This window comes from Vigna umbellata, chromosome 11, assembly GCF_029865625.1.
Source record: "Vigna umbellata cultivar VRB3 chromosome 11, Vumbellata_1.0, whole genome shotgun sequence".
Taxonomy (NCBI): domain Eukaryota; kingdom Viridiplantae; phylum Streptophyta; class Magnoliopsida; order Fabales; family Fabaceae; genus Vigna; species Vigna umbellata.
In genome coordinates, this window is record NC_142175.1 from 30,841,308 (window position 1) to 30,913,028 (window position 71,721).

Consider the following 71,721-nt stretch of genomic DNA (forward strand, 5'->3'; position numbering starts at 1 on the left):
GATCAGAGAGTGTCTAGACGATCAGAGAGTGCCTAGACGATAACGGCGTTAAGGTTTACAATTCTAGCTGATCAATTTTTGTCATAGAACAAGTAAGTTTTTACTCCTTTTTACCTGTGAGTTTTGATTCATGATCATGCAAAGAAATTGTTTTATATGTATCAATTGGTCTTCTTCCTTTGTTCTTGGTTGATCTAAAGTTTTAAGGACTTTGTCTGTTTCTAATTCGGTGTTTCGTAGGTTCGTTTAGAGTTCCTTGCGTTTCAAGCAATCGGTGGAACGTTCCTTGGGTTGAGTAGCTGTCTTGTGAGGTAAGGGAAGCTAGAATTCTTGCTTTAGTTTGTGTTTATATTATAAATTTGGTATCTCTATGAATTTTAGATGAATTTTGAGAAATTTGTATGATTGTGTGTATATTATGTATGTTTAATTAATGATTTTGATAGTATGATTTTCAGTATAATTTGAATTGTGTGATTGTGATGTGTGATATTGTCATGATTGAGTGTGATGAAGTTGTTTGGTGGTTGAAATACTGAATTCAAGTGTTTTGGGTGAATGGTCGTCATATTCTTGAGTTTTAAGACTACAAGGGGAGGTTTTGATGGATGAGTTGGAGAAAGATAGGTTGAGGTGAGAAAGTAATTGTCTAGGAGATGTCATGAGGTGATTTGAGATTTGTTAGATTTGTTTTGTGAGTGAAATATGATATGTAGCAAAGAGTTGGTTCATAGTTGAAGTTTTGAAGCATTTTTAGTGTAAAAATGGGGTTTTAAGTAGTGAAATATTGATGAAAAGTGTGTGAATTGTTTTGAAGGGTTAGGAGTGTGTTATTAGACCAATTAGGACTTGTCTAAAGGTTTATATCATAAAAATTTGTCATGAAAGAGATAATTGGTTCACAGGTTAAGTTTCTTGTTCATTTTGGAGGTTTAGGTGTTGGAAATTGAAAGTAGGATGATTAGAAGGAAACTAAGGTGTTAAAGGGTGTTACAGGCGTAATTAGATTTGGTTATGTAGTTGGTAAACTAATATAGGGATTAGAAAGTGTTGTTTTGAGTTTAGGTACTTTTGGAGCTGTCAAATGGACTTAAAGCATCTAATATAAGGATTAGAAAGTGTTGTTTTGAGTTTAGATTTTGTTTTAATTCTAAATATGTTTTTGCATAAATTCTAGTGTGTAAGGAATTCATTTGATCATTAGAACAAGTCTCAAGTGCATCAAAGTCCATGAAAACAGTGAGTTGTCAACTGATATGGTGTTGAGGGGTAGTTTTCTAGTGCTAAGCGCCACCATTCCTAATATATGAGAATAAAAATGACGAGAATATTATCATGAGTAGTTTGTGAATGAATTGGATGGTTGATGGACGTAATTCCATGATCCTTACGGAGGGGTTAGATGGTGGTGCCTTGTATTATTGTTGTATGAATATATGAAGTTAATTCAGGGTTTATCCTAACGCTCTCAATAACCTTAATCTCAAGTAGAGATGGATTGTTATGTGGTGGAGAGTAGTAGGAGGTCATAGTCTATGGTCGTCAGTCAAGGAGATAAGTGTTGACGGACTAACCTTGTTGATGGCATAGGTTGGTGTTTGTATTTGCTTTTGAATAGGTATTGTTGGAGGCCACCATAAATGTATGAACCACCGTTGTTCGATATTCATACTATATCTGGATGAGTCAATTCTATTGATAGTTAAATGTGTATTATGTTTGTGATTCCTTGTATTGAAATTGAATTTCAGGATTGATTTAATAATTGTTTTAGGATGTTAGTAATGACTTATGAACTCTATATAAAACATTCATGGAAACGAAAGGTTGGTAATGACACTTACAAAAGAACTTTAAAAATCTTATTATCTTTATCAATTCTTTAACTTTAGTATATGAGAAAAACATTGTTTTTGTATATAACATCTAGAAAATAATATTTATTATCATGTATTCGTCTTAACTCTCTTCCAATGAACAAAATTAATAATCAACTTTTGTTTATTAAAGTGTCTTAGCAAAAAGAATGTGATTGAATTCTATAAATATTGTTGCTTAATTAAAATTAGACGTGTCCAAATAATATTTTGTAATTCTGATCAAAATAATTATGTCCAAAGAATATCTATCTTAAACAAAAGTGAGTAAACAATACATTATATGTTTAGTTATAAACCGTTCATCAAAATTAGTGTTTAATAAAAAATAATTAGATTCAAATAATATTTATTTTATATTTTGTATAAATTAGTTAGTGCCAAAACTTTGATGTCAAATAAATCAATATTAATAAATAAATAAATAAATGACATATCATTATATAATTTATCTACCAATATAAATAACAATTATTTCTTTATATTTTCACTTAAGTTAGATCATATAAAAGTATATTAGTTTAAAAACTTATAATGATTTTCTATTATTATAAATATCAAATTGAAATAGTATTTTTATATATGATATTTTTGTAATAGGTAAAAGTTGAAATACTCCTGAAAAGTACAAAATTAAATTTAATAAATATCAATTGGTAATGAAAGTAAAATATTTGAAAAGTTAAAAAAAACAATTAAAAAAATTTCTATCCATTCCAAAATTAAGTAAAAGAATAGGTATAGTTATAATAGTAGATAAATACATTTTTCTTTTTCTAGCACATCTTTCGTTTTTATTTCATTTCCTTTTTATTTCTCATCTCATCCAATCTTTCAACTGATTACAAAATAAATTATCATCCTCTCATACTCCAAATTATCATAATTTATAAATGAGTGTAAACTTCACCTTACAAGCCGGTTTTGTGGGGTTGAATTAAACTTAAAGTCTACTTCTAACATGGTATCAGAATTATAGTTAGAGTATATCTTAACAATATTTGTTGTTTACTGAGTATATTGTTTCATCTAATTCTATGGGTGTAAATATCACCTACAAACCAATTTTATGAATTAAATTAGATTTAAAATTCACTTCTAACCTAACATTTTATTTTTTAGAGATTTCAAATATCTTAAATAGTATCTCAAACGGAGAAAATAAATAAATTTATAGTAAAATATACTAAAATTAATATATGCATTCATGTATAAAAGGATAAAAGTAACAAAAATATAATAAAAGAATCAATTTTAACTAAAAAATTGATGGTTGAAATCATGAAACTTATTGAACTATAAATTCTTTTCCTTTCTTGATGGTCATTGATACAGACTTTTTTTTTTGCAATTATTACATACCTGCTTCAAAGGCTTGCATGTTCAATAAGAATTTATGCATGTGGGTGGATTAATTGAATTATCACACTGGATTTTAAAAATATATTTGATTTTGGGTGAAACAAATAACTCTCATGTTTCAGACACATCTCATTGTGAAATCTGGAAATCGCACCTTAGAAGATAAGGTCAAACAATGGAAGATAATTTTTCTTTCCTCAAATGGCGGTTAGATACAACGTCATCTCAAAGGATATGCTAAAACTTTTTCTTTTGTTTTTCTTTTTAAATTGAAAAAATGCATTATTGACATAACATTGACCTACATTATACTAAATTATGGTGATATTGTCATCTCTATAATTGTGAAAAATATGTGAATAAATGCAACTAATGTAATTGTGATGTGCAATTATTAAGTGATTATTAAAATTTTGATGTTTCCATTTCAACTTTCCTCGTAAAAGGCAACTTGTAACATTCTAACAAAATACAAGCATGTCTTGTCATAGTTTTTGTTTTATTTTTAATTTTACACTTAAATAAACATTTTTAAATTAAAAAATTACTTTACTAATTTTATTTTTAAATGGTCGGTTAATTTGATATCTTTTAACCTAATATTTTCTAAACTAAAACAAATAAATAAAATACCATAATAAAATAGTAAAAACGGTTTTATTTATTTTTATAATGATAATTTTAATATATTTTATTACCATAACAAAATAATGAAGATACTTGCACAGTGTATAATAATATCTATACCTATAAATAATTTCTTAATCTTTCATTGAAGATATAAGGAAACAGTAACATCACATACAATACTAGAAATCAAAACTAGTGTTCATATAGAAATATAAATATGTCTAAATTAGAAAAATATAACATATCCATATAGAAATTAAAATTAAAATTCATTATTTTATATCACTAAAAACATAATTATGTATAAAATATATATTTTGGAGCTGGATTACAAGAATCTAAAACACGCTTTACCAAGTAAGTGGGAAACATTATACACATTACATATTCAGTAACATTTGGAAGATAGTACTAGGAGAATCTGATGTAGAATTGTTGGGAAGATGCAAAGTTTGTGATTGAAAGACGAGGTGGGTGAAGGAAAGAACAGGAAGAGACAGGAGGAAGAAGTTAATTACAGAGATAATGATGAGGGAAGAGAGGTTATGGTAAGGGGAAAAAATGATGGAAGTAAGGATGAAATGCAGAGCATGGGTGGTGTAGTCTGATATGATTCCAGTCAAAGGGAAGAGGCTCCTATCTCAGGTGATATTTTGAAGGCTGCAGGAAGTCAGGGAGGAAACAGCCCAGAAATCACAAAAATGAAAAGAGGAGGACTGAAAGGAAAGGTAATTGAGGAAATTTTTGGGTTAATGAATGAAAGGGTCAGTTAGGTGTGTGAAAATAAAGGAGGAGGGAGCATGTGTTTTGGGGCAGAGCAACAGAGTGTGAACAGTTTTAACCTCAGAGTGCACTTTCCTGACACCTCCTACCTGCCAACGCGCTAGGCAGAGAGAGAAAGACAAGTGCTTTCAATTGCAAGCAAACAACCCGGAACCTCCTTCTACCCGATAGTTTTTTACTTCCACCATCACTCTACTCTACTTCAAAAGGTTAATGCATTTTCAATCATGTTTTTGAATTATTGGTTGGGGTTTTAGAAAGTAATGATCTTTATAATTAAGATGAAGTTTGGTGAAGTGGGATTGTGGAAATGATTAAGGAGGAAAGATGGGAGAGGTTATTGGGAAGAGGGTAGGCAATTGAGAGGTAAAGGAGGGGAAATTGAGTGTAATGTAACCGAAAATGGAGAGATGAAAGTGAGATGGTTGGGTTTGGAGGTGGGAGAAAATGTGAAAAAAAAGGAGAAAGCATCAATCCGTGGCCAAAAAAAGGAGGATTCAACTCTAGCCTTGGCCTCCAAATCTATCAATGAGATAATGCCACGCATGGTGAAGCCAAAAAAGATTAGAAATGACACGTACGAGACTTTCTCTTATTTAAAAAGTTACCATCCCTCGGATTGCAAAACAAAAGAGATTTATATAGGCACAGCCACTATTGCTCGGCAGCTTACACTTCACATAATCGGATGGATGACACTGTTTTCCATGAGTGATGTGGAGACAGCAAAAGCAAAGGTGCATGGACTAACATGCATTTCAATTTAATTTTTCTTCTTTCCTTTGTACATTTGTTTATGGATTTCTGTAAAGATGTCAGAGACAAAGGCAGCTGCAGAGAAAAAAACAGAAGCAACAGAGGTGCAGTCATTATAAGAGCAGACTCACTCACTCACCCATCCAGCACATTAGAGAAATAGAGAGGAGGTGGCAGAAAGCCAGAAAGCCAGAAAGCCAGAAGCATCATCAGACTATCACACCCATTAGTATTATCCATGCACAGGAGAAGAATCTGCTACCCCTCCCAACACAAAAATTACTATCACCCCACCTAAACAAAATTAATCTCTCTTTACTTCATTCTTTTAAATCCTATATCTTCTTCCTCTTCTTCACTTCACCACTATTCACACACACACTCTTCCTTCTTTCTGTCAAACAATGATGAGTGCAACTGCAACTGCCAGAAATAGGTCTCCTTTCACACCATCTCAGTGGCAAGAGCTTGAGCAACAAGCTCTTGTTTTCAAATACATGGTCACAGGAACACCTATTCCACCAGATCTCATCTACTCGATTAAAAGAAGTCTTGACTCTTCAATTTCTTCCAGACTCTTTCCACATCATCCAAGTAAGTCTTTTGCAGGTCTGCTAACGATTTAAGTCCATGGATAACTTTTTTTTTTTAAAAGGAAAATTACACTGGTGGCTATTATTATATGTCTACTTTTTTTATGGGACAAATAAAATTTAGAGCCTGGTTTGTTGTCATAACTCTGGCTGCAGTTGGGTGGGGATGTTTTGAAATGGGATTTGGCAGAAAAGTAGACCCAGAGCCAGGAAGGTGCAGAAGAACAGATGGCAAGAAATGGAGATGCTCAAAGGAGGCATATCCAGACTCAAAGTACTGTGAAAGACACATGCACAGAGGCAGAAACCGTTCAAGAAAGCCTGTGGAAGTTTCTTCAGCAACAAGCACCGCCACTAACACCTCTCAAACAATCCCATCTTATACCAGAAACCTTTCCTTGGCAAACCCCACCATAACTTCACCCTCTTTCCCTTTCTCTCCTTTGCCCTCTTCTATGCCCTGTGACTCCCAACCCTTTTCCCAATCCTACCAAAACCCTTCTCTCAATCCCTTTTTCTATGCCCAATCAACCTCCTCCAGACCCCCAGATTCTGATTTTTCACCTCAAGATGCCACTACCCACCAGCTATTCATGGACTCTGCTTCTTATTCTCATGATGAGAAGGATTACAGGTAAGTTTTTCAAAAAATACTACTTGGTCCTTTTATTATGTTATTTTGGTTTTCAAATGAATATGGTGATTGATTCATGTATGGCATAAGATTTATTGTTTTTGTGAATTATTAAAGATGTAATCTTCCTGTTGATTCCTGCAAGCAGGCATGTTCATGGAATAAGGGAAGATGTGGATGAAAGAGCTTTCTTCCCGGAAGCTTCAGGATCAGCGAGGAACTATTCTGACTCGTATCAGCCGCTATCAATGAGCACCTACAAGTCCTATTCAAACTCCAGCTTTCAGAACATCAATGATGGCACCAACCAAAGACAGCAAGAGCAACAACACTGCTTTGTTTTGGGGACTGACTTCAAATCAACGAGGCCAAGCAAAGAGAAAGAAGCTGAGACAACGAGCCAGAGACCCCTTCACCGTTTCTTTGGGGAGTGGCCACCAAAGAACACAGATTCCTGGCTAGATCTTGCTTCCAACTCCAGAATCCCAACCGGTAACAATGATCATGCTGCTTCCCTACTTTCATTATCATATCCTTTTTAATATTCCACTTCATGCTTACCTATAAAATTATTTGTACTTATGTAGTCTCCTTTATCCTTGGCAGATGAATGATGTTTTTTCTTTTGTTATTATGAGCTGGTGGATACGGCCAAGAGAGAGAGAGAGACTCGTTGATAAAGATCAGTTTTTTTGTGGCTGGGGTGATTTTCTTTTACAAAAGGTGTGATGTTATTGTGTTAAGTGGGGGACCACATTAGGATTTGTGTCTTTGCTTTGCTAGATATTTATATATGCTTCTTTCTTCCTCTTGAAGAAAAGTTAAAAAAAAAAAAAAAAAACATGTCTCAGATTTGCACACTATGTTGTTTGACTGGAAAGCATATTAAGTTGCTCTGCAGTCTGCTTTATAATGGGTGGTAGCAAGGACAATTCAAATAAGCTCTGATGTTTGTGTTTCTTCTGAACCTTGTTATGTGCATGGACCCAGTAGTAGGGATCATGTGCAATGAATATTTGCATACATTACCACCACTATTAGGATTATTAGGGAGGACACTTTCCAACAACAACAACAACCAAATTCTCTCACTCATCTAATGAACTTGCAGATTCATATCAGGCTTTCAAGCTTTTCTTCATTGCTTCCATTTAATATTAGATTTTTTCTTCTTCTTTGTTTTCTTGCCCTGAACCATAAACGTGGGCAACTGCTAAACCTTAATCTAACCTTCTAACCTCAATCATTATCCAAGTTAAATGGTCTTACACGACAATGTAGGGAGTAACAATAAAGTGTTTGCAATGGCAATGTTGGAGTTGTTCAAAGCTGTTTTAAGAAGGAAAAGTAAGTCACAGGAAAACTACAAAAGAGTACTATGTGCCAATTGTACTGCATATTATTCCCTTCCCACAGGGGTATTTACTTATTTGCAAATTACAGTTCTCTCCTGCCCCAACTTTATATCATTTGGGATATATTCCAAGTGAAATGATTTTGTCAAAATGGTAAATTCCACTACCATCTCAGAAATTGGGTTGGTCGTCTGATTTTTTAGGTGAATCAATAATTGAAAGGCACTGAGACTTCAAACCTAAAATCAACTTATCCAATCCAATGTCTTCCAAACTATAAATGCTTAATTTCTTTTCAATTTATATATACTACGTTTTGGTTTTTCATTTGAAGTTGAATTACACGTTAAAAAATAATTTTACATTAGAAAGATCATTTTAAAATTTGAAGATCATTTTACTATATATGATCACGAAAAATAAATTAATTGCTTTCTGTGGGTATGGTTCCTTTGTATATCTTGATTTGTCCACAAAGATACCACGTAAACACACACATTAACATTGGAATGCATGGCTGAAACAATCTCAAATATTATATGCAACACGATATGACTGTAAGCATGTAATAAAAATCCTAAGTATGTTTACTGTTACTTATCTTGTGGAGAAGAGAAAAAGAAAGATGGCCCAAGATACCCATCATGCATGCAACTTTCTAAGCTATCAACATCAGATGATTGTGAAGTTTTGGAGTGAATATAGTATTAATGAAATAGATTATGGGAGCTGAAAATTATAGTTTAATGAAGAAGAAAAAGAGAGGGTGATTTGAAGGAAAAGAGAAAATGTTGTAGCGAAGTTGCATAAAGAGAAAAGATGGAAAGAGAAGCACGGGTGGAATTGAGAGAGCAAAATGATGATTGTGTGGCATGTTATGTTGGTGGTAAAGTTGCATAAAGAGAATTCTAATGTGTGTGTGTCTTTTATTTTTAGAGCATCAAGAGCAACTAGTGCTTTTCAAACGTGAATTCTCAAATCAATCACTTTCATCACCTCTTGGAAGTTCAACCAAACAACAGATTCCCTTCTTTTTCTTTATTTTCATTTATTGGAAACATCTTATTCAAAAAATACATTAGTCACAATGAAAATAACTTAGTTTTTAACTTCCAAATTGATGTGGAGAAATCCATTTCATTAAAAATTAAAAAGAAAATATCTATCATCTTCTTTAATGTAAAAAAAAACATAAAGTGATGTTAAAAACATTTCTTTTCACAGTAGTATCTGTGTATGGATAACTAATTTAACTAATTTTTGTGACAATTTCTCTTCCTTGAATCCTATTTTTCTATTCGTGGATTTAAAATTTTATTTGGAGTGTCAACATCGTTATATCAAATCAATACATGTTAATTAAAAATGCTGTTATAAGTGAGTTAGCAAAAAATGTTTTCATTAATGCAATATTTTTCTTTTACAATTTGATATTTGTGTCGAATATTGATTAGAATTAAAGTGATTTTCGTAACTTTGATACTATATAATTTTTAAAATATAAGACAAATGTGAGCTGTTTTCTTTTTGTTCCTCAGGTTTTTGAAGTCCTCCGAAATTGGACTGTAATTGCAGCTGAATTGGGCCACATCATGATAATAAAATCTGTAGTTGTTAGCTTCTTGCTGTCACTTGGGCATAATTCCAGTAGAATACTTTATAGTCCAAGTAGGTTTAATTATCAACAAATTATATAATTAGAAAGGAAATTTAAAATGTCATAAACGTTGTTGTGAATATAATAGGAAATGAAAACATTGAAAAAAAATTTCTGAGAAAATTTTTCATAAGAGAAAAAATGAAATTAAGTTTTTTGTTAGTTAAAATTAATTAATGTACAAACTAATTTTCATAAATGTTTTTTTCTTCTTATTTTTAATTTTAGTGAAGTGTTTATAGATAAATTCAAAATGTTTAAAGAAAAATGATAGCAGAACATTATTACAATGAAACATAGTGCTACAATTTCCGTATGTTTGATTACACATTTCAATGTATATAAGACTGCAATAAAAGATGAACCAAAGTTACTACCATTAACTTCTGCATTTTGGAATGATTTTGAGCTAAATTCTAAGTGAAATGCAAACATAAGCTTTATCATTGTGCAATGAGTATCTCTGACCTGCAGAAATAATGAGGCAATCAATGTTTTAGAAGATCTATAAATTATTTATTCGAGTCAAACTATATTAATGGATCATTAATTGAATGAAAACATTCTAAGCAATTTGAGAAAATGTTTTAGAAGAGTGATAAATTGTTTATTGGAGTCAAGATACTACATTGATGGATCAATAATTGTATGAAGAACTATTCAAGTAGTAATTTGAAGCAATGCTTTAGAAGGGTGATAAATTATTTATTCAAGTGAAGTTACTAAATTTAACGCTCATTAATAGAATAAAAACTTAGCAGTTAAAAAGGGTAAACTGATGTCAACAACATAATCTAGAAAAGGTTGCAACTTTTCCTAATTCTGTACATGAATTTATACCAGAAACAATAGTGCCAAGTTGAACAAGGAATGAAATGAATGATATATAAGCATTTTCAACTTCTTTTCATGTATATAAGCATTTTCTACTTCATTAAAAAGCTACCATTGATTGTTGATCTAGTCGACACAAGATAACATCCGCAAGATAACTTTTAGCTTGGGAAGAAGTCTATTTCATCCTTTTCTCTCTTTTAAGTGTTTTTAGAAACTTCTTCACAAGCTAAAACTAACTAATACATAAGTTAAGAATCTAATTTTGGATTAGCTAATACGAGATAACTTATTCAAATTAACTTATCCGTGAACAAATTTTAACTTAAAGCTGAAATTTATTTATTTTTTCTTTCATATTTTCTCCTTTTAAAAATGCTTCTGAAAAAGTTTATCAAACAGACTTCATATTTGAATTGGAAGAATAATAGGATATGAACAATCTACCTATTGGCAAAGGATATTACCATGTATGAGAGCTCTCCCACGAAGTAAATCCAGCGAGACAAATCTCATACTTGCTGAAAATTTCAGATCCTCTTAGTGTTGTGTTGATGGGATGTGACTTGAATATTCTGCTTTAGAGAGACTGTGTACACCCATATCAATCATCAGTACAATCAATAATTCTACAATAAAAGTTTATTAAGATCGTTCTTCACAAAATTGAACAAATCCAAGGGGTGAACCGCAGTTTGCAAGTTTATTGAGGATGAACACTTGTGACAACACATGAACAAAAAATACTCAGGCAGTTTTAATGTGCCATCTTCAGCAATCAACAATCGACTATGTCTCACGGTTTAACAATATGCAGAATGTTGCTATTATAGACGCTTCATTGCAAGTAAATTTATGTATGCAAGTTAGTCATATACATTTTGAAAGCTTCTATATCTACCATGTTTCCCTTAATGAGGTTGATTTATTAAGACCTGTAAGTGTAATGGAGAAGAATCGTATAAACATAATACTGTCAGCTGCTTTCAAGAACATACAAGATGTAGTAAATGATAGCATGCATTAAAATCACCCATTACCTGCTCTATATAAAATTCTTCGAAACAGGAACCTCCAAACCTTTTCCTACTAACTATAGTAGGGAGTAAAACAATGTCACAAAGTTCTATCAAAAAATGTCGACAGACAAACTACCGGAGATGTTATAAATGATTAACTTGCAAACTTATGCTTGTTATGTGGCATCTAATTGCAACATACCATATCATGTCTAGCAGAGGTTATCTCTAGTTAAACAGCATTATGTACATTGTCTAGACAGGTTATCCCTACAAAGGGCATCCTCCAAAGGCACAATTATAAAATCATATAGTGAACAATCTCGAGACATATAATACTACATTGAGAGATTTCAACCAAATTAAGGTTCAATTGATAACCTGCTTGAAAGTACTGTTAAAAGTAAGAAATCAAGTTTGGAACGTATAAGCTACAACTGTAACTTCTTTAAATCACATTCAAGATGTCAAACCCAAAAACATGATACAAAGTCTACTTTAAAGCCAGTGAGCAGTTAATTTTACTTTAGATGGCAAAGCAGAACGTCATTTCTATCAAGAAAAAGAAGAAAAAGGGTGCTCGTTTAAGGGTGTGCCAAACACTAGGAGAAATATTCTATATTTCCATTTGAAGTTGGAACATAGTTACAAATCACAACAGTTTTAATATAATATAGTACTAGAGAAACTCTAGACACAAGGACAATAGAATACAACAACATCGAACAATCAGACACTGAGTGGAGGAGAAAAAACAAAGAATATAAGATTGTCATTGTTAATTCTTTAAAGATTCCTAGCATCATTGTACACTGAACATGTTAGAAAAAAAGATCAAATTAGAAGAAAAAAATTTAAAAAAGGTACATGAGGGCTACTTTTTCTTTCCATTATAAGCCAATGTAATGGAACTAAGGGAAAAAGAGGCAACACAGCATGAAACGTGAACTAGCAGTACCAATATACACAGTAACGCCAAGGGCCGAAATGATGGCATCAATTGCACACAATTCATGTTCCAATAATTTCTAAAATCATTGGTGTCTTTACGTGCTTGCCTTTTCATGTTCCTTCCATCAGATTCTGTAAAATCCAAACAATATTCCCCTTCTCCCAACCATTACGCTTTCAACAAAGAATTTCAATCCATTAAATTTATAAATTAAAATGAATTGATAAGAATCTATTTCAAGAACAATTCTCGTATCTGTCCTCATCGCTATTCAAAAGTTGTCTTCTCTTTACTACTAAGTACCCAACCATGCCAACTTGCATGGTTGCCGCAATGCCAGCAAACAAAAGTCCAACCTTTTTCCCCGCATTCATCTTCGGTGGCGGTGGCGGTGCGTGCACATGGTGGTGGTGGTGGTGGCCCAGGTGACGTTGCGGCTGTGGCGCACCCATCTCGTTAGAAAGGGGAGGCATTGATCCTGGCGGTGGAGCAACTAAACGTGTCCCAGGAAGTGATGAAGGAGGCGGAGGAGACGGTGGTGGAGGTGGTGGAGGGGGCGGGGGCGGGGGCGGGGGCGGGGGTGGAGGGCTGGACACAATAAAAGCCGGTGATCCTGATTCGGCATCACTCCTCCCATTTTGTCCCTGGGATTGTGCAGTAAACACATAAAAGCTAATGGAAATGCCAATAATCAAGAATCCAAAGCGCGAAAACGTTGAATCCATGGGTTTTGAAGAACCGATACGAATCTTCGATTAAGGCTTCAAGTTTTCGGGGGGATTGCTCGCATCTACCCCCTTTTGCGTCGGGGGTATCCGATAAAATCAAAGGATTCCTTTGAATCTATAACTTCCAATCGAATTGGCTCCGGCGAAAAATCCTCGCTTTCTTGTTCTTCGTCCGGAACATGAACGTACCTCCAAATTGGCGCCCTTTAGGGTTTTTGCGATTCAGGACCCGCAAATTAAAAGAGTAAAAATGTGCGACGGTTCCAAGCAATTGAAACAAAAGGGTGGATGAATCTGAAGAGAGTATTGGAATTAGACCCAGAGAAAGAGGTGGATCAAATTCCTGTCGGTCTCTCTCCCCACACCTTCTCAGAAATGGGGGAGGAACGAATCCAGTTGAGAAGAGAGAGAGAGAGAGAGAAAGACAGAAGAGAGAGACAGAGAGAGGGAGAGAGAATACGCGGGGTTCAACGGTTGGCCTAATTTAAGCGAGCAATGAGGTTGTAACATGAAATCTTTCTACCTGTCATGACTCACGAAGACAGAGGAAGTTAGAGAGAGATTGCGACATGACGTGTCATAAATGGTGGGGCCCTATATAGTAAGGTATTGTTTAATTATGTAGGACCCTTTTGGTATAACAGCCATGAATGGGTCTGATGTGGAGGGCCTCCTCCTCTTATCCTATGCTTCCCTACATTATATCATATCCTTCATATATCCATATTTTATCCCTACTTCTCTTAATAGATAAAAAAAATATGTATATATAAAAATTGAAATTTGTCTTGAGTAAATAAAATGAATAATGTGCTAATTGGGAAATTAATTGTACCAATACCAGTAGGAGAAAAAAAATTCTCATAAAACCTGAAAAAAGTTTAGATCCATTTTGTGCCCTAAAACTGAGATTGGCTTCATTATTAAAGAGTCCTTTTTTATTCCTATCCCACCTTATTAAACTTTTAGTATTTTGTTGTGTTTGGTAAAGAATGTTTGGTGTGTAGTACTGTATTAATATTTGTCAATTGGAATTACAAAAGTAAGGGTGCAATTTGCAAATCTAAAAGAAATGAAAAAGTTGAAATTTTTCTTATTTATTTTCTTATTGTTGATTTATTTTCTCGTTGATTCAATGCTTGATACTATTTTTTTTCTTTTATCTACCATCACTCTTTATATTTTCTCTCTCTAAATCTTGATAATTTTTTTATAAAAGAAGTCTTTTATAGTTTTCTTACGAAATTTGTTTTCTATGAATATATATGAATAAAGAATAAAAAATTCCTTATTCTATGAATGTGCAAAAGTTGAAACTTGTGCTTATAATAGAGGATACATATTGTTCATTTATAAGCATAAGTTTAGTGAAAACTAGACGAGTAATCATGTGTGAAAGTATATGTACATTTACAATTTCAAACTTTCAAATAATGAAACTTCCGCGTAAAAGCATCACTACATATATTTCAATAATTATTGGTTCTCAGTTACAATGGTTGGATTTGATAAAAAGTAGTGGGGTAAATGGAACCTACCGAATAATGTATGTGGTGCAACTGATGTTATTTGTTATGTTGGTAGGTTTAGGCAGAGTAACTGCCAACTGTTTCTAGTTTTTTTGACAGGTTCATGTCTAAAAATTACACATTTGTTGAAGATTCACCAAAGAAGGGAATATGAATAAACAAGATTAAAACAAACTAAACCGTATGTGATGCTAGACAAAGATTTTAACTGCAAATTCTAATGGATATATGTTTTAGTTGCAAATTATTTTATTATTGTAATCTATGACAGTGTATTTAGTCATAATTTAGACAGTTAACTATAAATTGAATAATCAAACTATCGACTGTGAACCGTGATTTTTTAATAAAGAATTAAATTGTTCATGAAATGTATGATTGAGTGATCAATTGTCAATTTGGAAAAACAAATCAACAAGTTCAGTCGACCACCAAAGAGATCAATCGACCATATATCAATCTAAATGGTCAATTACTAGTTTGGAATAGCAAACCAGTAAGCTCAACCAACCACCAAATAGACCAACCGGCTATACATCAACCTGAATGGTTAACCCACGAAAAGCAAACCAACAAGTCTGGCCGAGCATCTAATAGATCGTCCGATCATGCACTGGTCTAGACGGTCAACTACCAGCATAGAGAGCAAACCAACAAGCCCGACTGAAGGCATACCCCTTGCCATGACCTAGCACATTCATGAAGTGTTGGAGGCATCTATGGAAGATGGACCTAGACTCTTTCTCTTGGGCTATCTTAAGTCATCATGAAGATTTATAAGAGTAAGAATAATTTTGGGCCTTGTATTTTGGGCCAAGTAGTCTAGATTTTATTTGGGCTTTGTATATTGGGCCAAGTAGTCTAGATTTTATTTGGACTTTGTATTATGGACCTAGTAGTGTAGGATTTCAATTGGGCCTTGTATTTTAGGCCAAGTAGAATAGGATTTTGACCAAACAAGTTAACAAAGGGCCAAGGCCCAAAGTTGACTATGCTTGGATGTCCAAAATGTGTGTGTTGACCAAGGGGTCAACATTTTGGCTAAGCTTGGAGGACAAGGGAGCAATATTTCGTCCTAGAGATGTAGAGGCTTCCCATTGGAGATTTTTCCTCCTAGTTAGTGGTCATATGTCACTCTAGGAATGGAGAATTTTTCCATAGGTAGTGGCCACATGTCACTCTCTCATTTGAGAATATTTTTTTCCACTTGTCTCTCTCTTATTGGAGAGGATTTCTCCTTCCTCTCCAAGCCAACCAAGGTGGCTCTTTTAGGTTAAAGTTTCAGCCCATTTTTGAGACACCTTAGCCTATAAATATAGGTGCTCTCCATTATGTAATCACCTTGGAAAATATAGTAAAGTTATGCTGTCATTTTGTGCAGACAACCTCTTCTAAGGTCACCCTAGGTTAGAGTAACCCAAGTGGCCTCCTCTAGCCACCTTCCTCCAAGAGTTGGCCCAACCTCTCTTAGAGAACCCTAAACACTTCATCCTTCACCATTCAACACATCAAAACCGTGAGCCTTTTATCTTCATCCACCACCATTCCGCAAACTATTATCAAAACTGTGAGCATCTTGGGTACATGGCTTGGTTGCTTCTAGATTTGGCTTGTCCTAGTTAGAGCATTGCCATCACTAACTGACCACCAAACAGACAAGTCAATCATGCACCAACTCAAATAGTCAAGTTTCAACCTAAAGAATATGTCACTAGCTCGAATGATCACCAAACAAACCGTTTAGCCTTCAATTAGATTCATAAGAAGATTCATAAGAATTAACAGTACCAGAATAGATTAAACTTAAAACTAATTAACTTAATATTAAAGTATAATTACTCACAATTTGGTCGTAATTACATCAAAATTAATTAAAAAATTATTACAAAATTTATAGTAAAAAAGTATTAATTATTATTTATCAGAGATTAAATTGACTTTAATATTGTAGTACCTATCAACTCATTTTAAAAGACACTTCACTAAACAAAAATTAAACCTCAAACAACATAACAAACAACCTTGACTCATATATGAAACAATTCTAAATTATGATTTTCGCCATACTTTATTCTACATATGTTATAAAAGTAAAGTATATAACTTATTATATTCAAGTAGTGGTTGAATGGTATTTATGTTAAAAGATAAATACTTTATAATACTTTAATCTAAAAAAATAAGCTTTTGTTAAATATCATACAACTTGTGCTAATCGTACAAAAAGATAGATCATGCCAAGACTTTTATAACATATATCCGACCCACCCATACTAACAAACTGAACCTCTTGTGAGAATAGAAAATTCTCAAAGCCACGTGTGAAAATAGAAAATCATTAATATACCACTTATGCTAGTGTTTCTTTTTTACCAAAATACTCTTATTGAAAAATGTTCCTTTCATATAAAAACATTTTTCTTACTTAAGCTTAATCTATAATAGGAACAAGTTCGATATGATTTCTTGTTAAATAACGAAAATGGAAACAAGTTTATGTTTAAATTTTATTAATGGAAAACATATAAGGTTTATGGTTTATCATTTAATAGTAATAGAAAAAACAAAAAACATGTTTCCTCTGTAATACATAACAGAAACATATTCGCTGGATATCCATGACAACGTAAAATACTCGTAACGAGGGGCGTCAAATTTGGCAACAGAATCATGTGCCATGGTGATATGAGCAACAAAAAAATTTGAATTACTCAATCACCTTTTTTTAACTTTATTTATAATTTCATATATCGAAACTTCATTGCATAAAAAAATTTAAATTTCATTAGATTTTATCAAGTTATGCTAATTAGTATATATACACACTATATTTTTATTTTTATTATGAAAATTGTGTCAATTATTTAATCAGTGACGAGCTAGTTTTTAATCCAAGCATATATAGTGTTTAGACCTGGTCTATTTCTTAATACATTTTCCTTGATACTCGTATGAATAAGAGGAATATATTTTCTCTTCGTGTTTTTAGTTATTGTAATGTCTAATACATTCATCATAAATAACGCTAAATATGAAGGTTAAAGAAAGAAGAAAGTTATTATTCATTATTTTATTTTTTTATATTGTTTGAAACACTTATACTGTTATTTTAAGTGTCTTAGGTATCCAGAGCGGCTTAAGGATTTAACCGATCTAAAATAAATTTGAGACATTTTTTATTTATTAATAAAATTATTTATGTTAAAATATATTATAATCTTAGAAAAATTTATCAAACTTAAAAATATTTTTTAAATAATAATGATTTATAATGATTTGATTAAATTTTATTCTTAAACATTATTTTACCTTTAATTTAATACAGATATATTGCTATTAAACAAATTTTGGAGACTTTGGGCTTTAACGGGCTCCTGTATGTTTATTTATTTATTTTTTTTTAAATTTCCTCATAGAAAGTCACTTCTTAGTAACTTTATTATGTGACCATAATAATTAGTCAAGGAATAGGATGGATTAAATATTTTAAATTCTAAATTTGTAAAAATTATCTATTAGTTTCATATTTAGGAATGTTATTGGTATGAGTTTGATAGAAGTTAAAAAACTCATTAACCTACTAAAAAAATATTGAATTTATTGGGTTAAGTGTTTTATGTTAAGAGTCAATCTAACTCAACATATTTTTGCCATGGTTGAATTGAGTTGGTTCAATTGGATCAATATTTTAAATTTATTTATTTATTTATTTTGTTAAAAATGGAAATTTTAAAGTATCAAACCAATTAAAAATAATAGATTTTACAAAAAATAATTCAAGGCTTAATGTAAACCATTCAAGTCAAGTCATAACTAGTTTAATCAATCTAATTCAAAATATGGAAAAGGAAATATATAACATAAATTTTCAATCTATAAGTAAAAGAGCGAATCTCGTCTTAAGTTTTAGGTGATTCATATTATATATTTATATATAAAAAAATAGTTTTAATTGAGTTGAATTTGACACAATTAAAAAAGTTAAATTTAATCCAATTTAATTAAGTTTTATTGATCGGGATTGAGTTATAACCTATCCCAATTAATACTCCTACTCAAAATATAACACTTTAAAATATCAAATGATATTATAGCAATAACAAAATTTGAAAGTAATGGCATTAGAGATATATAAAAAAATATTAACTATTTTTCAAAAGAAAGAAGGTATACAAATAATCTCCGAAGTATTAAAAATCACCGTCACATAATCTTTTAAGTATTGATTTTTTTTTCAATAATTCTTAAATATGAACATGTCAACTTAAATACTTAATTAATTTTCTTAAATCATTTAACACTTAAATATTACTAAAACATTTAATACTTAAATCATTGTTTGCATGATTTTCATTCTGAAAAAGACTATTTATGAAAGAAACTAGTTTTTGAGGACCAAATTGATAAATTATTCAAATCTTTTTATCTCGTCATAACCTTGCTTCATTTTATGTAATTAATGTTTTGTTTGAACAGTATAGAACGTTGGTAGTGAAAAAGAAAAAGAGAATAAAATTATAGCGAAAATAAAATTATTTAAATAAATTTAAAATAATGAAAAATAAGATGATTTTATTATTAATATCTGTGTTTACTTTTTAAATTATTTATTATAATAAAATAAGAAAAGAAAAACACTCATAGTAAGTGACTTGTAACTTATTAAGGGTAATCTCTTATATATCATAGTCACCTCAACTTCTTTTGATCTGAACTGGGCTGGATCACCAAGGAATTTATGGCCCAATTTTGCGTATTCATTTGTTAACGAGTCCGGCCCAATACATTCAATAGAGAATATACAAACAATTTAGCTACAAAAATGTTCACACTCCTCAACATATATTAAAGCTAGTTGGTATAAGGGCTGTTTCGTAAATCACCCAATTCAAAGTTTAAACAACAATCAAACAGGATTTTAGCGATAAAAAAATAAATTATGTCGGATAATTAATTTGTTTTTATGAGATATAATATTTTAGATATTTTTTGATTTTTTTAATTGAATTTTTTATCATTAATAGATTTACAACTTCGTTAAACACGTCATGTTACAAGCATTTGAGAAATTATATAAACACACTATTGAACTCTTCAGAAAAATAGAAATAGTCCTTTGAAATTTAATAATATACTTAGAATTTGTTGCCAGAGGTTAGACTATCATAGTGTAATCTTTGATTATTATAACCAAAAGTATATTTATTTGGGTTAATTATGTGTAATTCCTAAATTGGAAAACAAATTAGAATTGGTTTATTTTTAAAATTTTAATATATTTTTATCTTTAAAATTAAAAAAATTGAATGATATTATTACTTTTATGTATTAAATAATGTTTTAGACTAATATTTAAAATAAAACGTTTAAATAATTTAAATATCAGTTCACTTTTTTTTTTGACATATAAAAAGAAATTTAACATAATTAAGTTAGAATGTTTGTATATATTTATTTAAATTTGAAGACCAATTTATATCCAAGTTTAAGATAAAAATAAATTTTAATTTTATGTTCAAAGAAAGAAAGTTAAAAAAGTAAAAACATATTTAATCTTGTTTATTTATATTTTTGACACATAAATTAAAATTGTACTTAATGGAAAAATATTTGAATGAGATGCTCTAAGCAACTAGCTTTCTGTCTATGATTTGCAGATGTTTGGGAGTTTGAACTATAAACACAGGGAAAACTCGAAAGGAGATAGATAAATTTGTAAGTCACGTGCCTATGATAAAAGGGGTTGGAGAGTATAAACCTTGAAATTGGGTCTGTCCTTTATGTCCAAAGCCATAAATGTTGGGTTCTTGGACACGAATTTCTTCACGAAACTTTAATTGATCCTCGTAGAAATCTTTATTATTGGAACAATATGTATAACAGGGATGAGGTCGATGGTCGAAATTCCAGAGCATAATTAACGTGTAGAAAAGCAAAGAAAGATATTTCAAGTGCAGTAAAAGAAAAGAAAGAAGGGAGAAATAATGGAGTTATTAATGATTTTGATGTCTTTGACGAAACGCAATATCGAAATTAACATTAATAATTATGGTAGTTGTTGGAAGAGAATGAAAAAATGAAAAATGGAAAGAGAATGGAGTGAAGGAAATAAAGAGGAGGAAGTGTCCAGAGTGCAGCCGCAGCGCAGGAACGCAGTCTCTTTTTACAGAATCGTCCCAAAAGTGTCAGCCAACAATTGTCTTTTTGCTCCTTCCTTCTTCCCATGCCTACGCCATTGCCTACACACCACCATCATAATAACTCCCTCACTTCTTAAATATTTCTCATCCCTTCAAAATCTCTCGTTTTAAAACTGGTTTTGCAATGGCAATGTGGTAATTTGCAGAGAGAGGGGGGACAGAAGGTGGTATGTTGGAATTGTTGAGACAGAAGAGTGAGGGTGTGAAATGAATGAAGGTAAAGGCAGTGAGAGAAAGAGAGAGAGATGGGAATGAATGGGCCAAAAAAAAAAGACTTTGGTCCCATCGTTTTTGCTTTACCACATTTTCACAGTTATTCCCTTAAAGAAAAAGGAAAAAGATGATGAGAAAGTGCGAAAGTTTCGAGTTGGAAGACACTGAAGTGAAGAAAGAAAGAAAGAAAGAAAGAAAGAAAGGGTGTGTGTATCCATGTATGTATCTATGTGCATTACGTGCCAAAGCATTGGAAATTGAGGCTAAGTTTCTCACAGTGGTTAAACTTCAGCTGGTTGCTACAGGGCACCCCAGGTGGCCATTTGGAGGAATGGGGATGTCCCTATACCTCTATGACTCCATACCATACCACCATTTCAGAATTCAATTCTCACATATATCATTATGAACATGATTAATGTCTTAATTTAGGTGGTTGAACATAATTATAACTAGCACTTTATCATATCAACTATCACCATAAATGTCACTGGGGTTAGAATTTTTGTGTGATGTTGTGGAGATTGTTAGTGTAAAATGGAGTTGACTAGAAGTTTGATTGGATTGGATTTGAAATGGGGTTGGTCAGATTGAGATGCAAAAGGTGTGGAAGAGGAAGTCAAAGTAATTTGAAGGGTAGTGAAAAATGCATCGTAGGGGTGTAGTTTGCAGTGTATAGAGAATGAGCTGTCTATTCGATCCATAACAACTCACAGGCTTGAAATTAAAGGCACACAGAGAAGTACCTATAGATGGAAAAATGCTCAAACTGTCACGCCAGCATGCATCCAAGCCATGCAATCTCTGAACTCAGCTCTTATCTTATTCTTCCCTACACAAAGCCCTAAAAACTAGTTAAAACCCACATGCATGTAGCACCAGCAACACTACCATCTACCTAGCACAACATAAATACCATGTAGCTTCCTTCCTTACAAACATAAAACTGTTTTAATGTCACCACCTTCTACACTACGCTTGCAACTTGTTCCTTTTATTATTTTCATATACTCGTTTTCTTTTCTCTCTCTGTACGTATGTATGTGTGTGTGTGACATAAGAACAGACAGAGATATTATGTATATAAAAATGTTTAAATATATAGTTATGGTGTTGGATTTGGAGATTGCATCACATCAGAGTTACTGTAGAGGTTGGAAATAGGGTGGTAATGATGGAGAAATGTCTGTGGATATTTAAGCATCTTGTCCTGTACGTGTTGTGTCTTTTTCTGTGGCTCTTGCGTCTCATGGCCCTCTCTGCCACCTTATGCATATTTTCTCTTCTGCGCAGAATCTCTCACTAAATTTTCTCTTTGCAGCAACCCCTCTAGGGGCCCCCCATTTCCGTACAACTTGCTGCAGTGATTAATTTTTTGTCCCTTTTTCCCAATTCCAACCCACATGCAATTAACATATCAAACCCTCTTTCAACCACAAGCTTTACCAAATTACACCCAAAATAAATAAATAATAAATGACTTTTTACTACGGATTAAGTTTTATAATTTTTCAAAATTCAACAATTTTTATTTCATATTCATATGGTATATAATTATTCTACATGCATGTAAATAGTAACAATGTCAATTACGAATGTATGCAATATATTAATAATAAATTTTACAATATTTTAGGTTTGATATATATCATTGTAACGGATGTCTTGCCGATCAAACAAAAATTGTAACATTTTATCGTTGTTGAAGTGAAATATCATAAACGAATTAAAATTTTAAAAACTAGACAGGAAATTGTAACTAACATTTTAAAAGGACTAAGTTAAAAATTCGTGATATTAATTAGGAATTTGATGTATTTTTTTTTCTATTTATTTTCAAAATCTTACATGAAATGAAAAAAAAAATGCTTTGTCATATCAAACTGACCTAATATCGTCTTACCAAGCTACCTGCTACTATATTGACATCTTGTGGGAAAAAAAATATTATTGCTGATTATTTATTCATTTTTTCAGTGTTATATCTTTAAAATGTACTGATTTTTTTAGATTAAAAAGGTTTTTAATATATTTTAAAATATCAAAACAAGTGTTCTATTTGTATCATATATTTTAATAGCGCAACGTAATAGAAAATAAAAATTCACACTTTTTACTACTGGAAGTGACAGTTCAAGTAAAATAGTATATATAATAGTAAATGTAAAAAAAGATGTTGTTGAATCACAAATTCTCTCACAAAACACATTTATTTATTTTGTAAAGTAATTGCATTATCAACTGTAAAATTGTTTTACCTTATTAGTGCATAATTTTTTTAAAATTAATAAAAAATTATTAAGCAATATTTTAGTTTGATTTTTTGCTTAACTAATATTTCTGAAATAGTTCTATTTACTTTGAAAACAAATGTACACTATCTTGAACATGATAAATAGGAGTATTTTTTTAAAATATTAACTACTAAGTTGAAAAATATCAAATAATAAAAAATAATAATAAATAAAGTGAGAAAAGGCACGCAATTTAAGACAGTTCCCCATTCCTTTTAGTTCATTCATTCATTCCCTTTCTCTGGAGTCAAAAGGGGTCTTACCTTTTGAAAGAGAGAGAGTGTGTGTGCATGATACCTCTGGTGCATTTTAGCAAGTAATTCTCTACTGCTCAACCGTACCATACTTATCGTAGTCCTCGTTCTGTGATCTCTTTGACTCGGTCAAAGAATATCCCACTGCTTCACCTGACCAACTGATAATAAAGAAAAACATGATGCCCACCACTCAATAACTATAAACTTTTCATTAATCAATAATCACACACTAATTATTCATTATGCTGGAAGGAAAATATCTCCTGTTTAAGGTATCACGATATTATTCATTATTTTTTTACCATAATAACATGTACCAACATAATAGTTTAAAGAAATAGTATATGTTACTAACTTATCAATGGACTTCTTTGCATAAGAATTTATGTAAAATAAATAAATACGAAGAAAAATAATAAAATCAACTTCTTCGATTAATTTGTAAATAAGTTAAAAATTATGTTTTTTTGAAAAGTTATTTGACAACATTTTTTTTTAATTAATTTATGCATACGTTAGTTTTAACTTATAGATGACTCAATTTTATTTTTTCTTGTTAATATTTCTTTCTTCGAATCCTTGGAAGAATTGTTTAAACCTATGCAATATTGAAAGAAAAGTATATATATTCATTGTTAATTATTAAACAAAATTCCTAAAAAAAGTGATCAATTCATCATCACAGTTAGTATTAACAAAATATCTGGATACGATACATTTTATTTCAGATTATAATACCGATTTTGTAAAAAACAAAGTCGTAAATTCACTTTGATAAATTGAAATTCAATCTAATTCTATCTATTTAATAAGAAAAGAAAATCATTCTAATTCATCGTTTAACGATTCTCTATGAATTTTGTAAGGAATATATACATTTTTTACAATTTTAAATTTTTAAAAAAAAGTTAAGAGATTGTTGATAAAACAGATTTTAAAAAATTGAAAACTTCAAAAAGTTGTAATTTAAAAAAAAGAGTTAACTGATTTAATTTTGATAATTTTGTATTAATAAGACCGTTAATTAATTTTTAAGATCATTAATATTATAGAATTAAATGAATACATCTAATCTAGTTCACATTTTAGAGTCCAACAACATGAAGTAGATGTCACCCATTCATTTACGGGTGAAATTCAATTAAAATAACTAAAATATGTTAAACAATTAAAAAGAGAACGGTGAAGACATTTCTTATGAAAACCTAAAAATTAGACGAAAAACCACTTGTATGGAGAAAATAATTTATTCATAAACAAATATAAATTATAATAACTCAATTAAATTTTAAGTACTTCATAAGTTTTAATTTTATTTGGTTTATTGATTATTTATTTATTTATTATATTTTTCAGTTCAAATTTCTGTCTTTTAATTTTTTACAACTGGATGATTTCTTGCGGTGGTTATATCCGTTAATGAATATGAAATTTTATAACTAATATAAAATTATATTTAACTAATGTATAATAATAAGGAACTTTCATTATTTTTTTTACTGAAAATAAGGTCAATAACAATAAAGATCTCATAAATAGTGATGACAGCGACAATCCATTAATCACCTTACGTGATGATGTAAGAGATATAACACAACAACTTTATTATTTAACTTGTATGTAATTTTAACAGTATATATGTTCAATAACTCTAATACAATAGTATATCTTGAACATTTTATCACGTGGAGACAAAAAAGAAAAATAGAATAAAATAATAATAATGATTGAATTAAGAAATATAAAAAATCCTAGTTAATAAAAAGTTGTTGTTTTTGGGGTGTTTAGGGAAATGGTTGAAGAAGTTGAAAGTAACGTGATGAAGGTAAGGAAGGTTTTTGTCTTTCTTGTTTGTCGTGAAGGGAAAAGACATGGATGTCTGGGTTTCCTTTACCCATCACCCTCCATTACTTTATTGTCATCTTTCATTTGCAAGACAAAGTGAACCAATTTTCTATGAAGATTCAGGCATGAAAATATCCTTGTAGTAGTCAAAGAAAAAGTACCCGTGCTGCTAACTTCGCAAACAAATGATATAATAATCTTAGATGAATATATATTTAGTTAGCAGCCAGCAAAGGAGGATAGTAATTTCAAGATTTTGGTACGATTCTCATCATTGATTTTCATGCATCATTCTGTTCTATTTTTCTCGTTAACCAAAGTGGATAATGTTTTGCAAGTTAGTATCGTACCCTACCTACCAACAACAGAAAACACATAAGGAATCACCACTACTGACATACCCTTCTTTTCAACACAACAACAAATTACCTTACCAAATACTACAATAATCATCCAATAATGCTGCCATCTCATCATCATCATCATCATCATCTTAGTTTTCTTTCCTAAGCTAATGTTTCTCATTCATTCCACAAAGCAAACATCGGAACTTGATTAACAAGTCCCATGTTTCCAAGCCTGTTGCTGCTCATGTGGTCGTTTTCAGTGTTCCCATCATCCTCATCATCATATTTTGGTCCTTCCAGGGTGAAGTACCCATGTCCATAATCTGCTCCACTCACTCCAAACTCGTTCGGTAGCCCCACAGAACACTTGGGAGGACTTTCATGGTTCAAACCAACCTTGTTGTTGCTTGGAGAAACTTGCTGTGATGATTCACTCACGTTGTTCATGTTAACACTCTCGTTGTGTGCTTGTTCATCGCTGTTGTTGGCATTCCACATCATGTTGGACAACTCATCAGAATGTTCAGCATCGGTTATTGCCAAAGAAGTTGGCTGAGATGGCACGGAAGAACTGCTTGTGTTGATGTCATCCGCAGCAACAGAAGCTGGTGACTCTTTTTTGGGGGACCGCTTTGCAAGATCTCCTGCAATGAGTGTGGAACTTGAGCAGATTCTCTTCACATCATACCTACTTATGTCAAAGTTGGTCACAGCACTTGTTCCTCTGAACTTGATTGCTGCAATATCGTATGCTTCGGCAGCTTCTTCTTGAGTGCCTACATTATGGATCACTGGTCAGAATAACCTCAATCAAGGGATGGGGAAATGAGTTGCAGAAGATAAAGATGGTCACGTGAAAACTGACATTATTAAATTATGTTACATTATCATGCATGAATGAATGAATAAAGGAGGAAACGATGATTATTGAAAAGGGAAAATGGAAGCTTGAAAGAAAGGCACGAGGAGAGATAAGGGTCTAAAAACTTACTAAATGTACCAAGATACAAGTCCTTGTTTCCTGCAACCCTTCCAATTCGGGCCTGCCACCTTCCATGTTGATGGTGCCTGAAAATGATACAAGGAGAAAAAGATAAATGTTAGCTAATAATTGCCCACCTTAATTCAAAAGCTGAAAACTGCAGAAAATAATTCATGGTGGAAAGCTTTATTCATATTAATGATAAAGCGCATTGCTTTAGTCCATACCTTGTGACACCTCTATACACAGATGCCCCTCTTGAAAATCCACTGCTCTTCCTGCCCGAGGGAAACAAAAAGGACAATTCCTTCCAGTTGAATGTAAGGGGGTGAGAGAATTTACTAAGATCACATGGAAAAAAATTAATGGTACCTTCTTAAATTGGCGACAAATTCTTGCCTGGTCATGTGCTTCATCTCTTCAAGTTCCTTCTCATAAGTGCTTAACTGAGCATTTATGAAGCAGTAGACATGTAGAGTGATCACAGTTGCAATGTAATGGTTCAAGCCACATAAAATTAAATACATAGCAAATATTTGACTTTTCTCAATAATTTTTAATTCCCTTGTTTCTATTCTGTACAGTTGCAAGAGTAGCTAAGGTAAGACTTTTGCAAAGTAGAAAACTGTACAAGTTTCAGAAGCCTTACAGGGAAATTTATGTGAGTTGTTGGACCCCAATACTTGAGTGCAGCTAAGTCATAAGCCCTTGCTGCTTTTTCTTCCTTATCATAACCACCTAATAATAATAGATACATACATACATACAGGGATATAATTATTTTCCAAAACCGATAAATCATCTTCAGAACCCAAGCACACTTTCCAATGCTTCATATCTAGTAGCGTATCTAACCAGTTTCCGTGTTATAGTAATCGGTAAGATTTACAAAGATGGTAAAGGAGTAAATATAGACAACCATTGCGTGTGAAGGAGTGTCACTCACCAAGGTAGACTGAGTGAAGATTTGAAGAAGCCATGAAAAAGGGAGAAGAATCCAACCGGTGCATGAAACAGACCGTTAGTATATTCTCTTTCAAAACAAGACTGGAAAGTAAATAAAAAAAGGAACAGAATGGAAAAGGCTAAAACACTTGTTTTGGTCTTGAAAATGATCTTCCTTGGTCAATCACCATAAACCAAATTAATATAAAATAATAACACCATAAGCCAAAACCACAACCAAAAAACACATTATCTCACCTTGCCTTCCTTTCCTTGTCTGCCCTTCCTTTCTGCAACTGTTGTCCCACAAATGGGCCTCATATCTCCCAGTCCATCTATGCCTACCAAAATCCATGAATTCCAAATACAAAAAAGATAAAAACATCATCTTAATAAACAAAATATAATGCTGTGTGATAATAAATAAACACTAAAAAACCATAGCCCCTACCTTGTAACACCACGGTATTGAGAGGTTCTCTGCCCAAAAGTGTCAATGGATTTGCGAGGAACTGGTTCTCTAGCATGAGATTTAGCCATGGCCCGTTTCCTATTGTCATCAAGAGCTTGAACAGAGGAAATTGCCCCCACTCCATTTTGCACAGTGGGGCTCATAGTGAGAGACAGTGATTGGAAATTACACCCATTTGCCTCAGTTGAAGGCTTTACATCAGAAAACTGAGTTTGCGCCAACCAGGACTTGTACATGCCATTGGTCGGGATAAGGGCATGTGGGTTATCATTGTATGCATGGAAAGATTGAAGCAAGGAAGAAGGGTTTGTGAGGCAATCCCCAGTTTCAATATCAGCATTGGTGCAAAAGTTTGGTGCCACATTAACATTGATTTTGGAAACATTGCTCTGGCTTTGGTTTTGGTCATGTTGAGAATCTTGACAAAAGACTTTATTGGGGGAGTTTGAGTAGCAGCCCAAAAAGTCCTCAAGCTTTGGACCTTTTTCATTGGAATTCCCTCCACCTATTGCACTATCATACCTCCATTCTACAAGCAGCCCCACAAATTTCATTGTTAATTCATAAATAGGCGAAAGAAAAATCAATGCAGCCGAGAACTGATTCATAGCAAAATATAAAACTTTTTGCAGTAATCAAGAGAAAAACCACAAAAGAAATTGCTTTAGACGACATGCAAAAGCTTTGAATCCACAAACAGAACACACTCTACCCGTTCAATAACAAAGAATCACTCATAGTGGTAGAGAATCACAATAGTTTGTTGCAGGAAAGTTTAGTTATTTATTACTCATCTTGGAGAAAAAACAAAAAATTATCATCTGTTCAAAATAAGATAAGCTAGAAGGGAAGGGGTGCAAATAAAGGATGTAGTGTGGCATGCAATACCTTGAGGAGTGGCAGAGTGACTGAAGGAATCAGCAACACAGAGAGAGCCATCAGAGCGCAAAGGCATAACAGACAAGTGAGGGTGAGAAGAAGGACGAGGATGATACCCTCCTCCTCCTTCTCCTTCTTCTCCACGCTCTTGGTTTTCTCTCCCAAATTCTTCATCAATCCTCAAATGGGGAGTGAGAGAGAATCCCAACCAGTTATTCATATTAACACAGTTTTTTCACACTGCTTCCTCTTTTCTCAAGAAAACAATCCCCCCAAAGAGCACAGACTTCCTTCTTACACCAGTTACACTAACTTACACCACACAGATCTTTCTCTCCTCCCAAAAATTCGAACTGCTTGTAGCATGTATGTATCTCTCTATCTATCTATGCAAGTTTGGAATGTTGGACTTTGAGCTCAAATTTCAAAGCTTGTAACGGTTGGGAAGTTGGGATGGGGTTGGAAATTTTCCATTTTTTTCCCTCTTTGAAGCTGCATCATAGTCATAATCATGTGGGATTCATATCTTGTGGGTCTCTTCTAAAGGGGGTATGTTGGGTTTATATATATATATATATAATATACATCATTACTTTGATTTTTGGTTTATTTTATGATATATTGTTGAGGTGGGATTGAAGGTGTTGAGACTTGAGAACTCTAGACAAACTTCTCTCTCGTCTTATATTCTCAGCCCTGTGTCTGTTTTGTAATGAAAAGTTGGGTTCTGTGCCACCTCTTTCATTTCTTTCTCAGATTTCTGCAGAGGTGGCCACGGCATGTAGCAGTGTGACAAAATAATATATAATACTATAAAATATAAAATTAAAAATAAATAAATAAACTGAAGAGATGCCAAAATCTTCACGACTATTATCACAGAGAGGATTCCACTCAGTTCCAGTGTTCCTGTAACATGTGATAACCTCATCAACGGTTCAAATTTGATGATGCAGTAAGATGTTACATTATGCAGAACAGCGAATCATGCATCAGAGAGATAATTGATGACACAAGTGATATAAGCGGTGAACTGAATACTTAATGACATCATATGTTTAAAATTATTATTATTATTAAAGAGAAGATAATATCTTAAAAAAGAGAGAATAATTTTTGAAAGAAAAAAACAAAGAGAATGGTTTGCTTATTAAATTATTTTATTTTATTGTTATATTAATAAATCATGGAAGAACATTCATGTTTACTTGTGTGCAACTCATGTTCTTGTTTAAATAAAATTATCTATCTATGTGTAAAACTTTTATTTAAGATTAATATAGTATTAAATATATGCTCACTATAATTATATTTTATTCTTACCTAAATTTTAATTATTTCATATAATTAGGGTTAAAGAAAAAGTGAAAAGTCTAAAAGAATAAAAGAATAAAAAATTAAAAAAGGAAGTTGTTAATTGTTTATTAAGATTAAATAAACTTCATTATATGTATTTTTTGAACTTGGATACTTTTAACTTATTAATAAGTCTACCAGAGGAGGCTAATATGTAAGTCTAACTTTTTTAGCATTTTTTTTACGTATTTTTCCGTTAATAGTGTAATTTAATAATTTAAAACTAATTATTGTAAATGGAATTATTATTATTATTATTATTATTGATTGTTATATAAATGTGAATAAATTAATTAAAATAATATTGAAATAAGGGAAACCTGCACCTACTTGCATTTGCATGGAGGCTATGGTTGGGATTGGGGCAGTGATGGCAATTGGTCCAGGTTCACTGCCAAACCATCTAAAACAAATTTAACTTGTCCTCTATCGTGGCCTTTTTGGTAATTTCACACCCTGATGACTTGACTAGTGGTAGGATGAGGGACTTAATGGTAATTTGGATTTGGAAATGGTTCAAATGGGTAAAACAAAAAAATTAATTAAAATTAAGGATTTTGTAAAGTTGTTGTTATTCATCATAGGTTGGTCTGCTGCTGAAGAACATGCAGACAATGGGGAATAACCACGTCTCAAGACACAGACGAACCAGTCTCAAGAACAACCAACAATCAAACACCTTCTCTTCATGTCAATTACCCTACACCTCCATGTGGTTCGGTTCGGTTGAACCGCCATCTTCACCAATACAAAAAATGTTCCTTCCTTCTCTCTTCTTCCTCCAATACTCTTCAACAAATGTAATATAGATACAGCTATGTATGTTTATTTTATATAATTAAAATTATGTTAATGTATATTAGTTAACAAAATTTGTAAATGAATGTTCACTTTTTCTCTTTAGAGAATATGTTATAACTACGATCATCATTCAGCTATAACTTCATGTTTTAAAGTAAATAAATTAAATAAACATACATTGACATTTTTTTTTCATATATAAAGTATGTTATAATTAAAACTTATAATATGTAAATGTTGTGTACATTATATTTTTGACAAATTTTCAACAATAATTATAATTAAAATATAATTTAAGATTAAAGTTAGGAGAAAAATAATTGAGAGTTTTTTTTCACCCACTGTGCAGCATATCTCAAATGTTTTTCTTTAAAATAGAGGATGGCAAAATTAAAAGGAGAGAGAAAGATAAACAAAAAGGGGAAAATGGTGAAATCTAAAGTTATTTAGATTAAGTAATAAAATTGGAAATGACTGAAAATATTCATATTTTTATTAATTATCTTTTTGAAAATTCACTATTTTATTATGATAAGATAGTTAACATTAATAAAATATTTATCATATTATATATAAATTTTGTACAAAGATTTTCATACTTATGCTAAAGTTATGACATTTTTATTTTCATTTTACATGTTTCTCTTTGTTTTGGTTAATGTCTAGTTATGCGAAAGTTATGATATTTTTTATTTTCATTTTGCGTTTTTCTCTTTGTTTTGGTTAATGTCTAGCAAAGAGTGAGAAAGATATAGGATAAAAATAAAATTAATTTTAACTTATTGAAGAATTACTTTTTTTTTTCTAAAATTATTTTAGAAAAATCATTTAAAGGAAAGTGATTCTAATTATTGGTTGGAGAATAAATACAACCTTAAAATTAAAACGAATTTAATAAACATATACAAGTGCTATTTTAATACTTCGTGACTACAATTGGACACACAGTTTGTAGTTATTACAATATACGTACTGGGCCTTAATAGACCCATCTGAAAAATGGGCTTATCATAAAAAATGTCACTGTAACCTTGGACTGTAATGAATCAGATGGAGACAGTTTCTTCCTGAACCCTGTATAATTTTCCCTTCACCCCATTATTCCAGATTTTATTTTCTTGAACACACTGAATCAATTCCAAAAACATTTTTCTGGAAAACACTCATCAGATATTGTTCCAAAAAAAATATTCAAAAAATAAAATCTGGAACAATAAAATGAAGCACAACATTGTCAACATTTATGAAATATTAATGAAGAAGTTCATCAATATATTTTTTTTCTAATTTTCTATAAATATTTTTGATGTATATCAAAACAAGATTTAGTAGCCATGCATAAATATACAAAAAAGAATAAGAAATATCCAGATTAGAGTCCTGTGTAGGTTTTCTGTGCTTGGTCTGGTGATAATATCCAACTCAAAAGGAAATCGTGTACTGTGAAAGGAATCAATGTGTATTCACAATTTGAAGCTTTAGTATCCAACAAGCACGATTCAGGGTTTAGCCCCACGCCATGGAGCAAGCGTAGTTGACCACCAGTTTCCCATCAAAACCAAAATTCTAGAAAAAAAAAGGCTCACAAGAGAAAAAGGAAATAAATAACTCAATGACATAATGCGAAACATAAACAGTATTTGAAAACAGGAAAAGAAAACGGATATTGGATTTCAAAATCAGAATTCCACGATGATCCTTAGTTTTATTCCCTTTTACGGGGTTGAAAAAATACATATTGAGAGCTGAAAACAACTATTTTTCCATTTTACAAACAAGGTAGATACAAAATGTTAAAACAACTTCAACAAATATTGATCAAATTTTAACTGTAGCATAAACATAAAAAAATTCCTCAGCTTCTTTTTCACAACATACATGAGACCAATATTATAATTGCGAGAAATATTAGTAACTGTAGCACAATAATCATAAATCTGCATGATCTACATTCAATGAAGATATAAAATCAGTGGAAAAAAGGGATCAGGTGATGTCTTACATTAAATAGATCAATGACCAATTCATCAGGGTTTGGTGAAAAAGCACTATTGACATAAACAAACTGCAAAATTAGGACATCAAAATTGAGTATGCAAAACCTTCATAGAAATAGATGGGAATAGAATACACAATGACATTTTACCAATGTCTCCCTGTGGAGCTGCCGTCGGAGAAAGTCTATCACTTTAACGAATTTATCAGTTCCTGCTATCTGCCATGTAAAAATATATGTAGATTTCATTGCAAGTATTGCTAAAATAATGACATTAAAACTATAATTAACAACTTCCTTCGTTTAATGTGAGGCTCCTTAAACCTGCATTTTTATGAGTAGATTATACATATTCTTATCATCAAGAATCACAGACAATCCACACAGAAAGATAGTTTGTATTCTTCTTTCCCCACCATCAACACCAAATTCGGAGTGTAATTTCTTTTAGCGAGAAAATATCATGGATAGTACTGTGCATATTAAATAAAAGAGTCCAGTTTAAATGGAAGGAAGAAGGCCAAAGAAAGTTACTATAAACTATATAAAAAGGTCTAAAGCTGTAAGCATTTTGAAGAATTTTTTTTTTTATGGATCACAATAGAATCTATCATCCATTTAACCAGTCCCAACCAGTGAGATATAGTTTGGTTATATAGTTTAACCCAATTACAACTAGTTCATCATATTACTGAACTGGATATAGAAGGAAATTCTGAGGGAAAAATTCAGCAATGGCTAGCCTGTATCCGAGAGGATTCACGCAAGTAATTTTTCATGTCATTCTTAATGCACATGGTACAGGGAATAAGGACAGATACAATCGGCAAGTAAGAAAAGCAGAAAAAAGACAGGAAAAAAAATATTTATATACAACAATATTGATGCAGAAATGTGAAACAGAACATTACTTTGTACACTTTAAAGTAAATTACGTCTAGAATATTCCTCACAGTGATTATTATGCATATCATGCTGCTTCCAAGCACGAATTACATCCTAACCAACCACTGTGAGCTGAGACACGAAATCTTGGGTTACCATTGCAAATTGTTAAGTTTCTCAAGGAGAGACATTAGGAAGATTTGAAACCAATGAGTTGTGGACAAAGTTATATACTGAGACTAGAATACCACCTTCAAGCCAAAACCTTAAGACAATATGTTTTTGGATCTTTTTGTCTATATATTGTCCATCTCACTCATATTTACTTAATGTGTGACTTCGAATTCACTTTGAATTCCTAACAATCTACCCCTCAAGCGTGACCCTCTTCTACATTGGAACAACTCCCTCTCAATCAAAAACATTTTTTAAGCATTAATATCTTAGTGGTAGTGACCCTTCCTTTGTACCATCATTTTACAATAGGACACGCTTTCTTGAATTAAAGGCTTTCGATACAAGGAATCCTCAAACTCGTTCGAGCAATCACCAAAATGAACCATAGATTCTAAATACCACTATTAGATTCTTCAAAGGTCAGGGAAATTCAACGCCAATAAGTCATGAATAAACCTATATAAGATTTATATATTTCCCATCTTAAGATAATAATTTTATGGATCCTTTTGCTTATATATTGCCCATCTTACTCACTTTTACTCAATGAGAGACTTCCAACTCACCTTAAATTCCTAACAATCTCTCGTGTCAAGTGTAAGTCTCTCCCACACTGGAACACCTCTCTCTAAAATGGAAGCATTTTTTAAGCACGAGTATCTCAATGATGACCCTTCATTTATTTTACCATCATTATAATACAACTAGACACGCTTGCCTAAAACAAAATACTTTTATTTATAAAAAGAATCCTCAAACTTCAAGATTCTTCACTACTTTATATCATTCTTGTCCAAACCATCACCAAAATGAACCATCAGGTCTAATACCACTATTAGGTTTTTCGAGGGGAGACACGGAAAGATTCAACACATATGCGTCGTAAACAAAGCTATATAAGATACTAGGACACCACCTTCAATCCCAAAACCCTAAGATTATAGGTTTATGGATCCTTCTATTTATATATTGTCCATTTTACTCATTTTTACTCAATGTAAGACTTCTAACTCACTTAAGTCCCCAACACAAAGCAATTCAAGCACTTGCCAGCCAAGATCCAAGAACACACCCTGACCCCTCTAATTTTAGGCAATCAATACGAAGTATTATGCATAGTCTCACTTCCCTGAACTGGATAATCATTATCTGCAGCCCTTACAAAATACAATTGGCAGCCTCTCAAGCTCGAAAGAACCACAAATTGGGATCTTGAAATCAAACCAAATGATAACGTTGTTCAGTTACTACTCTTATGCTTAGAAGAGAAATAAATACGTTTATCCTGGTTATCAGTTCACACAAACCACACTGAACTTTTCTGTTCTATACTATTTACTTATCTAGCATATCTTCATCTCCGTCCAGGTAAATTTAAACGAAGACACAAATAGAAGACCTTATCCACAATTTAAGATGTAAAGATTAATTTGGGTTAACCTAACCAATTATGACAATTCGCATGCCCTCTTCATTGAAACCCTTACTAAATCCAGGCACAAGATTATACCTTCCATCAATTCAGATTTATGCACCACCCCATACACAGAAACTTAAATTTAAAACAAATAAAGCATAGCTGGCATAAAGAAACTTCTTTTTTTCACAAAAAGCGGAAAGCATGCAAAGACGTTTCAAATAACAATTTTGATGATGAATTTGGAGAAATAAAAGATACCATTAAAGAGGAAGGTGCAAAGGAAATACCTTGAACTTGGATTGCTTGAGTATAGGAGCATCACCGGTGGCTCTGAGATGAACAACCACTGTAACAGAGAAAAAACCAAATTCAGAAAAAGAAAGGGAAAAAGTTTGATTGATTGAGGAAGGGAAAAGGTACCTTTACGAACAGAACTTGGCGATTCAGCAGACATTGTCCTCAGTTCACTGTTATGTGACGGGCTTCCTTCACAATTATCCCTGTTTCTCCTCTTTAAACAATCATCGACAATAACAGGTTTTCTCTTATTAATAATACATTTAAATATAGTTTTTCTAAGCAAATTTAAATTTGGTTTTAGATTCAGTATTTTTATTTTTAATATAAAAATATTTTAACTTTTATGTAAGCGCTTGTATATTCACATCGTTATTTCATTAAAATACAATAATTATTAAAATATAAAACTTTATTATTTATTGATTTTATCGTTTTAATAGAAATTAATACAATTTAAAAAATATAAAATTTTATAATAATAATAATATAAAAAAAAATCCAATTAATTAATCTATTAAATAAATAAACTATTTTTTTTATTAAGGAGTAAAATTGTTAGATTAAAAAATGACAAAAATGAAAGTTACCAAATAGAATATCTCAGATAATAAAATTTTAAAATTTAATGTTCTCAAATTATATATATATATATATATATATATATATATATATATATATATATATATATATATATATATATATAACTCTTATCCACAAATGTTAGATATCAAATTATCAGTTCAAATATATAACTCTTACTGGCCATAACACTGCCCAGTATTATTACCAGACAGAAAAAGCTGGTATTAATCAAAACAGTCACACCATAGTTTGGAAAAGAATTTATATATACAACACCTATCACAAATACCTAAAAACAAACCATGGTAGTAGACAGAGGCAAGCATGGTTGGAAAAGGTAAACAGGTAAGGCAAACTCACTTGCAGTGTTAGATCTCCAATCCTCTCCAGTTCATGAAATAATAGATTGGCATAACTTCTATAAAGTAAAAACTCATCACCATGTAAAATTTGCGCAATTATATCATTAACACGATTATGGCCATCTTTGGATTAACATTCACATGAAAGAAAAAACCTACAATAAAATAAAATGAAATTCCCCATAATTTAAAGTCAAAGTATGCAGCTAAGGAACAGAGAAGGAAGATGAGAAGTGTTCTATAAAAATTAAGTGCATGAGTTAATTTTAGTTCATAGCTAAAGTTAAATTCATAGGTTATTTTTTTCTAACGAGCAATTACAAGAAGTGTGTCTAAATCACAAATGGGCAATCAAGCACTTTCGTTCCAATCACTATAAATTATCAAACATCAAATGCATAAACAATTAGAATAGAAAACGAAGGGAATTAATGATACTAAGGACTCCATTGGATTAAATTTTTTCATAAACAACAAAAGGGGGAAAACTAAGGGAGGGCAAGTTAAACGAAGAAGAATTATACCGAGTGTTGCTGGTCTTGGGGGAGCAGAGGGAGCGAGGGTGAAGCTGTGTTGTTGTGGGAAGGGGAAGGGATTGTAGGGTTGGAGGATGGTGCGGGGTTTTGAGGGTCCAATGGTGAGGGTTTGGACGACGGTGATGCGCTTTCCGCCATTGATTTTGATGTGATGGATTGATCGGTGCTATGATGCGGCCATGGGCGCGCAGGGGAAGGCGCAGAGAGCTGAGTTGAATTGAAGGAAGGCGGAAGGCTGGAGAATCGATCTGCGTCAAGAACCTTGCTTTCGAACAGCACAAACAAAACAATCTCTTCCTTTCTTCAAAATTGAAAAACCCTTTTATCCATTAAGATCAAAATTAAGATTAGCGTATACTGAAACCAAGAATTCCCACCACAGTCTCCCTCCCTATCACCTTCTCCACCTCAAAACGCAACCCACCACTGCCGCAGCAAAATCAGAGCCACTGCATTAACATGAAAAATAATTCTACTTCAAAAGATGAATAATATTAATGCAATTAGAAAGTTACAATTTATTAATATAAATTTTCAAATTCAACAAATGTTTTTTTTATGTGTAATTCGATATTTTTCATTGCAGTAGAATAACTCCAATATAAATTTTTAATACAAATAACATAAAAATACTGTAAGTAAATAAAAGGAGGCAGAGAAAAATTCTATAAATGGACTAAAGAGAGATATATAATAGAAATACTCAGTGAAAGAATAATAAGTTATATAAGAAAAAAAATTATAGAAAGTAAAATAAAATAAGAGTTAATAGTGGATAAGGAATATACATCTATTCATATAAGGTTTAATGTCTCAATAGGTCCTATTTTTATTCAGAATTTGAAATAGGTCTTTTTATTTTTTTGGCGTCTCAATTAGGTCCTTATTTTTGTTAATTTAGTGCAAATAAATAATTTCCGTCAATTTCATCAAAGGGCGTTAATGAATGTGTGACGTGGCCTGAGGATAGTATTGACACGTGTAAGGCCACGTCGCACATTCACTAACGCCGTTTGATGACATTTACGGAAAGGATTTATTTGCATCAAATTAACAAAAATAAGGACCCAATTGAGACAAAAAAAAAATAAAAGAACCTATTTCAAATTCTGAACAAAAATAGGGACCTATTGAGACATTAAACCTTCATATAATTGTATAATCATTATGATAGAGGTTGTTATAGATGTACAAGAGTTCTTTTTTTGTAAGTATTCAACCAACATAAGGTTTGACGAATTGTCTTCTTTATAGAGAAAAATAATCTAATCAAAATACTTAAATTTATGAAATATTTTAAATTTAGTTAAAATATAAAATTAAGAAAGAAAATTTATCACTAGAGGGGTTTAATCATCGTTTGCCCATAAAAATGGGTTGGGTAGGATTGGCTTATCAAATAAAGATGAGCCACTACATAGTTGACAAGCTAGAGTGTTATTTTCTTTTTAATTTTAGCTTTAAACCTTTTTAATTTGTTTTCAATTTTTTTAAAATAATATTTTAAAAATTTGTTTATATATATATATATATATATATAAATATTAAAAGTATATCTAATCCTATAAAATATTTTCTAAACTTTTATTTATTAATTATGATTTTTAATTAAATAAATTAAAATAATTATTATATTTACATGTTAAATTATTTTATTATAATTCATAATTGAAACTTAATTGGTAAGGCTTAATGATTTAAATTATAATAGTATTATCTATTTATATTTTTTAAAAATATAATATAAAAAAGTTAATCTTTTAAATTATTTTTTATTTTAATTTTTAATTTAAAAAAACAGACCAACTGACTGAGCCAAGCTAGACTGGATTAATCCTTATTTGACAGGTTTATCGTTTGAAATTTTCAATCCAACTCATCTTATTTTGAACGGGCTGTCAGGTCAGCCCATCAAGCCCTACCCCTTTCCACCCCTACATATAAAGACCATATGCCATAAAAAAATTTAATCAATTATTGAGAGACATGTACATAATTAATAATATTGATTGAACGTTTAACATATTACAGAAATAATGAACGTGGAGGTAGGATGATTTTTGGAAGAATATGGTTAAAAATACTAACATTTAAAAGAGTTAAAATTGTAAAAATGTTAATGTAATTTCTTTTTATTTATTCTATTTTTATATGTTATAATGGGTTGAAACATACTAAGTATTCTAATGTTATAAATATATTTATTTTGTCGATGAATTAACTAGTTAATCAAAACATCAATTACTGATAAAGGATTCATTTGCCACCCTTACTCCACTCTTACAGATTGACAATGTGAAATCATTCGTCTGTCGAATGGATTTTTTTTTTTATCAACAAAGAATATTTAAATTTATAACGAAACATTTAGGATACTCTAATTCATTTACACATTATTTACATAGTTCAAAAACTTTAGTTTCAGACAATTTTTTAATGTAGAGATCACTGCGTAATCCAAAATTTTGAAACATTGTCTTAGATGAATGGAAAGTTAACACGAAAACAGATTAATCGTCTGTGGAACGGAATGTCTCTAATGGGAAAGCAGATGAATGATTTCATGAATGAATAGTAAGTGTTTGTACCCTAACACGTATCCACGTTCATCTTGCAGTGAATTTGTTCTCATGCTGCCTAACTTTTTGTTGTAGTAGCTCATGTCATTCCTTTGCAAAATTATAGGATCAAGGACAAGTGTACATACATGGAGTTTTCTTCCTGATGATACAATTCTTGTGAATAGTAGGTATTACAAAAGACAACATGATTTATATATCAAGATAGTATCTACAGGAGATATAAGAAGATTTAGTGGTAAAATTAGAATAGAAGGTGTGTGAGGCTGGAGGTTCAATTCTTCCACTAATAATTAGAAATTATAAGATTAATTTGAAAATTTTGAAAAGAAAGGAAGAAGAGATTATAAGTTCGTGAACATCGTACGCCTAAACTTTAGTATTAGAATTTCAAGTGTGAGTCCAAGTCATATATAGGATAAAAATAAGATAGTAGAACATCATATAAGGTTGAAATCCATTTAACACATTACTTTAAGATTTTTAGTAGAGAGTGGTGTCAATCTCTTATGTAGTTTGGTTAAGGTCCAACATTGGTGTTGTATCTCCCCAATGAACCGTAACCCATTGTTTTAAGGTTTTAGATAAAGCGTGTTGTCAATCCCTTATATAATTCGATTTAGGTTTAATCAGTATTGTATCTCTCCAATGAATATCATTCTCGATAACTCTAGATTTATTGTGCAACTTCAACATCATGCCAATTTGCCTTAATATAGTTCTTGGTTTTGAAAACCTTTGTTTGTGGGATCCTTGCACTAGTGTAGAAATGACCTTTAACGTCACGCGTAAAACGTCTGACTACCGAAAATCCGACGTAAAAAATGATCGATGACATTTTTGTAAGTAAAACGTCATTATGGAAATCGGTTCCTCCAAGGTCAGATTTCAAATCCGAAACCCCCCCCCCCCCTCCCCCCCCAAAATAAGTCGTCAAAAAGGTCCGAAAATATTTCATTTTAAGCGTCAATATTAATTTTTTTTACGACATAGATGTCGGGCCTTCCAAATCATACGTCAAATTCTTCTTTAGACGTCGGTCTCCCCAGATTAGACGTTAAAAAGGTTAAAAAATATCTTATTTTAAACGCCAATATTAATTTTTTTTTACGACATAGACGTCGGGCCCCCCAAAACAGACGTCAAATCCTTCTTTAGACGTCAGACCCCAGATTAGACATCAAAAAGATCCGAAAATAAACGTCGGTATCTCCATATCAGACGTCAAATCGTCTGTCAGAAGCTGCAAAATCAGAATTTAAAGGTTACTTTTGCAGACATTAGACGTCGAACATAGCATGGACCGACATCTAATACACATTAGACGTCAAAAGCCTAAAATAACATACGTTAAAAGCTATTTTTATGTTAATATTGGCGTGTAACATCTCTTTTTCAGTACTGTGTTCCTTTTCAAGAACATCTGATTTCGTAGCTAATAATTAGAAGAAACAAGACTCCAAATCCACAGTTACTTTTTGCTTGTCGATGGCTTCATAAAAAGCTTTCCCGTAATCTCTGGTCCGCTTGATTAGCACCAAAGGAATATCTTTTTCCAAACCACATTCGACAATGACATTCCTTCCTCGTATTCACGTAATTAAAACCAAAGTTATTCCCATGACGATAATAAGTATTACCCAAAAATTTATTAACACATCACCTTTTATTGTTCTTTTGTTCTCCACATTCCTATGCAAAGAAATGGACAAAAATTGTGTTTTTTACTACAACAAGCAGAAGCTATTTATTTCAGCAATACCATATACGAATAGTACATATCTTTTCAAATATCTCACCAACACTATCTTTTTACATCACTTATTTTTCTTCCTCTATAAATATCAACTAAATTGAGTATCTGTCGATATTATTTTTGTATTTCTGTTTATTTGTTACAAAGAGGATTTACAATGTAAAGGTATAACTTTTAAAATCTAAAATACAAATAAAGCGGTTAAGCTTTGAAACTAGATCAAGTTTTATTCAAAGAGATGTAACGTAACGTGATCGAATTAATGTGAGTGATAAGAAACATTTATATATGCATGCAGATATGTCTGTCTATTTTACAATCAAATGAAACCTTTCAGCCAAAAACATTGTCTTGAAAATAATGAAGTAATCCAAACACGCTGAGCTCAGTTTATATAGCTTTCTTACTTTCTTTAATTGCTTCATAGCCAATCAAATCCGGTCTCTGTAAAAGTTGTCACTGGTAGAAATTCAAAATTCGGGTCATACAGTGAATCACCCCAAGAAAAGTGAGTGGTTTCACAGGATGATTTTGGAGATAAATACCCTTTCTCAACCGAACTAGGGTTATCATTATCTTCAACTATCTTGTTTCCTTGACAAGATGATTCAGGAAAATCCATCTTGAGTAGCTCCGAGAAGAAACTGCCATCCATTTCAAGATTTTCCATGAAATTCAAAACTGGATCATTGTTACTCTCTGAAGACGGAGACACCAGAAATGCCTTCATTTTGCTATGATCACCGACATTGCTCTTATTGTCTTCATCATTATGGTGACTAATTTCGTCACTGACTGTGACCTTACTCCACCTTGTTGCTTTAGTCTGTACAAGACACGAACCTTTATCGTATTGCCATTCTTGGTTCTTCAAATTTTGATCATGCTGAACCGTGTTTAAAGTGTTTCGTGCACCACCATTTGTAATGGAGTATCCTGGGGTGCCATTCTGAAGTTTCCTTCCAATGTTGGTGTTCCAATAATTCTTGATTTCATTGTCTGTTCGTCCTGGAAGCCGTCCAGCAATCAAGGACCACCTAAAATCAATGCAACACTTCTGTTATTCTATGAAATCTGCAACAATTGATACCATTTTCAAATCAATACAATGTAAATAACAAACACTCCTAGAGAGATAAAAAATTAGTAATGAGTATGAGAAAGACAGAAAAACATGTACTATAATGTCTGTAGATATACCTGTTTCCTAGAAGATTGTGAAGCCTGATAATTAGCTCCTCTTCATCATTAGTAATGTTGCCTCTCTTAATGCCAGGTCTTAGATAATTCAACCATCTCAGTCTGCAACTTTTCCCGCATCTCTTAAGACCTGCATGAAACCATTGCACATATCAGAAAACTACTGTTTGAAAATTAACCAATTCAAGTTTCCAAGTTATTCGAACCGAATCAATCAATGATGTATGCGAAAGTGTGCAAGTTGATCCATATATGCATGCATTCATTCATAGTCATGACCTGCTCTTTTGGGCAAGTGTCTCCATTTTCCTTCGCCATGGACGTTAATGTATTCCGTGAGAATTTTATCTTCCAGAGCTGTCCATGCTCCTTTGTTCAAACCTTCTTTAGAACAACAAGGACTTCTTCCCATCTCTTTCGAGCACGTGGTTCACAAATGTATGTGAGTGTGATGAAGAGAGTGAGAAAGATGGTATGTGCTGGCAGCTGATGGGTGCGTAATCACGTATGCTCTATATATAATATGCATAAATACATTATTCTTATTAGGGAAGACCCAAAAGGAACCCTTTCTGGGTCTCCACCACCAATAATTTGCTCGTTAAAGTATTTTCATCGAATATAAATTAGCTTAATTAGGGTTTCAGATCAGCTTGTCTCATATGAACCACATGCAGTTTTGACAATGTTTTCAGTGAATGGAGATTAATTAATTATTACAAAATAAAATAAAACTCATACGTCAATACACCCATCTGCCATTCATACACATCACTCGTAGCTACTTTCTATCTAACTTTCCCACACTCCTGAAAGTTTGTTGGATATCAGGTGTCCGAAAGTTTCGAAATTAAACTGAGATCCGATTTCTAAAAACCCTTAATTCTCTCTGGGTTTTAGATGATTAAAAGTAAATTTCATTCGACAAGAAGGAATATACTGAGTTTCGGTTTCGGTTCAGTGTTCTTTTGATTCATCAAACCTATACCCCATCTTGTACTGGTACTAAACATGGACTGTATTTTGCTAATTAACTCCCACACCGAAAGTTTCAATCATTTTCTTCTTGTTTCTTTATTTTAAAAATAAAATTTGCACAAGATATAAAGTTTAGAAAAAAATATATATTTAGAATAATAAATACTTGTTAATGAAAAAAAAAACTTTAAATTGTATCTCTCTTTTATTCTGGCTGACTTGTAATGTTAGGCCACTAGCTAATTTTCAACAAAACATTTTGCTTATAAAAGCTGATTAGTTTTTTTTTTTCTTTTACAGAGAACTAGAAAAATGTTGGGTAGCACTAACTAAGATTTAAGTTTTAAAATAAATTTAAATTTGTATTATTTTTCATATTCTTTGTAAGTGTTAGCTTTATAATTCCTCTATACGGGAGAGTGGATGCATTGTGTAGTAAACTAATTAATAGTAGTCATCTGTTTTTATTTTATTCTTTGCATTTCATTTAATATTTTTACTTATTATTATCACAATTAGTGTTTTAATTAATCTTTTGTAAACGTTTTCAAAAATTGTTTAGTTAATAAAATATTATTATAGAATTGCAACAACTTTTTAACTCTGTCCCTTCAACCAAGCAGATATTTCAGGTGCTGAAAGTACTATCTTTTCCATCATGTTGCGATATTGAAAGCTTTAATATTTTCTTTTCTTTAAGTTTTACAAATAAAAAAATAATATATTTTTATTCCTTATTATGAATATCAGTTTTCCGTTTAAATAGTTGTGACAACCCATATTATTTAATTTTGTCTTTTTTAACGTATCATTTATTTTCGCAAAATAATTTCAACTCATAAAGTGATATTTTCATTTCAATTTTCTGGTGAACAAGGATAAATAACGAAGGACAAAGTTTCAGTTATTGTACGTATAGTCAGACCATTAAATCCAGATAGTGCTCCCAATGAATCAGCTTTTTTAACTGCCAACATATCATGATTTTAAAGATAAATAATCAAATCACAAATTTACTTCCTAAAATTACAATTTTATGTTATTTTATTACCTCTAGAAAGAAATGGTAAATTGTAATTTGAGAAAGTAAACCTACCATTTATTTATTATTCTCTAATTTTTGCATGGAAAGTTTGCTTTTTTCCCATCTAAGAGGGAGTGAAGGTGGAGGGGTCCTAATAAAGGATTTTTTTTTTGGTTTAAACCCTTCGTTGGTCCTCAAGTTTGTATGAAAATCTCAGTTGGGTCCTCAAGTTTTTTTCTGTCTCAATTGGGTCATATTTTTTGTAAAAGTGAGCACATTTTGCCATAACCGTTAAGTGTTGTGAAACGGCGTTAAAATGGTGTGAGCTGGAGCACAGAGAATGTGGTGACGTGTTTAGGGTTTCTTACGTGGACTGTTTTGTTTAAAATAATAGTGGTGATGTGGCAACCCTTTATTCATATTAGGTATATCAGAATTAGGGATTTGAAAATTGGAATTGGGGATTTAATTTGGTTGTTGCGAGACGAAGCGGAGGACGAACAAGAACTCCAATCTTGAACAAGACGAAGAGGGCAGCTAATAGTTGACGCGACTAAGGTAAGATACCTCGTTTCGTCTTTGGTTTTGTGTTTCAGTGCATGTGATTTGTGGTCTTCGACAATTGGGTTTTTGTCTTGGTCTGTATGTATTTTTATAATGCTTTGTGGTCCCCATTTTGCATGTTCAATTGTTACATTGTTTATCAGTTGTAGTGGTCCCAAATTTTGTTTCTTGAATTGTTTTTCAATTGTAGTGGTCCCCGTGTCTATGAGTGTTTCGTTAGTGGGGATGTTACTTTGTTCCCTGTCCCCCTGTCTTTGTCGGTGTGAGTGTTTAGTTAGTGAGTGAGTGTTTAGTTAGTGAGTGAGTGTTTCCGTAGTTGTAGCAGTGTAATATTCGAAACACTTGTTAACCCCCATAATGTACAGGTTATAAAAGGAAGTTGTTGATATGGATGAGGAACGTATTAAGGTGGTGGTCCACCATTCTGGAAATTTTGTGAGTGATGATAATGGGAACTTAAGCTTTGAAGGAGAGAGAGCAGAATGGTCTTGTGATCCAGACTTGTTTAGCTATTTTGGCATAGTAGCGTCAGTCAAAGATTTAGGTCATATGGACATCAAAGAGTTATGGTACGGTTTAGGAGGTCAGTCTGTGCACCCAGATAGGTTAGAATTATTAACTGATGATAGGGGTGCCATGCACATGTTGAACATTGCTAGGTTAAATGATGAAGTTCATCTGTATGTGGTTCATAATATGATGGAACCAGAAATAATAGAAATGATTGATTGGGTTGGTGGTCAAGTTAATGATGAAGGTGATGTTGCAAGACAAGTGGAGGAGGTTGAGGTTGTTCGTGATGTTCAACTTGGAACAGAAATGGTGGAGGGTGAGGGGGATACCCATGAGGGTGAGGTCCATACTGAAGTTGAAACAGAAATGGTGGAGGGTGAGGGGGATACCCATGAGGGTGAGGTCCATACTGAAGTTGAAACAGAAATGGTGGAGGGTGAGGGGGATACCCATGTGGGTGATGTTGAGGTCCATACTGAAGTTGGAAGAGAAATGGTGGAGGGTGAGGGGGATGCCCAGGAGGGTGATGGTCTGGATCATACTGCAGTAGGAAGAAAAATGGTTGAGGGTGAGGATGATGCCCATGAGGGTGAAGGTGATGGGTATGAGGGTGATGGTGAGGATCATAGTGATGTTGGTAAAAAAATGGTTGAGGGTGATGGTGAGGATCATAGTGATGCCCATGAGGGTGAAGGTGATGGGTATGAGGGTGAAGGTGAGGATCATAGTGATGCCTATGAGGGTGATGGTGAGGATGTTGAGATCCATCATGAGGAGGAAGCTGAGGTACATGATGTAGATGATTTTGAGCTAGAGGATTATGAAGAGGATGATGATGTAGAAGACAGTGAGGGTGATGCACATCAGGCAGAGTCTGAGGACGAAGATGTAGATAGAAGTGAAGGAAGTCTAATTGATGTCAGCGTGCATTGTGACATTGGGACTTCTAAAGGAAATGTGGGAGAACAAGCTTCCAGTGCCTTACTTGAGTCTGAACGGTCAACAGATAATGAATTTATTCATGATATGTGTGGGTTGTCTGACAATGAGTGGTTATCAGAGGAGTTGTTGAGTGGATCAGATAGTGAGGACAATCATGTGAGGACTAAGATAAGGTTTCCCACTTTTAGTATGCCTAAAACTTTGGTGGATTATAAATGGGAAGTAGGAACCTATTTTCCTGAGAAAAATGAATTCACAGATGCCATAAGGACTTATGCACTAAGTAATGGGAGAAGTTTAAAATTTATTAAGAATGACAAGAAAAGGATTTCTGTCAAGTGCTTGGGTGGAAGAGGAAATTGTAAATGGTATGCGTATTGTTCCTTTAGGACTGATATCAGTGCATGGCAACTGAGAAAAGTGTTTGATAACCACAACTGTAGTAGAGATTTCAATGTTAAGTTGATCACTTCAAAGTGGTTGAGTGAAAGGATGGAGAAAACTGTGAGAGAAAATCCTACAATGAAGGTCATGGACATTAGGGACAAAGTTACTAGGAAATGGAATGTAGGAATTTCAAGAAATATGGCGTTTAGGGCAAGAGCAATGGCAAGAGATAAGGTTGAAGGATCATTCAAAGATCAATATAGAAGACTTCGCGATTATGGTCATGAGCTGCTGAAAACAAATCCAGGAACAACAGTAAAAATCAAAGTTGATAACAGTAATGGTGAGGTCATATTCCAAAGATTTTATGCATGCTTGAAGGCATGCAAGGATAGCTTCATTTGTTGTAGACCTATTATTGGCTTGGATGGATGCTTTCTGAAAACCAAGTATGGACGGGAGTTACTAACAGCAGTGGGAAGAGATGGAAACGACCAAATGATGCCCATAGCATATGCTATTGTTGAGGTAGAAAACAAAGACTCCTGGACTTGGTTCTTGGAGCTCCTTATTGAGGACCTTGGTGGGACAGCTGTATGTGCAGGATGCACATTTATTTCAGACCAACAAAAGGTCAGTGAATGTTCAATATGTTTTACATATAACTGAATATCTTCATTAAACAAATGTTAATTACAATATGTTGAATATGTCAGGGTCTTTTGCCAGCAATCCAGGATCTTCTACCTGGTGTAGAACAAAGATTTTGTGTTAGGCATTTATATTCAAACTTCAGAAAAAAATTTCCTGGAAAAAACCTTAAACGTCTGATGTGGCGGGCAGCAACAGCAACACACCCACAACAATGGGAGACTGAAATGAGGAATATTAGAGACATAAATCTTGACGCATTTAAATATCTGATTGACATCCCACCTAGGTATGCATTAAGTCTTCTAGTTATTAACTCTTAACCATATTTCAATATTTGCTTCCTTGCCATGACACATAGTTGACTACTTATATTCACTTATCCCAGGTTTTGGTCAAGATCTAGATTCACCTCTAGATCACAATGTGACACTCTTGTCAACAACATGAGTGAGGCCTTTAATAGTGTGCTAGTTGATAGTAGGTCTAAGCCTATTATTACCATGCTAGAAGACATAAGGGTTTACATAATGAAGAGATGGGCTGCCAACAGGACAAAGATCACATCATATCAAGGTTCAATATGCCCCAAGATTTTTAGCAGATTTCAAAAGGAGTCCTGGTTAACTAGACATTGGTTACCAAGGTAACTTTTATGATGTGTGTTTCCATTCATGTTAACTTTCTTTCCATTTATTGTGATCCATCTAATTGTGTTTTCAATTGTGTATTACATATAGGTGGTCAAGAGAAAAATTATTTGAAGTGAAACATCTTTCAGAATTTGGTCAGCAATTTGTTGTGAATATTGACACCATGGACTGCACATGTAGAAAATGGGCAATTACTGGCATTCCGTGTACTCATGCCATCACTGCAATGAAGTTTTTGAATATAAATGCAGAAGACTACATTGGCAACTGGTTTAGGAAGTCTACTTATGAAGAGACTTACAACACAATAATTAACCCTATCAATGGACAACATGTCTGGGATGTTACACCCTATGCAGATATATTACCACCAAAGAAGAGGACAATGCCAGGAAGGCCCAAGAAGAAACGAAGGCTAGAGGAGTGGGAGTTGAAGAAGAATAACAGTGAATTAAGAAAGGGTGGCCAGAGGAAAACATGTGGCATCTGCAAACAACTTGGACACAACAGAAAAGGCTGTCCACAAAGACCTCCAACAGTAGAGGTTCCTACAGCCCAATCTTCTCAAGTCACCCAACCTCCAGCAACACATGTTCCTATTGGTGACCAATCTTCTCAAGTCACCCAACCTCCAGCAACTATGCCTTTATCTGATGAATGATGTACTGATCAATGATCTAATGTACTGATCCTAAATTTATATTTTGTAGCAAATGTTTGCTCTATCATTTTGAACACAGTCTGTGCAAATGTATTGTTATGATGTATTTTGGATATGTAAGACAATGTTGTTATCATTTTGAACAGCTTCTGTTATCATCTAAGACAATTGAACAGCTTCTGTTATCATCTAATACAATGTTTGTGGTTATCAGAAAGTGATTACTGCCCAATTTTGTTATCACTCATCAACTTTATTTCTCATTACTTTATTGCTCATTGCTTTATCATTATTCCACTTAAAGTAACAATACAATTAAATGAAATTAAATGACACACATTATCACTGTAATAACTCACCAACATTAATAAAACACACATTACATATAAGCCAAGTTTCAAGTCTGATAACATTAATAAAAAACACATTACATATAACCCAAGTTTGAAATCTGATCACAGATGACACAGCATCAACCAACTTTCACCAACATTGCTAATACAATTACATTCAAAACAAATATGACAAAGATCATCCCCACCAACAATTTAAACCACTTATCTAACTTAACTAAACTTTTCTCTATACAACCCAGTCTGATCTTTGGACAATATGTTTCTTCCATTTGCAACACACTGTCTTCCATGCTCATCACACCCACTTCTTCAGTTCTTTCACTATCAGTCCTTTCTTCTACATTCAGCCATTTTCCTTCATTTCCTTCGTCAATGCACCACTTGAAGAAGTTGCAACCAACCAATTCTCCACTCCCACCCTGTTCAACACCAACACACACACCTTCGTCAAAACACAAATAAATAGACATAGATTTATTGTGATATCAAACTGACCTTGAAGTTAAGGCAACCCCAGAATTTTTTCCCCTTGTTCTTAGGGGTTCTCGCAGTACGAAACACTGCACTGTGACCACAGAGGCATCTTGGGTTTCCATCGAAGCTCCTAACACTGCCACTACTGCGTTGCATGGCCGAACCCAAACATTGGCAAGAGGAAGATGAACGAGACATCCTTACCACCTCCTCAACAGTGCTTGCCCAAGACGTAAGACACCAGCTCTGGTTCACCAAGACGAAACACGATCCTCTCCAACAGGAGAATATACTTTGGATGAGATGGGATGCCCTTAAATGTTAGGGCTTCGTAGCCTACGTGGATAAAAACAACAAACAGTCAATTTTAATGCACAATGCCACGTCCGTAAATTGAAAAATCCAGCTCACACCATTTTAACGCCGTTTCACAACACTTAACGGTTATGGCAAAATGTGCTCACTTTTACAAAAAATATGACCCAATTGAGACAGAAAAAAACTTGAGGACCCAACTGAGATTTTCATACAAACTTGAGGACCAACGAAGGGTTTAAACCTTTTTTTTTTTAAGTTTGTCTACAAAAGGCTTGTTATAGATGGAGTTTTTCAAGTTTATTAAAAAAAAACACGTGATGGGAAGAAAGATTTTTCAAACAATTCTTCTTTTACTTTATGTAATTTTCCGTTTTTTTTTTCTCTTTTTCGTGTTTTCGTTGATGTTTCATTACATTTATCATTGTAATATGTATATCTTTGTTTCACTTGCTTAGCATAGGATGAAGTTTTCTAATTTTGAATTGTGTATATAGACATCATAATTTTGAGATTAAAGAAAGCATGGTGAAAAACTTTTTAAAAAGAGAGGTGTATGTTTTGGCACTATTCAAAATAAAAAATAAATATACTTTAGCTATCAATCTAAAGTTTATTTAGACTAATATTTACTAAAACTTAAATAATTAATCTGTCATGTAATTTGGTTGGTCAAAGCATAATTTAAGTTTCAAAAAGTAATTGACTTATTTTTATATTTACTTTGATTTTTGAGCCTCAATTTTTGTGGTCAAAATCAAACCAACTAAATTTTAAAATTTAATATTGAACAAAAAAATTGTACACGGTGAAAAATTGAATTTAATGTGAGTATGTTGGAATTATTTTACCTTCAATTTAAAATTTACTTTCATTACATTTTACCTTCAAATCTATCCAAATCAAATTGGATAGTATATTATATTTTTTATTTTTTATTTTCAAATTAAGTTTTTGTTTTTTAAAAGACAGGTATTTTATGAAATCGAATTTGATCATGCTTTGTTTATATAAGATGTTGATGAATGCATTTATCAAATATAATTATTTTTTGTGATACTTTTATTAAAAATATAGTGTTACGTTGTTGTTGTTGAAATTTTAAGCATCTAGACCTTTTGAATAATGTAGTGTAGAATTAGTTGACTTTTAAGCATGAATATTTTACCTGAATTTGTGATAGTAATTTTCTTCCTCAACTATTATAACCTCTATAAATATCATTGTCTGTGGTTGAAAATAAATCATAATCATAAAAAAAAGTGGTAGAAAGGATTTAAGTGAAGGAGGGTGATCAAAAATGAAATTTCGAGTTTTGAGATGAAAAAAATAGATCATAAGAGTTTAGTAGGAAAAAAAAATGGAAATTGATATGGATGTTAGGATCTTGCAACGAAGAAAGTATCGAAGAGAGTGGAAAAATATTGAGTTTAACTTTCGAATGGGAGTTGTGACACTTTTTATCATAAAAAATAATAATTCTTAGATATTAAATTGTTGATTTTTTTTCTTGTAAATGGTCTAATACTAAATTTTCTAATAGCACTATATGATTTGTTCATCTAATAAAGATGGCCTTGTAATATGACGAATCTTTAAAAGCATCTATTTGTTGTCAAATGATTGTTCCCTTGTGAATTAGGTTTCATGTTTTTTTAATCAACAATGCTAATTGTTGGTATTTGTTAGTGGAGAAAGTTGAATCATAACTTTTCTTATCCTCTCTTTCAAACCTATTAAACAAATTATAATTCCAAGTTCTAATTAGAGTTATCAACTTAATTCATGTCATATGAATTAATCCTAGCTCATTTTTGAAAAACCTCTCTTCAAGAAGATTTGGATAAAAAAAAGTTCCAATACCAAAAACTCCTTTTCAAGTCAATTAGGATTAGAGTTAAGGTAAAATTGTCCGACACTAATTAATTCTTAGAAATCACGTCACTTATGTACACATATAAAATTATATATATTTTATTAAATAGCGTAATATGTTATAATTTTATTATATTTAAATCAATATTTTTATCACATTTATTATTATGTTATTAAATAAAATATATAATATATAGTTTAATTTTATCAATTTCTTAAAAAATAAAATTTATAGCATTTAATAAAAGAGTGAGTAGTACATTTTAATAAAGTTCCAAACCCAATAAAAGAAACACCAAGTCTAGCCAAAATGTGAAAATATTGAGTAATTTTAATAAAATTCACACTAAATTTTTTTTATAACTATTAAATATTATATATATATATATATATATATATATATATATATATATATTGATTACTAATAAATATAAGTCATACATTAAAAAAAAGTAAATAATATATAATAAAAAATACATAAACTTATTACTCACATATTCATTATTTTAAACCTTCAAATTGAGATGCTTATTTAGTTTTGATTCAAATTTAGATTAATTTTTCACACAAAAAAAATAAAATTATTATCTTATATATTTTAAACATGTGTCTAGTCAGTTAAGAAAAAATAAATATATTTAACCAATCAAGGATTTCAATGTTGTTGCTGCATAATTTTCATATATAAGTAAGCAACTAAGTTTATTAAAACCTTTTACAAATCTATGTTAGTCGTGTTACCAATGAGAACCAATTCCAACAACGGATTAAAATGTTTGTATATAATTTTATAAATTAAAAACACTTAAATTTGCGACAAGTTAGAAATTAATTTTTTTTTCTTATATTCAAAATGAATTTTTTTTTCTAAGAAAAAGGTTCAGGGATAGGTTTTGACTTCTTGTATATATTTTGGTCATGAAGTTTTTCAATTAGGAGTTTTTTTAATTTTGTGATCTTTTCTTACCCAATCCATGTGGGTCAAACTAGGTGAGAGGGTCAAATTAAAAGGTTTAGTGTTAGTAGAAGAATTAACTCATAACCTCCCTTTTAGTATAACTTTAAATTTTACAACTAAGTCAATATTGAATATTACCTTATTATATTATAGTTGTAGTTACCGCGAGTCTAACTACCTACATATATGTAATTAATAATTTATGATTAATACATTTCGCTCTTTTATATTCGAGTGTGAGTTTTGTATTCTTTCGATTATTCATGTATGTATAAATGAAGAATGTTTGCGTAGATAATCATATTTATTTCTCTAAATTTGTTTTGTTTCACTGTATGCGTTAATTTTGTGCTCATTATTATTCTAATATTTAACATGCGTCTATCTGTGTGCTTCTTTCAACAAAATGATTTTAGAACTTCAATTCTTATTCATTCCATTATGCATTCATATTCATAGGTTGTCGATCCAAATCAAGATCTATCCGATTCTTTTGTTTTTTTTTTTAATTGAGAAAACATTAAAGAAAATGTTTAAGAAGATTGTTAGCCAAATCAATAGGGAGAAGTTAATTATAGAAAATATTAGCTTCAATCTATGGTGCATTGAGTTCGTGTTTTATTAAAAAAAATAATGTTTAGACACAAATTTTTAGTAGATGACATATATGGGAGAGTCAGTGTCGAGAATTCAATAAGAGAAGGTTTATTCCATAATTCTCTTTCTCTCTCAATTAAAATGCTTTATGGGGTTGAAAATAAAGAATCTACTCCTGAGTTGTGGGTGAAGTTAGAGATATTATTTATGACTAAGTTCATATGTAGTAGTGTTTCTAAATGCAAATCTTTAGGTTTCATATCAAGAGTATTTGTAATTAATTGAAGGAGTATATGATGAAACTCAATTATGATAAAGTTGAAGGATATGAATGTAGAGATGAAAAATAGGATCTTGCTATTGTTATTCTGGTAAGTTTTCCTCCTTCTTTCAAAAGCTTTATTAATTTTTTATTTTAATAGTAATATATTAATTAATTATTTTATTATAATAAATAACATTTAAATTAAAAATATAATTAATTATGTTGAAATTATATATCTTTTATATAATATAATAAATTATAATCGACTTTAACATAATTATTGTGTTGAATAGATAATCAATTATGATATCATTTTAAATATTTTTTCTTATTTTTTTTTCTTTTTTTATTGAATAGTACATCTCCGGGTTTCGAGGTGATCCAAAGAGTTTCTAAGGGTGTGTTCATTTGGGGAGAGGAATTGGAAGAGAGTGAGTGGATGAATTTGAGGGGATTTGAGGGTGAATTAATTGTTGTTTGTTTGACTGGATTTGAAGGAAAATGAGAGTGAATTTTGAGGGGATTTGAGGGTGAATTAATTGTTGTTTGTTTGACTGGATTTGAAGGAAAATGAGAGTGAATTTGGAAGTAAAGTTTACAGAATTAGTGTAGGATTTGATTGATCTGACAGATAAAAAAAATTGTTTAATTGATAAAAAGTGAAAATGACCAAAATGCCCCTAGTTATTAAAGTAATATAAAATGATAATGATTAATGTTATATTTAATTGTAAAAATGTTTATAAAGAGTAAAAAATTAAAATTAATTATTAAAATTAATTTAAAAATGTAAAAGAATTATAATTTAGTAAATTAAAATTATAATGGGTAGAAATTGAAGTAGTAAAAAAGATAAAAAATTATTTATTGGTAAAAGATATTTGAAGTAGTAAAAAAATAAAAACTAAAAAAAAAATTGAAATAATATTTTATTTAAGTAAAGTGTAATATTTTTGTTTGAAATAATTTTTTAATGTTAATATTATTAATTTATTTTATTATTTATGTTTATTTTTATTCCAATAACAAAACCAAAACTGAATTCAAATACAAAATGATTATAATATTTTATGCATTATATGAAAATTGAAATTATTAAAATTATAAAAGGGTAAAAATGACACTTAATTTAAATCAGTTCAAATCTCTTTTTATCATCGATGATTTAAAACTCGCAAATCCTTTTAAATCATCGTCTTCTATTCTCTGCAAATTCTCTTAAACGAACACCATTTAAACGGTGAATCCACGCCAATTCCTTTGAACAGGAAATTCCCTTAAAAGGGAACAGGGCTTACAACATGACGTGATGTTCCAAGATTTTAATTAAATTGAAAATGCTTAAAGTTTTGCTGTTTCCCGCGTAACCGAAGGAAGTTATAATAAGATAAAGGTAGAGAAAAATAAAAGCAACATGGAAAATGCACAGAACAACATGATAAAGTTAAATACTAATGCTGCGTAGAATAGAACCGAGTTCACAGTTCTCACAGCACATGTTTTTCTGTCACATTTTGCAGACATTTCAGACCTTTGCTTACAAGAATGTCGTGGTCGCCAACGATGACCCTCGCGATTGGACGGTCAAAAAGATACGCGGCACCAGACAAAATAGAATGAATGAACTACGGATTAGCCACTTCTCAAAAGCCAGAAATCTGAAAAGTGAACATGCAAGTGAAAATCACTTTCCAAAATCACTTTTAAGGGTAACACAGTTAATAAGATCAGTAACTACACCCACAGATATATACATATATATGTTTCTGAAATTAAACCTTGATTAAATATCAATACTAACATGTTTAGAATGCAAATACCATCACTTTACCAAACAGGTGAAAAAAACGTACATGAATGATTATTATTAATTCCTAGTACAATCACTTTTTTATCTATCCAAAATTATTGACTGCTTGTTCGAATATTTAACTGTTAAACCTGTCCAAAATATTGACTGTTTGTTCGAATAATTGACGCTTTAACCTAAATCTGACTGTCGGTTTAAAAGAATCTGCGCAGTAATAAATATATTTTGAAGTTTTCGAAATTAATTTTATGATAAGTAGAATTATTGTTAAACAAAATAAAAGTTTTTGCTGAACCTTAGTTTTCATTAAGTAAAATAAGCCATATAAAACCCATAATATCTCGTAAAAGTCTCGATTTGATTAATGACCAAATGCTTATTATTGAATTCTTCATACGTATTTTAAATTTTTTGCTCTATGTAAGATAAACTTAAAATTGCTTTTTAAAAAACTATGTTCAAATATACAGTTTTCTAACATGAAAAAAGCAAAATTACCTTTTTCCAGAAAAAAATAGCTTCGTATAGATAAAAGAAAATGAGTTGAGTTGAATTAATATCTTGACTTGACCATATAAAAGGTTTTCAATTTAGTTTAACTTGATTCGATGTGATTTTTTAACTTTATTAAGATATTAAAATTTAAATTTAATTTAACATTAAATATCGATCTATTTAGTACAGAGAAGTTTGCATCATTTATGGGATGATGTCTTCCACTCATCTTATTATATAAAAAAATTGCATTCACGTTAATCACATAAAAAAGATAAACTAAGATCATTATTTTAATATAAGTTGATTTGATAATGAAAGATAAAATCCACTCAAAATCTCGATTAAGATAATCTTTTAATAATTCTTATATTTTTTATACCATATTAAAATAATGAAATTTAATCTTATTTCAATTTTATAAAATCAACTTAATAAGAAAGTAATCATTACTCTTACTTGTTATAAATTGATTTTTTCTATAATTAAGATCATGTTTTTCAAATAATTTTGTTTAAATATATAAATAACTCAATTAAACTTTTGAATCAAGTTTTAAGTATATATATATATATATATATATATATATATATATATATATATATATATATATATATAATATGATGAATTTTTTTACCGATAATATAAAATAATATAAAAAATAAATACTATTACAACAGAAATCATAATATTATTCATTAAAGTAATAATAAACACATACCTTTATTTTATATACACTTGTTGAAAATTTATCTTTTTATCATATCAAATAATGATTACTATTTTTTTATACATGAATTATTTTTCTATTAATGAGTAATGCTTATATGCTCCATTTTAATACAGTAGAAGTTGTCCTTTATCTGCTAAGGTTGCACAGATCCCGAAACTGGCCTTTCTATGTCTTTCACTATGCTATCTTCTAACCATTGATTAAATAACTTGCATAGCAGCAAAGATTTTAAACAGTGCATTCATACACCTTTATATGCATTTTTTAACCATACTACTGTTCTTTTGACAGTAAAGAAACTCTATATTATTATCTTACAAAAAAACATTAATCATTAACCTATTTTTTTCCTTTATTTCACCTTTTTTATTTTTTATTATATCATGTTGTATTTATCATATGTGTCTCCTTTTTTTCACCTCAATCAATCTACCAAATCTGGACATATAGCGTTTGTTTATGGTACTGAAACTGTTATGCCATGACTGGAATGATTGCATCTCCGACATTCTTAGGGTGTACCTTCTTCATCATAATGAAACACTCAGTGCATTGGAGCCTGAACCATAGTACTCAGAAAGAATCTTAAACAACTTAGAACAAAATTTTGAAATGCTATATGTTTTTGTTTTAAAAATAAGTTAATAATGATATGATATAATTGAAGACAAGAATCATCTGATGAATTATTGACACGAGAATATATATATTAATATTTAAAAAGTTATTTTTAAGATTAGAACAATGAGGAAATAAGAGAGGTTTAGTCTTTGATCAAGAGGCTGCTGGTGCTACTACAGTGAGCATGAAAGAAAAAAAGTGAAGTTACAGAAAACGAGAGACAGCACAGATATGTGTCAGTGATGAGAGAACTTGGTGACGTGAAATTCTGCTCTTCCAATGGTTGTCAAAATGATTGCGAAGTGAAATAACTTTTGAGAAAGATCGTCTATGCTTTATGCGGAGGCGGAGGCAAAGGCACAGTACTAGTTTGGGTTAATTTTATTAATCTAACTCAATTAATTAAGGGTGTGTCTTTGAGATGGAAGATGAAATTGGAGATTAAATTTAAGTGGATTTGAGAGAGAAAAATGTGGAGTTGGGGTTGTTTCAATTAATCTAACTCAATTAATTAACATGAAAAATTATGAAAGTTTGTGTATAATGTAATTAGTATGATATATTAAAAGAATATTATAATGAATGATATTAGATGTTTATTAAATTATCCTTGAGAGAAATAGTGTTATGAATTTAAAAGTAATTAGTGAAAATTATGTTAAATGAAATTTAAGTTTTTATTAAAAAATTTTAAAAAACATTATTAAAAGAATAAAATTAAAGTTATTATATTATTATTGTTATTAGTCTGAGTTGGTGGCATAGAAAAAGCTATAAAAAAATGTAGAGAATTCTTATATAAGTAAATGTGTCGATATAAGTTTTTTTCTTTTTATTTTTCACATTTTTGCAAGTGGTATAAGGGTAAGATAAGTCGTATTTCTGGACTCATCTCATATTTCTGGAAATAAACACGTTGAAGATTGATAAATCAATCATCATGCACACTACTCCACCCGAAACAATCACAATATAAAATATGGAAAGTTTCATCTTTTACTATTATAATTCAAATTAAACTCACCAAATTCAAATATTATAATGTCATTTAAAATCTTTTTTTTTTCTTGCATGGAATAATTTAAGATCTCTTATTCAAGTTCTAAATCCAAAAAATAATATTCAAGATTTATCATTAGTTAATTTGAAATGGGGACGTATCTATATGGATACAAATTTTTCAAACTTTATTTTCAGAGTAAATATATGATTTTTTTTAACTGTGGTGTTTGTATACCAAAAATCAATAATTGTGAAAGAAATTGAGTGATGTCTTCAAGAAATAACAACTACACATGTTTTATGGTTACAACTGGACTTATTATGAATTACTATTGTTTAATGAAAAATTATTGTGCTAGAGATCTCACATTAACCAAAACCTAAGTCAATTATAAGTAAAAATAATCCTCAAATTATAAGTTGGTATTATGAGAATGAACCAGACTTAAAATATTGTAGAGAAAAAAACATGCAACCTACTTGTCGCAACCAGAATCACGACGGGACGACAATCCAAAAAAAGAGCTCTGGCATATCCTCTGACCTAGGATCTTCCTTTGTCTTTTTTTCTTCTTCATGTTTTCACTCCATTAGTTGGCAAAAGCTCGTTCGAAAAACCTTCCCCTTTGATGTATGTTTGTAGTCCTACGTAAGAATTTTCAGCAAGAGGAGCAAAGACTTTTCACGCTGCCACTGCATATGTACATTTTAAGCATAACTGTGTAGCACAGGATGGTAAGCATTGCCTAATGCTTTGTGTTGCAGGAGGGGCAGCTTAGTTGACCTTGTTTTTTTGTTGTTTTTTTTTTCTTCTTTCTTTTTGTAAAGAACGTCATATCTTAAGAAAATATCCCTTTCTTGAATTTGAGATATAAGAAAAAAAAATAAAAAGGAAATAAAATAAAATTAAAATAAAATAAAAATAAAATAAAGTAAAAGTAAAAATAAAAATAAACATGAGAGAAAATAAATAAATAGGTAAATAAACGGAAAAAAAGGGTAAAGACAGAAGATAAAAATAATTGAGAAAGTAAAGAAAACGAAAACAAAAATCTTATTATTATTTTTTTTAAAAGAAAAATACATTTATCTTTGCTTTTTTTTATTTTATTTTGTTACTTCTTCTTAACTCAAATATTTTATTTAATTACCTGGACGAAATTGGGTATTGACACTACTCATGCTATATTGGAGTATAAGTTTGATTATGTTAAGATGTAGTAGAGGTAGCTCATAAGGTTATAAGGACAAGGTAGAAAAATTCATTAGAAGTCAATCCCCTTCCAATTATGTACATTTTTTTCGTATATGTGTTGAACCACTTAAAGTACTTGCTATATAAATTTTTTGTATAAAAAATTAAGACAATTGTGATATCATACCTATATTTAGAAGATATGAAGATGAATTGTCAATGGAAGGTTGAATAACTCAAGTAGAAGTAACATATTAAGGTTGATGAACAATTGTGGAAAAAATTAATATGACGCTTTAACTAAGATAACCTTAACTGTATCCTAGATGTTATAAAATATTGGGATAAAACATGTGTTACATTCTCAAATTTGTTGTGTTAATATCTTTAGGATCAATTAACACTTATGAGATACTATTCTTGAAGCTTTATCACAAGTTCATCCTTAAATGATACCTTAAATGGTTAAAGAAGGAAAATGTATTTAAATTACCTTTAATATCGATTGTTAAGCGATGAGAAACTATTTAAATGTGGTTCCTCTCTTAATCCTTTTATATATCTTTTAGGAATAAAACCATGATAGAATTCTGAGTTTCAAAGTAAACAATACTTCAAATGTAATTATTAACCATAACAGTATTATCTCAATAGACTTAAAGTTGGAACATTGACATCATATGTGGGAATCGAAAAAAAGTTTCCAAAGATGAATGTTATAGTTCCCTTAATCATTGACTAAGTTAATTAAAAAGTGCTTCTAAAAATAAACTTTTGTTTTCTTTAAACCTAAAATTAAAAGTGAGAAATAATCCAAATACCTATTGTTTTAAGCCCATTTAGATGACTTTACCCCAACATTCAAATCCACACTTAATTGGATTTAGATTGAGTCATTTCTTAGATTTTGAAAATTCAATCCTAATCCATTTAATTGGATTTGGATTGAATTTAGATTCCTCATTGTTTCAATTTTGAAAATCCAAAATCAGTGTGTTTAAGTTAAGCCAAGGTGACCGAGGACAAAGCTGAAGGATGAAACGAGTTGATCACAACTAAAGATCAGTCAAGTTAACCCTGGTTAAAGTTCGTCTCGAGTTGATCTCAATCAAAGATTAGCTCGAGTCGATCTTGACAAAAGATCAGCTTCAGTGGGTCTCGACAAAACATTAGCCCAAGCTAGTCTAGGACAAAGGACAACCTAAGTCAGTCTCAATCGAAGATTGGGTCGTATTGACAAGGGTCGAAGGTCAGCTTGAGTCGTACCTGATCAAGCTAGCCAAGACCGAAAGTCGATCAAGTCGTCCCCAATCAAAGATTGGCTTGGGTGTATCTTTGTTGAATGTCAATCTAGATTAGTCCCAACCAAAGATCAGTCTGCATCGACCCAATTGAAGGTCAGCTTAAGTCGGCTCTCGTCGAGTCGATCCCAAAGGAAGATTAGTTTGAGTCAGTCCCAACTGTAGGTAGGTCTCCATCAGTCATAGTTGAAGGTTGACCTGAGTCAACATGGCCAATTTGGTTAAGGCCAAAGGTCAATCAATTTGACCCTGACCGGAGAACTCACTGAGTCATCCATGACTAGTTGAAAGTCAACCAACTCAGCCCTAACTGAAGGTTGGCCGAGTCGTTCCTTACCGCAATTTAGCTAAAGGTTGACCGAAGTTTGATGAGTCGGTAATCAAATAAAACTAAGTTAGGTTAGATATCGATCGAGTTGGCTCAAAGATTTGCCAGTCTACCTAGCGAAGATCGGTCGAGTCGACTTCGTAATAGATCAACCAAATTAGCCCGACTGATGGTCAATCAAGTCTTCCCAATTGAAGGTTGACCAAGTCGGTCAGGTGAAAGTCAACAAAGTCAGTTCAATTGAAGGTCGAATAAGTCAATCCTAACAAATGTTGGCCTAAGTCGGCTCGAGTCGGTATGAGTCGAAGGTTTGCCAAAGTGAGCCCCGATCAAAATTTTACCTTAGTCAATCCTAGTCAATAGTTTGCTCATGTCAAATTTAACCGAAGAAGGTTAAGTCGAGTCGAACATGACCTAAGGTTGATTTGAGTTAGCGCAAGCCAAAGGATCAAGCCAAGTCGGCCTAAGCCAAAGGGTCAAGTCAAGACGGTCTAACCCATATCACTACAAAAAAAACTTATTTTATTGATGATCAAAATTTATCGGTAATGCTTAAAATTCCTCGGTAAATCAAAATTATAGACGGTCAATAATTTGTCGATAAATATTATAATCTCGTTCATCTTCTTCCTCTCCATTTATTTGATTGAAAATTTCATAAAAAAATACATCTTCTTTATCACCTTCAACCCCTCAAAAAAAAACAAAACCATTCCATCATCCTCAACCTCATCTCCAAATTCACACAAGAAACCCACAAATTTAATTTCTTCTCTTCCAAATCCTTACTTTATGTAAGTGCTCCAAGTCTCCATTAATTACCATGTGTGAACAAGGAGGAATCCATGTGTGAAGAAGATGGAGGCATAACGGTTACTCATTATGGTGTTCCTAGATCTGCAATTGAAAACGGAGAAGAAAAGGAATGGCATTGATGATGCTGATGACATTGTCGAACATGTCACACGACATGAGAGTGGAGGTAGCGCAACTGTGGAAAGTGATGATAACCCTATGGTGTTTATGCGTGAAGGTAGAGGAAGAAGGGATGTATTCTCACGACGACATGACAAAGCTCTGATCATAGCGACAACAACATTAAGCAACAATAAGGGTACTGATGAAGATGCTCTGGACAATGGTCTTGGCAACACTAGAATGATGAAGGAACACGTGAAGGGCGGAGAAAGTCATAGAAGGTCCAATAGAAATGAATACATGTGTGTGGTAATGCCATAGGGAGGAATGAGAAACCCTTGAGGCTTCTATGATTGAAGAAAAAGAAGAAATTTAGGTTGGAAAATTTGATGTTGTTTTCTATCGACAAATTTTAAGATATATAATTATCGATGGATTTTATCGATGAAAAATTTATTAATAATTAAAATTTGTATTATTAACATATTTATCAACATATTTTATCAATAAAAATAAATCTGTCGATAATTGAAATTTTAAAATTCTTAATAAACCAAATATTTTTATAGTATGTCTAATGAATCTAACTATATATTAAATCAATCTCATTTATTTTAATATTATTAACAAAGTGATTTCGATTTAGTTTAAATCCAATTTAAATTGGATTGAAAAAAATATGAATCTAGTTTATTTATTTTCCAAATCTATTTTAACTTAAGTCATCTATATTTAAGTTATAGATACAATCCATTTTGTTATATCTTGATATTAAAAATTCAATCCATACCCATTCTTCCTTAGAACGAAGGACTTATTCTTATAATAGTTATTTATTAGTTAAAAGTTAAGAAACAAAATCATTTAAATATACATTTCTTCCTTAATTTTTTAAATACTTTTGAAGAAAAAATTATAATGAAATTATAAATTTCAAAATGAACAACAATTAATTCTAAAATTATTAATTATCTAAACAACTTGAGGTCAAAACAACTCTGAAAGTTGTTCCAAATATAATTGTGTTTTTTTCTTCTCATTTTTATCATATTTTCAATAGAGACAAATATTAAAATTATTTTAAACATTGAATCTAGGTACCTTCTATCCCATTTTGCTATATCAACTAACGAGGAAAAAAAAAATCAACAAAAGTTGGTGTAATATGTGGAATAAACTTATATGTCATTTACACTGCCCAAAAACTAGAGAAACAAAGACCATATATATCAACTTAAAAAAGGAGAATTTGTTGACCATAAAAAAAAATGTTTAAGATCCAAAAATGGAGGACAGAGATTCATGTACATATAGAAACTGAGAAAATGTAACAAACTAACAATTCACCAGAAGCTGTTATAACATATAGCATATATTAGCATCTCTTATTTTCAAAATAAATTTTAAAAGTATACTATTTACGGTAAAATTAATCAATAAGTTTTAAATAAAATTTTAACATGGCAGTTTAGTTTCAAATTCTAACTAAAATTATTATAACTATTTTCTTAGCACTGCGCTTTTTTAAATGTTTTCTTAATTAAAATTAGTTTCCGAGAGATATAAAACAAAATTAAAATTTAAAAAAATGTTTAACTAAACTTTCTATATCTAAGTTTGAAACAGGAAGTAAAAATAGAGAAGTCACATAACAAAGGTACACACTACGAGGAAACGATGGTTCAAACAAGTGTCTCTAATTCTTCCTTAGAAAGATTAAAAGAAAAATAAAAAGGAATATCAAAAATAAATCAAATGAAAGATTGTTTAATTGAAAACACTTCATTATTATTTACTAATATCAACATTACTTTTTTATGGTATATAGTATAGACCGAACAGTTAACACTCAAAACCGTTCGGTCCATTCACTTCATCAACATTGGTCAACCAGGTTAAATAATGATGTTGGACCATAATTGGGCTAGCGTTTAAAGTTATTATTGGGCCAATAGTCCAGCAGATGATAAAATAATAGTAGAATGATTAAAAGATATTAATTAAAGATATCTGATATTGATAAGTTGTTTACGAGTAACTAAACGAATCTAAAGATAAGTTTGTTTTTATTTTATTGGATGTGTGCTAGTTTAGCAACCATGGGATGACTTATAAATATAAGGTCAAGGCCAAAAGCCAGGTATGTTCTACTAGATCCAAAATACTCAATTGTAATAAACAATTAACTAAATCACGTCTAACTTGAGCGTCAGAGTACCTTTTGCACCTTTTGCAGGTACCTCAGCCCCCAGTCAAGAGTGAAACCGTTCGGAGCAGACGACTCAAAAACTCGAAGACAAAAAGGCTACGTCAGAAAGGTATACCTCTCAACCCTACACATATCCATACAGGAACATTTTGGTGCCCACCGTGGGGCCGAGAGAAGTAGAAGAGACTCAATCGTGACCACAAGAAATATGAAAGAGTAACAAATCACCAAAAATGTTGCTCTGCACCAAAAATGTTCCTCTCCTTTGTTCCTTTGCACCAAAAATGAAGGAGCAGAAGGAACATTTTTGGTGTTTTGTTGCTCCTCCATATTTCTCATGGTCACCATTAGGTTTCTTCTGCTTCTCTCGGCCCCACGTTAGACATCAAAATGTTCCTGTATCGAAATGTGTAGCTAGGGGTTGAGAGATATACCTTTCTGTCGAAGCCTTCTTACCTTCCAGAGTCGCCTGCTCCGAACGCTTTCACTCTTGACTAGGGTGAGATACCTTCAAAAGGCACTCCGACGCTCAAGTTAAGCGTTCTTTAGTTAATTGTTTATCACAATTGAGTATTTTGGACCTAGTAGTACTGGCTTTTGGCCTTGACCTTGTATTTATAAGTATCCCAGGATCCTAATAGCACAAATCCAATACAATAAAAACAAACTTACTTTTAGATTCTTTAGTTACTCATAAAAAGCTTATCAATATCAGATATCTTTAATTAATATCTTTTAATCATTCTACTATTATTTTATCATCTGTCGAACCATTGACCCAATAATAATGATGACTCAATTATGATCCCATATTAATAAAATCATTTAACCTGATTGACTAATGCTGATGTAACAAATTAACAGAATATAATGTTATGAACATAATATAGTGTTAACCGTTTGGTGTATATACCACACACTTTTAAATTACTATTATTAAATGAAAAAATATGGATATCATTTAATTGATTATGAATGTTAAGAAAACCTTTATTTCAATATCATTTTGAACACCATAATAAATTATGTGTACATCCTAATTAATAATATTACATTTATGTATTTCTTTACATATTTATTTAGATAAATATCTTCTTTTTTCACAAATTTATACCACTTTTCGTTTTGTGACGTATTCATCCTCATGCTTTTTTAATCTTTAATCAACGCGAAACCTTAAAAAGTTGTGGGACTGTGAATTTTTCTCACATATCCGTGGTACGGTTCACTGTATTGGGATTGCGTAACAGAAGCAAGGTAGTTGGGGCTCACGATTATGAGAAAGTCACAAAATAAACAATTTAAAAATTAATTATATTTTACAATATATATATATATATATATATATATATATATATATATATATATATATATATATATATATATATATATAAAAGTTCGTATTGGTATATTTATCAACGGTCAAAATATAAGAAATTATAGTTATTTAACATATTTTTCTTGATTAAAAGTTGAAATTAGTAACAATTTAAATGTATATTATTTTTTATAGAGTGTCGACAATCGGTCTTTCCTATTCTGTTGTGATGTTTAAAGTTTTAGTCGTCCAACTAGATATTGTCAATTTACCTCCTGGAGGACTTGCAGAAAATATTTTGACATTTAATCGTGTGTTTTCCAAAAAATTTAATAAAATCTTGGTCATGAAAAAATGTCTTATATCTCTATATAAAACTTATATTTATAAACTTCGAAATAATAGTTAAATTAGAAAAATTAATTACTCAATAAAGACTATTATAATTTTCATTAATTGTTCATCAATATTGTTATTAGTTGTCTCTTAATTATCTCAGCGGTTGTTTTCTCTGATCGATTGTAAACTAGTTATCTGCTAGACCAACCAGCCAATCCACAATTGAGCAATTATATATATATATATATATATATATATATATATATATATATATATATATATATATATATATATATATGTTTAAATTTTAAATATTTTTTAAATACAAACTTATAAGAGAGTTCTAAACTTTTGAAAAAATTATACTGTGATATTCACTATAAGGATATACTTTACATATATGAATATCACTTTATATATATGTTTATTAAAAAAGTTATAATAAAAGCTAAATCATAAAATTTATAGCTTATATATATTAGTTTTAGTGTTAAATCCTTAATTAATTGATGTTGTATATAAATAATTATATATTAAAGATATTAAGCTCTTAACTTTTGTCAAATCAAAAGTTATCAAAAACAATATTAAGGTATTTTGGCACTTACGAACGTGAAAGGTTATAAGACTTTTAATTTATAGTAATTAAAGACTAATTATATTTCGTAATGAGCAAATAAAAATATTAAAAGATAATTGATATGACATTAGATTCTTCATAACATTTCATTATTACCAAAATTATCAATGAAAAATGAAAAGATAGTTAAAAAGTTATGTGTGTTGATTTGGAAGAGTTCTACTCTTTGTTATTATTATAAATTCAAAAATATATTCAAATTTATATAAAGGATAACTGAGGTTTAAGTTTAGTTGTGACACAATAAAGAATGAAAAGAAATAAAAATGTCATTTTCAATTGTTTTAGTTAAAACTTCAATTGTAAACATACTAAACTTGATTATTAAATTCCCTTTTGTTTTATATTTGAGGTGATGTAATCTAATATGAGGAGATTGAACTCAAAAAGAGATTCTCCTTGCTTCTTTTTCTTGCAGCAACCTTTATTTTATAGGTAAAGATTAATTATTTTATTAATAATCATATGATCATAATGTGTACTAGGTTCGAAAACTATCATTATAATACGTTATTAGTGGGGTGGAGTAGAAAGGACGAGGGAGACATTCATTTGTGTGTTTCTCAGATAAATATGAGAAAAAAAAATATAATTCGTAGGATTCAATATTATATTTTTTATATTTATATTTATTTTTTTATTTCATTTCTATATTCTTAATTTCAAATTTGTAATTTTTTTTAGACTCTTTCTTTCTATATCTTTAAATATTTTTCTTCAAAAAAAATTTAAAATTTATTAAATGATTTTTTCTTTTTAATAAGTTTTTAAATCCGTTAAAGATTTTTTAACAGATTTTGAAATCTATTAAAGTCTTTAAATAAAATTTAACGAATTTCAAAATCTGTTTTTGAAAAAAAATTTCAATAAATTTTAAAATCTATTAAAAAATAGTCATTCAACATATTTTGAATTTATTGAAAAAAAAATGAGAGTATAAGATTTTTTGAACTACGAAAGGTTTTGAAATTTAAAAAAGAAATTGAAAATACAGAAAGAAATGGTTGGAGGGGCCAGAAAAAAAATGCATATTTTATGTTTATTGTTACTAAATCTTAAAAGCCCATATTATAGCTATTGGGCTTGTTTTTTTCTCTTACATTGTATACATTTTTTGGACAGCTCTCATTCTTTTCAGAGTACTTTCAAGTGTTAAAAATGTATGTTTGGAAAAGTTGATTCCAAAATGAGTGAGGTGATCTAAAAAGTTTTATTGGGTGAAGAAAGAAATAAGCTTATTTAGCCTGCTTCTTAAAGTCCAAACCAAATACTACTATTTCGAAATTTGAATCCAATGTAGGCCCATTTTGTAGCTGAGAATCAATGCTATGTTACCTAAAAAGTTAATTATCATAACAGTGTCCATTTATATTATATTGATCTACTTAAAAAATAGTAATGCCCTTTTACGGAGAGAAAGGAAATACTAAAAGTAACAAAAGAGAAATGGATATAGAAGAATTCATCAAAGTTTAAGATCCATTCTAATTTTAAAGATACAGCAGAATCACTTTACTAAAATTCTAACAAAGAATTTTAACTCAGATAAGCACATTCGATATATTCATGGATATAGAAGAATTCATCAAAGTTTAACAATATGAATGACATATATTCAAACTGAGTTATATTCATGAAATTATTTTTTTAATATGTCCATTCTTTTCATTTTTTATGTTTATTAACTTTTTATATTACATGTTTTTTTTTTACATTGTACTAACTTCTGATCACCTTGAAATAAGCAAAGATATAAATTAAAACAAATAAATTGATAATCATAAAAAAATACATATAATTATGGAATTTAAAGTTACATTAACTAAATTTTTTTATTAACAAATATTAATTGTTAAATTTTGTTAGTAAGAAAAGTTAAATTCGTAATTTTTATCAAAGTACATTCAAATCTTTCAAACCAATTTTATATATCCATAATGTTAATAAAGAAGTTGAACGTATAATTTCTCTTACTTTCCCTTCTAACTTTTACAACTAGATCAATTATAATTCCAAAATAAAAGAATTGTTACATTAACTAATAATAGTTTAAAATTTTATATAATTATTTAGAATAATATTTACAAATTAATCATGTGAAACACTTTTTCGATAAAAAATTAACTTATAAATTTGAAATTGTAAATAACATTTGACTATTTAAACAATGTGAAAAAAAACACTTTGAATTGTACAATTATCATTAAAGATGCATAGCTAAACCATGATATAATATTTGATTTCAAGTAGATTTGAACACGAATTCTTAAATTTTCATCATACATCATATTCATGAAAGACTTAATAGAGTTGAAGACATAATTTAAAAACTTTAAGACTTTCTTGAGGCCACAAAAGATTGATAAAGACATAATTTAAGTTTAAGACAATATGTTTTATTTTATTAAATTATTGTTATTTATATTTTTAGGAACTTTTTTAGTTGGTAGACATAATTATTTTTTTGAAGACTGTTAGATTTTTTTCACGTAAATTAATTATATATTTATTGTTAGAAGTTTTAGACCAATATATAAATGGATACAAACTTTATCTTACAAAATATATAAGCGGATAATCTCATTTTACATACGAGTTGCTCTCTCCACCACCACGTCATGCTCCCTGCACCTCCTCAAATTCTTTTATTTTTAAAATTATCCTTAGGTTAAAGGTTAATTTTTTTTTTACTTTTACCACAAATTTTTAATTTATTTCTTAAATCCTAATTTTACCTTATTCATATTCTCTGAATGCAATAGCTGCACCCCCACCTCCATATCAACTCAATCTTCTTCTACCTACTTGTATCACGTTAGATATGAATTTTTAATTATCTTTTGTTGATGAAGTACATAAAACTATCATGTATTTGATTATACCTAATAATTATTATTGAGTTTTAGTTAATTAATCTTTTAAATTTGAATGATGAAAATCTATATCTGACGTGGATACAAGTAGGTAGAAGAAGATTGAGTTGACATGGAGGTGGGGTGCAACTACTTCGGGGAATATGAATGAGATAAAATTAGGGTTTGGAAATTAAATTAAAAATTCACCGTAAAAGTAAAAAGGTTTTAACCTTTAACCTAAGGATAGTTTTGGAAATAAAAGAATTTAAGGAGGTAGAGAAAGCATGCCGTGGTGGTGGAGGGAGCAACGCTCTTTACATATTGGTTGTGTAAAATTGAATTAGGTTTAAAATTAACTTCTAATGATTTTAAGCGGTTTGTATACATTACCTATAGGTAGTTTCGTTTTAACTATAACTCTCGATTTCCATCTCCATCAACTCATAATGATTTGTAAAAGGTGTCATTGAATTTATTTATTGATGAATTCTCTATTAAAATAATTATATTGGTTGGTGAAAGAGTAATTAGGAGAGAAAGAAACGTTTCCTTATTGTAAGAGATTTATATGCAAATGGAATTGAATTCGAGAGGCACGTAGAATAGATCTATGGGAAAGTGAACTGCTATGGCATTACAGAACAAAAGAACTACTTAATTGCATAGGCAGTGGTAGGGACATTTTTTATTAATGACCACCATACACTATTAAAACTATCTTCTCTTTTAGATAAATTTGCTTTCACATAGATTCTTACTCACCTCACCCATCACACCAATCATCACCACACAAAATTACTTTGCTAGCGACGTGGTGGTGAAATGGAGGGTAAAATTGTGAACTCATGGTTATCTGAGTAATCAAGACTAATCAAACTCTAATATCACTAATTAATCTTTCGAAACAACCAGAAATCTAATACTGATGAAATATGAACTCAATTCACAGATTAGAGATTGAAATTATCTAGATAATTAACAACTATCTGTTGACTGAGAAATCAAAAGCAGTGAAAATACTTAACTATTTAGGATAACTTGAGATTATACGCTAATCCGGTATATAAGTATACGATGAAGAATACTCTAATTCAAAATTTTAACATAATAACTTTGTTGTCACACTTGTTCAACTTTTTCATTTTAGGTACTTATATTCAGTTAGATTTCCAAGAATAGTTGGATTCCCAACTGATATTTCTGACTTGAATGCCACAATTTCTAAGATTATGAAACCTGCTACCAAGAAATGTGTACATTCAAACTAGGCACTGCATCAACAAACTGTCGGATTCTTTAAGAAGGTTGGGAGAGAAGTGTAGCAAAGTGGTGCATGACTATGAAAATTGCAGATAGAACTGAAGACTGAAAACCAAGTTTGTGAAAACTAAGAATTGTTGGTAACAGGTTTTGCTTAACTATAGTTAGTGTGGGGAATTTTTGGCACCATATTCACGTTCAGAATAGAACTTACTTATATATGCTTATGAAGTTGTGGATGCATGAGCTGATTGTCAAAGGATCTCCATCATTGTTTGTAAAAGCTGTGAAAGCTAGATAACCTCACATGGGCATATAAATATTTTTCTTCTTATCTAAAGCAACTTTTGGCGTCGTGCGTGACAGTGACACATCAAAGTTAAGCAAAAGT

At 31.0% G+C, this 71,721-nt stretch overlaps 7 protein-coding genes across 10 annotated transcripts; 2 read left to right on the plus strand and 5 right to left on the minus strand.

Moving 5' to 3' along the window:
* Positions 1-5,339: 5,339 nt before the first annotated feature.
* Positions 5,340-7,756, plus strand: LOC124829606 (growth-regulating factor 1). 3 transcript variants are annotated; one of them, XM_088101620.1, is made up of 4 exons: positions 5,356-6,017; positions 6,158-6,635; positions 6,784-7,127; positions 7,242-7,756. In XM_088101620.1, the coding sequence occupies exons 1-4, from the start codon at positions 5,813-5,815 to the stop codon at positions 7,247-7,249; spliced, it is 1,035 nt and encodes a 344-aa protein (XP_087957746.1). In that variant the 5' UTR covers positions 5,356-5,812; the 3' UTR covers positions 7,250-7,756. The 3 variants fall into 3 exon arrangements, with proteins under 3 accessions (XP_087957745.1, XP_047159101.2, XP_087957746.1); XM_088101619.1 differs by lacking the exon at positions 7,242-7,756 and having other exon boundaries at positions 5,340-6,017; positions 6,784-7,177; XM_047303145.2 differs by lacking the exon at positions 7,242-7,756 and having other exon boundaries at positions 5,353-6,002; positions 6,784-7,177.
* Positions 7,757-12,241: 4,485 nt separating this feature from the next.
* LOC124829603 (uncharacterized) lies at positions 12,242-13,675 on the minus strand. Its single transcript, XM_088101562.1, has one exon. It carries the CDS (start codon positions 13,175-13,177, stop codon positions 12,689-12,691), a length of 489 nt encoding a protein of 162 aa, XP_087957688.1. The 5' UTR covers positions 13,178-13,675; the 3' UTR covers positions 12,242-12,688.
* Positions 13,676-25,761: 12,086 nt separating this feature from the next.
* On the minus strand, positions 25,762-29,796 carry LOC124829607 (Integrase-type DNA-binding superfamily protein). The gene is made up of 9 exons (XM_047303148.2): positions 29,153-29,796; positions 28,244-28,793; positions 28,051-28,133; positions 27,794-27,802; positions 27,497-27,585; positions 27,220-27,293; positions 27,075-27,125; positions 26,857-26,933; positions 25,762-26,641 (listed from the first exon to the last, which is right to left on the minus strand). The coding sequence occupies exons 1-9, from the start codon at positions 29,361-29,363 to the stop codon at positions 26,040-26,042; spliced, it is 1,746 nt and encodes a 581-aa protein (XP_047159104.2). The 5' UTR covers positions 29,364-29,796; the 3' UTR covers positions 25,762-26,039.
* A 2,723-nt stretch (positions 29,797-32,519) lies between these two features.
* Positions 32,520-38,029, minus strand: LOC124829608 (ubiquitin-like protein ATG12). Of its 2 annotated transcripts, XM_088101675.1 has the most exons (7): positions 37,547-37,683; positions 37,021-37,177; positions 36,199-36,289; positions 36,066-36,124; positions 33,447-33,515; positions 33,303-33,365; positions 32,520-32,866 (listed from the first exon to the last, which is right to left on the minus strand). In XM_088101675.1, exons 3-7 carry the CDS (start codon positions 36,230-36,232, stop codon positions 32,807-32,809), a joined length of 285 nt encoding a protein of 94 aa, XP_087957801.1. In that variant the 5' UTR covers positions 36,233-36,289; positions 37,021-37,177; positions 37,547-37,683; the 3' UTR covers positions 32,520-32,806. The 2 variants fall into 2 exon arrangements, with proteins under 2 accessions (XP_087957801.1, XP_087957800.1); XM_088101674.1 differs by lacking the exon at positions 37,021-37,177 and having other exon boundaries at positions 37,547-38,029.
* Positions 38,030-42,123: 4,094 nt separating this feature from the next.
* On the minus strand, positions 42,124-43,566 carry LOC148191522 (transcription factor MYB1-like). Its single transcript, XM_088101673.1, has 3 exons — positions 43,373-43,566; positions 43,094-43,223; positions 42,124-42,930 (listed from the first exon to the last, which is right to left on the minus strand). The coding sequence occupies exons 1-3, from the start codon at positions 43,503-43,505 to the stop codon at positions 42,315-42,317; spliced, it is 879 nt and encodes a 292-aa protein (XP_087957799.1). The 5' UTR covers positions 43,506-43,566; the 3' UTR covers positions 42,124-42,314.
* Positions 43,567-47,591: 4,025 nt separating this feature from the next.
* On the plus strand, positions 47,592-49,674 carry LOC124846663 (uncharacterized). Its single transcript, XM_088102578.1, has 4 exons — positions 47,592-48,134; positions 48,218-48,441; positions 48,541-48,798; positions 48,893-49,674. The coding sequence occupies exons 1-4, from the start codon at positions 47,607-47,609 to the stop codon at positions 49,464-49,466; spliced, it is 1,584 nt and encodes a 527-aa protein (XP_087958704.1). The 5' UTR covers positions 47,592-47,606; the 3' UTR covers positions 49,467-49,674.
* A 116-nt stretch (positions 49,675-49,790) lies between these two features.
* Positions 49,791-50,840, minus strand: LOC148191523 (uncharacterized). Its single transcript, XM_088101468.1, has 2 exons — positions 50,318-50,840; positions 49,791-50,241 (listed from the first exon to the last, which is right to left on the minus strand). Exons 1-2 carry the CDS (start codon positions 50,492-50,494, stop codon positions 49,939-49,941), a joined length of 480 nt encoding a protein of 159 aa, XP_087957594.1. The 5' UTR covers positions 50,495-50,840; the 3' UTR covers positions 49,791-49,938.
* Positions 50,841-71,721: the final 20,881 nt, after the last annotated feature.

Bases quoted from the DNA above. Each gene is read 5' to 3' on its own strand.
- LOC124829606 (XM_088101619.1), top strand. From the start codon at position 5,813: ATGATGAGTGCAACTGCAACTGCCAGAAATAGGTCTCCTTTCACACCA. The intron at 6,018-6,157 runs GTCTGCTAACGA...CTCTGGCTGCAG, and splicing joins TCCAAGTAAGTCTTTTGCAG to TTGGGTGGGGATGTTTTGAA. The intron at 6,636-6,783 runs GTAAGTTTTTCA...TCCTGCAAGCAG, and splicing joins CATGATGAGAAGGATTACAG to GCATGTTCATGGAATAAGGG.
- LOC124829603 (XM_088101562.1), bottom strand. From the start codon at position 13,177: ATGGATTCAACGTTTTCGCGCTTTGGATTCTTGATTATTGGCATTTCC.
- LOC124829607 (XM_047303148.2), bottom strand. From the start codon at position 29,363: ATGAATAACTGGTTGGGATTCTCTCTCACTCCCCATTTGAGGATTGAT. The intron at 28,794-29,152 runs GTATTGCATGCC...GGCTGCTTGTAG, and splicing joins TCACTCTGCCACTCCTCAAG to AATGGAGGTATGATAGTGCA. The intron at 26,642-26,856 runs GTAAGTTTTTAG...TCCATAATGTAG, and splicing joins CTTGTATCTTGGTACATTTA to GCACTCAAGAAGAAGCTGCC.
- LOC124829608 (XM_088101674.1), bottom strand. From the start codon at position 37,696: ATGGCGGAAAGCGCATCACCGTCGTCCAAACCCTCACCATTGGACCCT. The intron at 36,125-36,198 runs GTACCTTTTCCC...TCTCTGTTACAG, and splicing joins GCCAAGTTCTGTTCGTAAAG to TGGTTGTTCATCTCAGAGCC. The intron at 33,366-33,446 runs GTAAAATGTCAT...CTAATTTTGCAG, and splicing joins AGCTCCACAGGGAGACATTG to TTTGTTTATGTCAATAGTGC.
- LOC148191522 (XM_088101673.1), bottom strand. From the start codon at position 43,505: ATGGGAAGAAGTCCTTGTTGTTCTAAAGAAGGTTTGAACAAAGGAGCA. The intron at 43,224-43,372 runs GTCATGACTATG...GGTTTCATGCAG, and splicing joins ACACTTGCCCAAAAGAGCAG to GTCTTAAGAGATGCGGGAAA. The intron at 42,931-43,093 runs GTATATCTACAG...CATTGATTTTAG, and splicing joins CACAATCTTCTAGGAAACAG to GTGGTCCTTGATTGCTGGAC.
- LOC124846663 (XM_088102578.1), top strand. From the start codon at position 47,607: ATGGAGAAAACTGTGAGAGAAAATCCTACAATGAAGGTCATGGACATT. The intron at 48,442-48,540 runs GTATGCATTAAG...CACTTATCCCAG, and splicing joins CTGATTGACATCCCACCTAG to GTTTTGGTCAAGATCTAGAT. The intron at 48,799-48,892 runs GTAACTTTTATG...TATTACATATAG, and splicing joins ACTAGACATTGGTTACCAAG to GTGGTCAAGAGAAAAATTAT.
- LOC148191523 (XM_088101468.1), bottom strand. From the start codon at position 50,494: ATGTCTCGTTCATCTTCCTCTTGCCAATGTTTGGGTTCGGCCATGCAA. The intron at 50,242-50,317 runs GTCAGTTTGATA...GGTGTTGAACAG, and splicing joins GGGGTTGCCTTAACTTCAAG to GGTGGGAGTGGAGAATTGGT.